Source organism: Bos taurus, chromosome 15 (assembly GCF_002263795.3).
Source record: "Bos taurus isolate L1 Dominette 01449 registration number 42190680 breed Hereford chromosome 15, ARS-UCD2.0, whole genome shotgun sequence".
In the NCBI taxonomy this organism is placed as follows: Eukaryota; Metazoa; Chordata; class Mammalia; order Artiodactyla; family Bovidae; genus Bos; species Bos taurus.
In genome coordinates this window covers 49,195,674-49,256,621 of record NC_037342.1, presented here as the reverse complement: position 1 = coordinate 49,256,621, position 60,948 = coordinate 49,195,674, and the positions used below count along the sequence as shown (strand labels likewise).

Genomic DNA, 60,948 nt, shown 5'->3' with positions numbered 1-60,948 from the left:
ACTCCATAGGCGGCAGCCCACCAGTCTCCTCTGTCCCTGGGATTCTCCATGTAAGAATACTGGAGTGGGTTGCCATTTCCTTCTCCAGTGCATGTATGCATGCTAAGTCGCTTCAGTCATGTCTGATTGTAAGTAACCCCATAGATAGCAGCCCACCAGGCTCCTCTGTCCACAGAATTCTGTGGGCAAGAATACTGGAGTAGGTTGCCACTTCCTTCTCTTCTGTCTTGCTTAATGTCTATTATATCATAATGCATACTTACTTGTTTACAAACATCCCACACAAGTGAGCTAATGGGGGCAGTAGCCCTGGAGGCCAGAGAAGGCGATGGCACCCCACTCCAGTGCTCTTGCCTGGAAAATCCCATGGGCGGAGGAGCCTGGTAGGCTGCAGTTCATGGGGGGTTTCTAAGAGTCGGACAAGACTGAGTGACTTCACTTTCACTTTTCACTTTCATGCATTGGAGAAGGAAATGGAAACCCACTCCATTGTTCTGGCCTGGAGAATCCCAGGGAAGGGGGAGCCTGGTGGGCTGCCATCTATGGGGTCACACAGAGTCGGACACGACTGAAGCGACTTAGTAGCAGCAGCAGCAGCCTTGGAGGCAACACTTCTGGAGCAGAATTTGGCATCATGTGTCCAAAGTCTTCAAAAACACAGATATTTGACCCAAAGTTCACTTCTTAGGAATTTAACTTAAATAGGAATCTATGTAAATATTCAACTATTACCACACTAATTTTAAGATATTTCTGTCATTCCCAAAATGAACCTCTTGTCCATTAGCAGTAACTTTCCATTCGCATCCTCAAGCCTAGGTAACCACTTATCTACTTTCTGACTCTATATATTACCCTTACTGGATATTTCATATAAATAAAAGCATATAATAGCTGGTCTTTGGTCTCTAGCTTCTTTTACCTAATGTAATGTATTTGAGGTTCATCTATGTTATAATATATGTTAATGTTTTGTGCTTTTTATATCAAAAAGAAGCATTTAATTTTGGGGGTAGACCATATCTTATTTATCCATTCAACAGTTGATGGACAATTGGGTTACTTCCCCATTGGGACTATTATGAATAATACTACTAGTAAAATAAATACACAAGTGCATGTGAACGTATCTTTTAATTTCTCTTGTTCACATACCTAGAGGTGGAATTGTGAACTGTGTGGTCACTCTGTTTACTATTTTAAAAAACTGTCAATGTATTTTTCCAAGTTGGCTTCACTCTTCTATATTCATAGCAGCAATGAGTATTTCAGTTTTTTTCATAGTTACCAATACTTTTCTGTCTTCATGATTATAGGCATTCTAATGGGTATGAAGTAGTATATCACTGTGATTTATATTTGTATTTTCCTAATGACCTATGACGGTGATGGACAATGAGGCCTGGCGTGCTGCGATTCATGGAGTCACAAAGAGTCGGACATAACTGAGCAACTGAACTGACTGACTGACTGAATGACCTATGATGTAAAGACTCTCCATTTTATCTTTTGTTACTTTGCATTCTTTGGGAAATTTTGATTAATGAATTTTAATGTCATTTATTTATAATGATTTTTAAAGATTTGAGTGAAATTTAACAACACTTTAGGAATTTTTAAAAATTCATTAAGTGTATAAATCATGCCATATTTTCTCTTAGCACAGCACAAGATATTCTCAGAAAGGATGGACATGGTTTAAACTTTCATGTCCAAAAGGGCATAAAAATTCATAGTCATGGTAGCAACTCTTCAACTCTCAGCAGGGAAATAGTATATGTATTGAATACTTACTGTATTCCTATATAGAGATGTAGGGGGAAAACTGCTTCAGGGATAGCTTCTTATGTCTTTGGAAATAGAAAGTAGAGAAATAAATATCAAATACTGATGTCAGTTCAGTTCAGTTCAGTTCAGTTGCTCAGTCGTGTCCGACTCTTTGTGACCCCATGAATCGCAGCACTCCAGGCCTCTCTGTCCATCACCAACTCCTGGAGTTCACTCAGACTCATGTCCATCGAGTCAGTGATGCCATCCAGCCATCTCATCCTCTGTCGTCCCCTTCTCCTCCTGCCCCCAATCCCTCCCAGCATCAGAGTCTTTTCCAATGAGTCAACTCTTCACAAGAGGTGGCCAAAGTACTGGAGTTTCAGCTTTAGCATCATTCCTTCCAAAGAAACCCCAGGGCTGATCTCCTTCAGAATGGGCTGGTTGGATCTCCTTGCAGTCCATGGGACTCTCAAGAGTCCTCTCCAACACCACAGTTCAAAAGCATCAATTCTTCGGCGATCAGCCTTCTTCACAGTCCAACTCTCACATCCATACATGACCACAGGAAAAACCATAGCCTTGACTAGACGGACCTTTGTTGGCAAAGTAACATCTCTGCTTTTGAATATGCTATCTAGGTTGGTCACAACTTTCCTTCCAAGGAGTAAGCGTCTTTTAATTTCATGGCTGCAATCACCATCTGCAGTGATTTTGGAGCCCAGAAAAATAAAGTCTGACACTGTTTCCACTGTTTCCCCATCTATTTCCCATGAAGTGATGGGACCAGATGCCATGATCTTCGTTTTATGAATGTTGAGTTTTAAGCCAACTTTTTCACTCTCCACTTTCACTTTCATCAAGAGGCTTTTGAGTTCCTCTTCACTTTCTGCCATAAGGGTAGTGTCATCTGCATATCTGAGGTTATTGATAGTTCTCCCGGCAATCTTGATTTCATCTTGTGCTTCTTCTAACCCAGCTTTTCTCATGATGTACTCTGCATATAAGTTAAATAAGCAGGATGACAATATACAGCCTTGACACACTCCTTTTCCTATTTGGAACCAGTCTGTTGTTCCATGTCCAGTTCGAACTGTTGCTTCCTGACCTGCATACAGATTTCTCAAGAGGCAGGTCAAGTGGTCTGGTATTCCCATCTCTTTCAGAATTTTCCACAGTTTATTGTGATCCACACAGTCAAAGGCTTTGGCATAGTCAGGGCAGCAGCCAAGAGTGCCAGGCTGCGAAGGCGGAGGAACGGCTGAGAAGAGCTACCCAAGTCCGAGGTCAGGGGCGGTGGCCGGGAGGAGCTACCCCACATCCAAGGAGCTGTGGCTGTGCGGGCAAAGGAGGGCCTAGAGGAGCTATCCCATATTGAAGGTCAGGAAGGGCAGTGGTGAGGAGATACCCCTCATCCAAGGTAAGGAGCAGCGGCTGCGCTTTTCTGGAGCAGCCGTGAAGAGATATCCCACGCCTAAGGTAAGAAAACCCAACTAAGAGGGTAGGTGTTGAAAGAGGGCATCAGAGGGCAGACACACTGAAACCATACTCACAGAAAACTAGTCAATCTAATCACACTAGGACCACAGCCTTGTCTAACTCAATGAAACTAAGCCATGCCCGTGGGGCAACCCAAGACCGGCGGGTCATGGTGGAGAGATCTGACAGAATGTGGTCCACTGGAGAAGGGAATGGCAAAGCACTTCAGTATTCTTGCCGCGAGAACCCCATGAACAGTATGAAAAGGCAAAATGATAGGATACTGAAAGAGGAACTCCCCAGGTCAGTAGGTGCCCAATATGCTACTGGAGATCAGTGGAGAAATAACTCCAGAAAGAATGAAGGGATGGAGCCAAAGCAAAAACAATACACAGCTGTGGATGTGATTGGTGATAGAAACAAGGTCCGATGCTGTAAAGAGCAATATTGCATAGGAACCTGGAATGTCAGGTCCATGAGTCAAGGCAAATTGGAAGTGGTCAGACAAGAGATGGCAAGAGTGAATGTCGACATTCTAGGAATCAGCGATCTAAAATGCACTGGAATGGGTGAATTTAACTCAGATGACCATTATATCTACTACTGTGGGCAGGAATCCATCAGAAGAAATGGAGTAGCCATCATGGTCAACAAAAGAGTCCGAAATGCAGTCCTTGGATGCAATCTCAAAAACGACAGAATGATCTCTGTTCGTTTCCAAGGCAAACCATTCAATACCACAGTAATCCAAGTCTATGCCCCAATCAGTAATGCTGAAGAAGCTGAAGTTGAACGGTTCTATGAAGACCTACAACACCTTTCAGAACTAACACCCAAAAAAGATGTCCTTTTCATTATAGGGGACTGGAATGCAAAAGTAGGAAGTCAAGAAATACCTGGAGTAACAGGCAAATTTGGCCTTGGAATGTGAAATGAAGCAGGGCAAATACTGATGAGTTACATATAAAAGTCAATTCTATAAAGGATATAAGTTGTAACGGTTTTAATTAGCCTTGAAGGTTAGTCAGGGAGGGTCTCTCAGATGTATGATGGAACAGACCACCATGTATCATTATGTCTGGGATATGAAAGGAAATTTTAAAGTTGGTGAAAGAAATAAAAGAAATGAGGGAAGTGAAGGAGAAAGGGAGGAAGAAAAGTAGTGTCTGTAGATGAAAATGCAGCCCAGCAGACACACTGACAGCAGACTTAGAGATTCTGAGTATAGAACCCAGATAAGAGTGCCTGCAATCCTCAAAATAATGGATCTGGATGAACTTGATATTCAGAATCATCTCAGAAACAAGCACATCTGAGTTGGTTTGTAGACAAGATCACATTGTACATTGTTCCAAGGGTCAAGTCTCAGATATTTGTGAGTTGTCTAGATATTTCAGAGAGGCTGAAATTAACCAACTGCCTAGCCAATTACTTTCTCATAATATATAAAATGCAACCTTCTTTTGCTCTCACTTACTGGCCTAGCTGACATTATATTATCTAGCTGCAAGGATTAACAAATCCATGGATTAAAAACATGGCTTGCCAGGATATTAAGGAAAATAAGAAAAAATAAAGTTATATTTTGTTAATAAATTACAGTGCATCTGCATACTTTGCTAAATGTTTCACATTTGTCATATTGTGAGTATATCCGCAAAGTGGGTATGGTTTATTATACCCCATTTACAGAAGATAAAATTAAGCCTCAGAGGACTATCCATTCTCAGACCTAGAGCTGTGATTAGAGTACTTGCCTCTTACATTCTTGGAGAAGGAAATGGCAACTCACTCCAGTATTCTCACCAGGAAAGTCCCATGGACAGAGGGGCCTGGTGGGCTACAGTCCACAGGGTCACAAAGAGTAGGACACAACTGAGCACATACACACACTCTTTCATTCCAAAACATAGTCTCTTCATAGAACACCATGAGGAAACAGGCTGAAACTAATAATGAAACTTCTATTAAAGGGCAATAAGTTGAGATCAGTTCCCAAACCAGATAGGTGCAATCTCTCCTTCTCCTACTTATCTATCTACAAAGGAAATTCCTTACACAATATTTTTTAAAGAAATGAAGACAAGATATTTTTCTCTAGATAAATGGATAAATTGTGGTGTACTGATACAATGGAATGTCATTCAGGAATAAAAATAAGTGAGTTAATCAAGCCATAAAAGATTTGGGAGAAACTTAAGTGTATATTGCTAAGTGGAAGAAGCCTATATGAAAAGCCCACAGTACAGTATGATTCCAATCAACTACAGAACATTGTGGGGGGAAAAAAGCTATAGAGAATGAAAAAGATCAGTGGTTGTCAGAGGGGTTAAAGGGAAGGAAGGATAAATAGATAGAACACAGGGGATCCGTAGGGCAGTGAAACTATTTTGTATGATGCTGTAATGGCAGATGCATGCCATTATACATTTGTTAAGACTCATTGAATATATAACACAAAGAATGAATCCTAATGTATAAACTATGGATTGTAGTTAATAAAGTATCTATATTGGCTCTTCAATTGTAACAAATGTATCACACTAATGTAAGAGGTTAAGATTAAGACAGAGCTGGGTGGATGGGGTATGGGGGACATACATAAACTCTTCAGATTCTCATATTTTCTGAAAATATAAAACTGCTCTATAAGATAATACATGGGAGTTTTTAAAAGCTTCATTTTAAAAGTGAGAGTTCTTCAAATATTCTATCATACTTTCACCTCAGTGAAATTTTAACACATGCCAATAAAGAACAAGTGGTAATGTACAGACATATATTTTGTCTTTGTTATGAAAGTAATGAAAGTGAAAGTCGCTCAGTCGTTATCCGACTCTTTGCAACCCCCCGGATTATATATAATCCATGAAATTTTCCAGGCCAGAATACTGGAGTGGGTAGCCATTCTCTTCTCCAGGGGTCTTCCCAATCCAGGGATCAAACCCAGGTCTCCCACATTGCAGGAGGATGCTTTACCAGCTGAGCCACCAGAGAAACCCTCGTGCCTAACTTTTTGCAACTCCATGGACAATACCATGGAATTCTCCAGGCCAGAATACTGGAGTGGGTAGCCAGTCCTTTCTCCAGGGGATCTTCCCAACCCAGGGATTGAATCCAGATCTCCTGCATTGAAGGGGGATTCTTTACCAGCTGAACCACCAGGGAAGCCCCAGGGAAGCTTAGGTTGCAGAGAAGTCAAGCAATAGGAAACCCTCTGTGTGTGTGTGTGTGTGTGTGTGTGTGTGTTTTATTTATTTTATTTTAAGCTTGCATACTAAGCTGGCAAAATGGCAGAGCTGTTGCTCAGAAGTGGCTCTGGGGTGAAAATTATTAAATGCAGTTTAAAACTGGAAAACCTAATTTCCCAAGTATGAAAGGAAAGCTTAGTCAGCTAATCCAAATACTGACTGTGGGTTTCAGTTATAAAAGGAGTCACTCAGCATGTAAAATACCCAAAAGACTTCTCAGCCCAGAGGTTATTCTCTGGTCTGTTTTCATGGATATCTATGCACAATACAGATAAACCTATAAATATATTTATTTTTCTGTATCCATATAAGCTAGACATTTCTTTTTGTCTATGACCTGGCAATATCACTGTGAATATACAAAGAGGAAATTTAAGACTGTCTTTTTTTATGTTCCAATCATTTAGAAAAACCATGCATCTAAAAGGTAAATTAGAACAGTTTTGTGGTTATAACTGTGAATTCTGTCATTAGGATCTCTGGATTTTAAAGCAGGCTTTACATACTCATTAGTGAGGTGATCTTGAGAAAATCCTCCAATGTCTGAGTTCTGTTCCATGTAAAACTGGGATACCAATAATAACTAGTTTATCAGGTATTTGTGACCATTAAATTAGATAATCCATGTAAAGTGGTTAGAACAGATTTTAGGGAACACTTAGCACATAATAAGGCTGGATACAAATTTGAAATTATTATTTTTACCAGTTCTGTTGTACTGTCCATTCGTATGCTGGTATCTGATATGTCTTCCATGTAAACACGCTGATATTTTCTGTGTGTGTTATACAGCAAAGCCAGGCACTACTAGGACATAGCCGCAAAAAAGAAGGAAAGCTTCAGTCTAGTGAAGTTAATAAAATTATGGATATACCTCCACAGTTTTAATGAAACAACCATTCAAAATAACCTTTCTTGGAGTTTTCATTAAAAGCTCCTTTACCTAATCTGTGTGTTTGCTTCTTGATGAGAAGTTTTGTTTTTTCTTCCTCACCTGAATTTCATGAAAGGAGGGAGAGAAAGAGAGAGAGAGGAGGGTAAATTTATGTTGATAATTTGGTAATGTGCCCTACATCCTTCATAAGGATTGGGGTAATGTGAAAAGGATTTCAGTTAACTCAAGAGAGGATTGTCAGGTATCTTGAAACACAGGGTAGTTTTCCATCTGCTAAATGGTGTGACAGCCTCACATGAGAGTGAAGCATGGGCAGATCCCAGATTTTTGTTGTTGTTCTTCTTCTTTTTAGATGAAATATTGTTTATTATCCATCACTTTAAACATGCTAAGAGTTGCAGTCAGGAAGTGTTGATTTATATATATGATGCTTTTACCAAATGTACCGCTTTGGGCTACAAACATGACCAACTGAATTTATGTTCTATGGGTCTGAACAATGGATAATTTCAAATGAGGGATTTTTGAAAATCTACCTTATAATTTTTGATATATTAAGAGCAAGAACTGCTACTACTAAAGAAAATTAGCTGAAACTATGTCTTAATCTTTTATTTGTGAATAAAAGATTGCAGTCACTCTACTCTTTGGAAATTTCTTTCAATAATGCTACTGCTGCTGCTAAGTCGCTTCAGTCGTGTCCGACTCTGTGCGACCCCATAGACGGCAGCCCACCAGGCTCGCCCGTCCCTGGGATTCTCCAGGCAAGAACACTGGAGTGGGTTGCCATTTCCTTCTCCAATGCAGGAAAGTGAAAAGTGAAAGTTAAGTCACTCAGTCGTGTCCGACTCTTAGTGATCCCATGAACTGCAGCCCATCAGGCTTCTCCATCCATGGGATTTTCCAGGCACGAGTACTGGAGTGGGTTGCCACTGCCTTCTAGGTACTGAATAACAGTGTGCTTTGACTTTTTTCAGTGATCTACTTGCTCTAGTAAGATCATTCAGTACTCTGAGTTTTGTTTGTGTTCTCTGACTCCATTTCTTGATCCTTGAGAGCTAGTGTTATGATGGTATAGATAACACTACAATTTTTGCACAGCAGTTTAAATGGCATGTTAATATGAACATTATCATCAAGAGTTCAGATGAATAAATCTCTTTTTTTTTTAATTGTGGGAAAACTTAAACCAAGGGAAATATCTCATACCCTCAGGATGGAAAACAAGAATTCAACCTTTCATGCTGCCTTCAATTCTTACTTTATCAGTCTACCATCCAACCCATCTCCTCCCATTAAATGTGTCCACTGAAGAATAGAATATTAATTCTCTCCAATCTTCTATTCAGTGTCACCAAGACAAAGGAGAGAGAAAAATTACCTTTTCAGTATTTAAGAATTTATTACCAAATTAGAGGGAAACACTATATACACAGAACTGTTAAGGTTCAAAAGACATGCATAAACTGTATAGTTATAACAACTGGCATTACAAAAATTCAACTCAACTCTTTTTTGATTCACAAATTTTTTTCACAGATAAAAAATGTTCCATAAAAAGGAACTGTTTTGCCCACGATCATCCCATTTTTTTTGGATTACTTTGCTTTCATCCATTATCATGCCAAAATTAATGGTTCAGATTTGACTAAGCTGAAGGAATAGACGCTCTTTTTTGCTGTTATTTACTCTGGCTCTTTTCCTTCTATTTTTCACATAAAAGACTTAGGCCACTTCTCTACAACAACATCAAACTATACATCCCCTCCCCTCACTGCCTTCTTGCTGACTGGCGTCCCAGGATTAGAAGACTTCCACATTTGGATTTCCATCCCTTTCAGCTTCATGTACCATTTGGCTGTGACAGGCAATGGCCTGGTTATGGTGATGGTGATCTGGGACAGAAGTCTCCATGAACCCATGTATCTCTTCTTGGCCATACTAGCTCTCAATCATGTTCTACTTTGTACCGTCACAGTGCCCACAACGCTTATCTTTTGGCAGGGCCCTTCTATATCAACATTCTCTGCCTGTCTCACACAGATGTTTTTCGTTCATGCTCTATTTCTCTTTGAATCTGCTGTCCTACTGGCCATGGCTTTTGACCACTATGTGGCTATCTGTGCACCACACCATTACACTACCCTACTTTACAGGCTCTCTCATGAGCAAAGTGGTCCTGGCTCTGGTGGCTTGAAGTGGTCTGGCTGTGGTCACCCCTGGGGTCCTGCTCATTCTCCGCCTGCACTTCTGCCAGAGCAACATCATTCACCACACTTATTGTGAGAACATGGGCATTGCCAAATTGGCTTGCAATAGCATTGTCCCTAATAGCATTTATGGGCTCACTGCTGCTCTCCTCACCACAGGACTATCCTTTGTCCTTATCTCCCTGTCCTACTGGTTAATCTTGAGAACAGTCTTCCGACTGCCTTCTAGGGAAGCCCGGACAAAGGCCTCTGGAACTTGTGGAGCCCATGCATGTGTCCTCCTGATATTCTACACTCTGGCCTTCTTTTCCTTCTTTACTCATCGCTTTGGACACCATGTACCCAAGCATGTCCTTATCCTCCTGGAAAATCTGTACTTACTGGTGCCGCCTACCATGAACCCCATTGTTTATGGGGTAAAGACAAAAGGTTGCGAGTGCTATGACTATGTGCCCAATCTAAATGATCCAAGCGTAATAAAACAACAAGGAACAGGGGAGTCCAGGATTGAGATAAAGGTTTAAATGTCAAGTCTAAATTAATTTGGACAGATTTATTCCTGCAACACCTACACAATGAATAAAGCTTTAAAAAATTGTATTTCTAAATGTTATCTTCCTGTTATTGGGTAAAAAGGAAGCTAACAAGGAACTGCTCAAGTACCACTGAGAATTATTTCAACATACAAGGCAAACCATTCAATATCACAGTAATCCAAGTCTATGAGCCAACCAGTAATGCTGAAGAAGCTGAAGTTGAACGGTTCTATGAAGACCTACAAGACCTTCTAGAACTAACACCCCAAAAAGATGTCCTTTTCATTATAGGGGACTGGAATGCAAAAGTAGAAAGTCAAGAAACACCTGGAGTAATAGGCAAACTTGGCCTTTGAATACGGAATGAAGCAGGGCAAAGACTAATAGAGTTTTGCCAAGAAAATGCACTGGTCATAGCAAACACCCTCTTCCAACAACACAAGAGAAGATTCTACATATGGACATCACCAGATGGTCAACACCGAAATCAGATTGATTATATTCTTTGCAGCCAAAGATGGAGAAGCTCTATACAGTCAACAAAAACAAGATCAGGAGCTGACTGTGGCTCAATCATGAACTCCTTATTCAGACTTACCAAATTCAGACTTAAATTGAAGAAAGTAGGGAAAAACACTAGACCATTCAGGTATGACCTAAATCAAATCCCTTATGATTATACAGTGGAAGTGAGAAATAGATTTAAGGGCCTAGATCTGATAGATAGTGTGCCTGATGAACTATGGAATGAGGTTCGTAACATTGTACAGGAGACAGGGATCAAGACTATTCCCATGGAAAAGAAATGCAAAAAAGCAAAATGGCTGTTTGGGGAGGCCTTACAAATAGCTGTGAAAAGAAGAGAAGCAAAAAACAAAGGAGAAAAGGAAAGATATAAGCATCTGAATGCAGAGTCCCAAAGAATAGCAAGAAAAGAAAGCCTTCCTCAGTGATCAATGCAAAGAAATAGAGGAAAACAACAGAATGGGAAAGACTAGAGATCTCTTCAAGAAAATTAGATACCAAGGGAACATTTCATGCAAAGATGGGCTCGATAAAGGACAGAAATGGTATGGACCTAACAGAAGCAGAAGATATTAAGAAGAGGTGGCAAGAATACACAGAAGAACTGTACAAAAAATATCTTCATGACCCAGATAATCATGATGGTGTGATTACTCACCTAGAGCTAGACATCCTGGAATGTGAAGTCAAGTTGGCCTTAGAAAGCATCACTACGAACAAAGCTACTGTAGGTGATGGAATTCCAGTTGAGGTGTTTCAAATCCTGAAAGATGATGCTTTGAAAGTGCTGCACTCAATATGCCAGCAAACTTGGAAAACTCAGCAGTGGCCATAGGACTGGAAAAGGTCAGTTTTCATTCCAATCCCAAAGAAAGGCAATACCAAAGAATGCTCAAACTACTGCACAATTGCACTCATCTCACATGCTAGTAAAGTAATGCTCAAAATTCTCCAAGCCAGGCTTCAACAATACGTGAACCGTGAATGTCCTGATGTTCAAGCTGGTCTTAGAAAAGGCAGAGGAACCAGAGATCAAATTGCCAACATCCGCTGGATCATGGAAAAAGCAAGAGAGTTCCAGAAAAACATCTATTTCTGCTTTATTGACTATGCCAAAACCTTTGACTGTGTGGATCACAAGAAATTGTGGAAAATTCTGAAAGAGATGGGAATACCAGACCACCTGCTCTGCCTCTTGAAAAATCTGCATGCAGGTCAGGAAGCAATCCAGCAATCCCACTGCTGGGCATACACATTGAGGAAACCAGAAGGGAAAGAGACACGTGTACCCCAATGTTCATCGCAGCACTGTTTATAATAGCCAGGACATGGAAGCAACCTAGATGCCCATCAGCAGATGAATGGATAAGAAAGCCGTGGTACATATATACAATGGAGTATTACTCAGCCATTAAAAAGAATACATTTGAATCAGTTCTAATGAGATGGATGAAACTGGAACCTATTATACAGAGTGAAGTAAGCCAGAAAGAAAAACACCAATACAGTATACTAGTGCATATATATGGAATTTAGAAAGATGGTAACAATAACCCTGTGTACGAGACAGCAAAAGAGACACTGATGTATAGATCAGTCTTATGGACTCTGTGGCAGAGGGAGAGGGTGGGAAGATTTGGGAGAATGGCATTGAAACATGTATAATATCATGTATGAAACAAGTCGCCAGTCCAGGTTCAATGCATGATACTGGATGCTTGGGGCTGGTGCACTGGGACGACCCAGAGGGAGGGTATGGGGAGGGAGGAGGGAGGAGGGTTCAGGATGGGGAACACAGGTATACCTGTGGTGGATTCATTTTGATATTTGGCAAAACTAATACAATATTGTAAAGTTTAAAAATAAAATAAAATTTAAAAAAAAAAAAATTTCAGCACCCAGTGCTTGACACATAGTCAACATTTAAAAGAAGCTGTCAAATGAATGAATGAGTGCATGATTTGGTAATAAAAAATGATTATTTGGAATCAAAAATAAATAAATAAAAAATGCAAAAAAAAAAAAGAACTGGACATGGAACAACAGACTGGTTCCAAATAGGAAAAGGAGTGTGTCAAGGCTGTATATTATCACCCTGCTTATTTAACTTATATACAGAGTACATCATGAGAAACGCTGGACTGGAAGAAACACAAGCTGGAATCAAGATTGCTGGGAGAAATATCAATAACCTCGGATATGCAGATGACACCACCCTTATGGCAGAAAGTGAAGAGGAACTTAAAAGCCTCTTGATGAAAGTGAAAGTGGAGAGTGAAAAAGTTGGCTTAAAGCTCAACATTCAGAAAACGAAGATCATGGCATCTGGTCCCATCACTTCATGGGAGATAGATGGGGAAACAGTGGAAACAGTGTCAGACTTTATTTTTGGGGGCTCCAAAATCACTACAGATGGTGACTGAAGCCATGAAATTAAATGACGCCTACTGCTTGGAAGGAAAGTTATGACCAACCTAGATAACATATTCAAAAGCAGAGACATTACTTTGCCAACAAAGGCCCCTCTAGTCAAGGCTATGGTTTTTCCTGTGGTCATGTATGGATGTGAGAGTTGGACTGGAAAGAAAGCTGAGCGCCAAAGAATTGATGCTTTTGAACTGTGGTGTTGGAGAAGACCCTTGAGAGTCCCTTGGACTGCAAGGAGATCCAACCAGTCCATTCTGAAGGAGATCAGCCCTGGGATTTCTTTGGAAGGAATGATGCTGAAGCTGAAACTCCAGTACTTTGGCCACCTCATGTGAAGAGTTGACTCATTGGAAAAGACTCTGATGCTGGGAGGGATTGGAGGCAGGAGGAGAAGGGGACAACAGAGGGTGAGATGGCTGGATGGCATCACTGACTTGATGGACGTGAGTCTGAGTGAACTCCGGGAGTTGGTGTTGGACAGGGAGGCCTGGTGTGCTGCGATTTATGGGGTCATGAAGAGTTGGACACAACTGAGGGACTGAACTGAACTGAACTGTACTAAGGTAATGTGCCACTGTATTTGCATATGGCATTTAAATATTCTTTTGGTAATAAACCATGTCTCTTCTACTTCAATTTGCTATATGCAGGACAATATATAAAATGTTTGTACTCAGAAACTAGTTCTGATTCCACTCTTACCATAACATCTGTAGGGCCCAAAATACATAGAAAGAAAGTGAAAGTGGCTCAGTTGTGTCCGACTCTTTGCGACCCCGTTGATTATACAGTCTATGGAATTCTCCAGGCCAGAATACTTGAATGGGTAGCCTTTCCCTTCTCCAGGGTATCTTCCCTACCTAGGGATTGAACCCAGGTCTCCCTCATTGCAGGCAGATTTTTTACTAGCTGAGCCACAAGGGAAGACCCCCAAATATACAAATAATTGATAAATATTTGTTGAATGGATAAATATCTCAATTAATTAAAAGTAAATTCTAGTGATTTTATGTAACAACCCCCGATATATCTTTATGTATTATGTATGACCTACAGTTAAAACATTCATTTCCTTTCCTCTCAAAAAACTTTCCTTTAGTGTCCACAAGTATGACTTTCTTATATCTTCAGGACCTTAGTGTCTTTGGTGACAAACAATAGAAATTACCTTTGGTTAGATAAAGGAGTCAAAAAGCAGGATATTTCATGGTAACATTCTGTGGGATATTATGACAGCCAAGGATAACTGAATTTCTATTTCTCAGGTAGGACTAAAGTCAGGCTGCTATTAGACCTCACCAGCAGGAATGGATAGCTTCTTAATTGAATTTGGGCTTCCCTGGTACCTTAGCTGGTAAATAATCTTCCTGCAATACATGAGAACCCGTTTGATTCCTGGGTTGGGAAGATTCCCTGAAGGAGGACATGGCAACCCATTCCAGTATACTTGCCTGGACAATCCCCATGGACAGAGGAGCAAAGAGGCCTACAGTCCATGGGGTCACAAGGAGTCGGACATGACTGAGCAACTATGCACACATACCTGGTCTTAGTTACAATGACTGTGGGACAAAACATATGATTTCTGTATATAGGATCAATTACTACACCTGGATCAAACTGTTGTATTTCTTATTCTGATTTAATGGGGAATAAATTGTGTCAGGGTAATTCTGAAAAAAAGGGAAGTATAAGTGGTCTGAATTCTGTTCACTGGATTCATTTGGCATGTTTATATTAGCACATGCAATCGTCCTAGTTTAGCTCTTCCTACACTAAACATTCTATTGTATTCCATAGTACTAGGACAAACTTTATCATCTATAAACTCTCATACCATAATTATTGCAATGTAATTCCTTATCTCCCCTAAGAAATATTCACCTCTTGATTTACAAAGGAGGTAAAATACTTCTCTGGCATCAAATAGTAAAGACGTGCATCATGAACATAATTGAAACATATACATGGTCAAGCGTTTGAAGTAATTTGGCTATCTTGAAAATATTCATATTGTTATAATTCTTTTTTAAATACACAAAGCTGTTTATAGAAGCTTTTTATAAATTATATATATAATCATATAATTATCCATATTGTACGTTTTAAAAGGAAATTATGTTTTAATAGTTATTCAATTGAAGGATTAAATGACTAAGTGTGCTAATGAAATATTTTGCAGCAATATTTTATGTAGAGGAAAATGCTAAACACTTAGATGGTGACCTCCTCTGCTCTGATTTTTTGCTTGCTTTGCCACAAAGTGTTTTCCGCAGCATGTTGTTGTTCAGTCACTCAGTCGTGTCTGACTCTTTGCAACTCCTTGTACTGCAGTATGCCAGGCTTCCCTGTCCTTCAGCACTTTCTGAGTTTGCTCGATCTCATGTCCATTGAGTCAGTGATGCCATCCAACCATCTCATCCTCTGTTGTTCCCTTCTCCTGCCTTCAATCTTTCCTAGCATCAGGGTCTTTTCCAAAGAGTCAGCTCTTTACATCAGGTGGCCTAAGTATCGGAGCTTCAGCTTCAGCATCAGTCCTTCCAATGAATATTCAGGGATGATTTGCTTTAGGATGGACTGGTTGGATCTCCTTGCAGTCCAAAGGACTCCCAAGAGTCTTCCCAACACCGCAGTTTGAAAGTATCAATTTTTTAGTACTCAGCCTTCTTTATGGCAAGAATACACAGAAGGACTATACAATAAAGATCTTAATGACCCAGATAACCATGATGTGATCACTCAGCATAAAGATGACCAATGCATAGCACAAAGGTTAATGTTTGATATAATGAAAATAATTGCATTGCATTTTTGCTTAATAATAAGGGATTGGAACACAAAGATGAATTATTATTTGGCCTTCTGGATATATACACATTCTTCAGGTAGGCAGAGAAGGCTTTTAGAAGGCAAATAAATAATCATGACTTCACCAAACAACATAAAAAGCAAAGCCATCACTTTGCTGATAAAGGTTCACGAGATGTGATGGTTGGATAGCATCACCCATTCAATGGACATGAACTTAGATCAATCCTGGAAGATGGTGAGGCACAGAGAGGCCTGGTGTGCTGCAGTTCATGGGGTCACAAAGAGTCAGGTAAGACTTAGTGACTGAACATTACTATATATTACAATATCAGTAAGAGTGTCTCTTAATTTATAAGTCCAAGTACAAATGAGATAGATGCTTAAATCATATTATAGTGAATTTGGGGAAGGACAAGAGGCCTTCCTCTTTCAATAACACTATCTACTTGCTGCGACTCTAGCTTTTGCTAAATTTTAAAAACAAGATAGTGCTTCTGTTCTCAGTTCATAATACAAACTTGATATCCATTCATTTGTATATTCAATCACTCACATCTTCAATGACTATATTTTATAGGGACAGTTATCTTAATTTTGATAATGTGTTTTTTTTAGTGTGTTTAGTAAAGTATACTTTATGAATATGTGTGTCGACTGCTCAGTCATTTCTGACTCTTTGCAACCCCATGGACTATAGCCTGCCAGCATCCTCTGTTCATTGTATTTTGCTGACAAGAATATTGGAGTGGGTTGCCATTCCCTTTTCTAGGGGATCTTCCCAACCCAGGGATCAAACCTGGATCTCCTGCATTGAAGGCAGATTCTTTACCATCTGAGCTACAAGGGAAGCCCCGTTTATGAATATAAAGTACCTCTAATAATATATCTTAAGAAATATATAGAAGATAACAATTTGTAAACTCAAAAGTTGGCCTGTATATTTACATACTCATTTGTATATTTTTGTATTTGCATGTAATGCAAAATCTAAGATTCAATGGTTTAAATATATTTGTTAGCTAAAAATATGATAAAACTTTTCATTTTTCGGAGCAGAAGCATTATGATAGATGTATTCAGCAAGCAGAAACTAAAAATATATTTTGAATTTGAAGGTTTTATAGAATGGCTATAGTTAATTGAAGTCGCTCAGTCGTGTCCGACTCTTTGCGACCCTTGTGGACTGTAGCCTATTGGGCTCCTCTGTCCATTAGATTCTCCAGGCAAGAATACTGGGGTGGGTTGCCATTTCCTTCTCCAGGGATCTTCCGGACCCAGGGATCGAACCCTGGTCTCCCGCATTGCAGGCAGATGCTTTAACCACTGAGCCACCAGGGAAGCCCAATATACTTATATGGTATACAGCAAATGATAATGTTCACATTGTCTTCCAATATTTATTTCTATTAATTTTATTTTATTCATTTACTGTAGGAAATATTATCTAAATTTGATGTTCATATATCTTGCTTTATTTTTACTTGATATCTGAAAGTGCTGAAGGAGAAGAGTATTTAGAAGTAGAGTCAAGAAATAGGGTAAAGGGATGGGAACAGATATAACTGAATTAAAACTAGGGAACAGAAATAAGTCATGGAAAGTCTTAGATGTCCTTCACAGGTTTGACATTTGAAATGGTAATTTCAAGTTAATAATACCTTTTTTGTCATGTGAAATGTGGGCTTATGACAGGTGAAATCTCTTTCTCCAAGATTTTTTTCTTTAATCCAATAAAACTAGTCATTCTTTATCCAATGATTGAATCATTTCTTTTCACTTATGCACTCAATAATTATTAAGTGCATAATTTAAATAAAGATAGTGTTGGTTCTCACAGGTAGCAAGCTGCATGAGACACAGTTCCTAGTGTAGATAGAATAAGTTTTGTGAAAACTTATTATGTATTATTAAGATCAATATACATAAAGTTATAAAGCATCCTTAAAGGCTTTTTTCTTCTTCATTTATTTGTCTTTGAACAAGTGTAGACATGTGAATTAAGAAATTTCAACTAGAATTGCAAGTTTCTTATACAACTCTATGCATGGCCATGCACTAGATCCTTTGAATAATATGAAAAGACAGTTTATATGCCAAAAGAATTGTAGAAAAAGTAAGATTTATATTTTATGATTCTTACTGTCACAAACATAAGTAGCTACACTTAAGTCAATTAGATTTTTTATGTTTGAATACTATATCCTAAATTATTGTTAGATACACTTAATCCAGTGGATTATAATTACTGGCTTCATAAAACATCTCAGGGATTTCAAAAACTACTGAGTTTCAGCTTTCTGTAAGAGTAAAATTATTTCAGAAAATTAAGTAAAAAATGATGGTTGCCCATTTCTATACCTCGAGAAATTCAATTTCCTTAGAAAATACAGAGCATGTGTATAAAATTTTAAAAGATGCTTCTGATGCACCATGAAGATAGATAAAATGCTGTGAGTTCTAATATAATTTATATCAAGATATGATCATTACTATCTTTAATAAAAGTAACTTCAGCAGACTTACACACTTATAACAAGAAAGGTAATGTAAGATTCCCAGACAAAGGCAGTATGTCAAGAAGCACAGAAATATGGGTTTATAATGATCAAGGAAAACTTTATGGACAGGAAACCATGAATCAGGGTTAGGATTAGAAATGAGAGACAATAGATTTAAATGGTATCTAACACATTATATTTCAACATATTCATGCCTAGAGGAGATTTAGGAAACACGTGTTAAGTCAGTCTGTATAATCCCAGTGGACACTAACTCTATAATTTAGGACATCTGCAGGATGTAGTGTCAATTTTGTCTGTGTCCTTTTCAGTAATATTTTATTGGCAATTCTGGTGCCAACATAGCATGTAGAAAAATCACTATATATTTACAAACTTAATATTTATGCCATCATTGTCTTGAGGACCAACCTACATCACAGAATAACTGACTTTTAGGGGAAAAGAAGGCAGAGAACTCCTTGGCGGATCTGCTTTGTCTTCACACTATAGATGACTGGGTTGAGCACAGGTGGAACTAGCAGGTAGATACGAGCCATGAAGATGTGGATGAGAGGGGATGAGTGTTTAGCAAAATGATGGGCAATAGACAGCCCAGTCATAGGCACATAAAGAATAAGTACAGCACAGATGTGGGATGCACATGTGTTGAGGGCCTTAAATCTCCCCTCCTGAGATGAAATTTTTAATACTGAGTGAAGGATGAAAACATAAGACACAAAAATACCCAGAGAGTCCATTCCCCACAGCAAAGTGATCAGAACTAACCCATAAATAACATTAAATATGGTGTCAGCAAAAGCAAGGCAGATCACGTCCTGGGGCAGACAGTAAGAATGAGAAAGGATGTGAGAATGGCAGTAGGGAAAGAAGGCCAGCCAGGTGAGAAGTGGAATCACAGGAAGGGCACTTCTAAGCAGGGCTGCAATTCCAATTTTAGTGATAAGTGTAGGAGTGAGAATGGTGGCATATCTTAGTGGGTGGCAGAGGGCCACATATCAGTCAAGGGCCATGGCCAAGAGCACAGATGATTCAGTGAAGGAGAAAGTGTGAATGAAAAACATTTGGACTACACAAGTGTTGAACTGGATCTCCCTGGATATGGACCACAGCATCCTGAAGAGTGATATCATTGTGGGCAAGGACATGTCCATGTTAGTGAGAGAATGCATGGCCAAGAAGTAGTACATGGGCTCATGGAGCCTGGAGTCTGTCTGGACAATATGTAGGATAGTGCAGTTACCCATGATTCCAACAAGGTAGAGGAGACAGAATGGGATGGAAATCCAGTGGTGAAATTCCTCATATCCAGGGATACCTGTGAGATAGAAGGTGGAGGCCAGGATATTGCTGGAGTTTGCAGTTGCCATAGGGCTTACTGTTAAACCACAATCTAGGTTCACAATCACACTCCAGAGGGGAAACAAATGAGAAGATCAGCACCTGTGTCACAAAAACAAAACAAAACTTCAGTCTGTCCTATAATCTCTCCTAGATTCACCCTCACAGTTTTACTTTGTTTTTCTTCATTTCATTGCTCAATGTCGTCAGTTAAGAAAAACATCCACTTTTATAACCATAACAACTTTCCCTTCTCCTCAGATGCAGAACTATTAACATGCTGTTTGAACATGCACAAACTCCTTCTAAAAACACTACCCCCCAGAGCAGCACACACAAAACCACTGTAGATTACATTATTAATTAATACTTTTCTTTAGAACAATCTTGACCAGAGTTACTGGCCTTATATTAGTCTGCTTTGAAAAAAAGAAAAAAGACTCCTGCAATGACTTATATGAATGTCTTTGTCTGAGCTTGATAGCTTTTTCAGCAATACTAGAATATCATGCAAGGCATCTCAACAGTATTCATGCAAGATTTGGTCAGGAAGTTTTTTATTCTTACTAAACTTATCTCCGACTATATAACTGATACCACAGTGATGGCATCCATATATGCATGCTAAGTTGTTTCAGGCATGTCCTACTTTTTATGACCCTATGGACTGGGACCTGCCAGTCTCATCTGTCCAGGTGATATTCCAGGCAAGAATACTTTAGTGGGTTGTCATATCCTCCTCCAGAAGATCTTCTTGACTTAGAGATTGAACCCACGACTCTTAGGTCTCCTAATTCGGCAGGAAGGTTCTGTAACACTAGTGCCACCTAGGTGATGGATAACAAGGGAATGGTAGCCACATAGAATCAACTCTGATATCAATATGTTCCTGGATTAGCATCTCCTTGAGACAAATATAGCTTAAGATGATTTAGTAGAATGTGTAGAATTTAAAATTTATAATTATATAATATATAATTTTTATATGTGATATTAAGCAAACTATAATTGATTTTGAATCTGATTTAAAAGATTCAGAACATTCTTCCTGTTATGTTTCAGAACTAATTAATCATTTAGAGACTGATTCATTCTACCAAAACTACAAAACAAAAGATATAGGGGTTTTTGAGAAAGTAGAAATGTATCCTTCAAAGCAAAAACAAGAAAGAAAACAACAACAACAAAAGTAAAATGCACAAAAACATCTACTGGCATCTGACCTCCACACTAAAGCTCTTCTGCTCAAATGAGAAAATATATCTTCCCCCTCTAGATTCCAGGATTTCTTCTGTGGTCAAGAAAGACATTATTAAGAAAGGTGAGCCATTTCTTAAACTCCACTTGCTCATCAACTGCCCAGCCTCCATGCTCACCAAAATATTGGTTTAGGAATTTAAACTCTATGGGACAAATTACCTTCCACTGTAAACTAATAAATCAGCATCTTCTGTCTTGGAAAGTCTTTGACATTCTGTGACATGAAATCCCCTAAGTCTCCTCTGCTGCTGCTGCTGCTGCTAAGTCGCTTCAGTAGTGTCCGGCTCTGTGCGACCCCATAGATGGCAGCCCACCAGGCTCCCCCGTCCTTGGGATTCTCCAGGCAAGAACACTGGAGTGGGTTGCCATTTCCTTCTCCAATGCATGAAAGTGAAAAGTGAAAGTCAAGTCACTCAGTCGCGTCTGACTCTTTGGGACCCCATGGACTGTCGCCCACCAGGCTCCTCCATCCATGGGATTTTCCAGGCAAGAGTACTGGAGTGGGGTCTCCTCTAGTTCCATGTAATATCGTTGATTACAGAAGATATTTCCCCCAATTTTTTAATAATTTTCTAAAAAATACAAGATCCATAATCAAGACATCAAATAAGTAAATTCCAGAAACAAATTCAGTCTTCCTGACTATTCATATTACACTTAGTTCTATTGACATACTATATGAACTGATACTTCTTATGGCCCTGCTATTTAACTTCTCAAATTCCTGTCTATCTCCTCACCTTTCTGTCCAAAATGTCACTGATTATTACTTTCAATGCTCAGAGTGCCCAATATTATTCTTTCTTTTTGATGATTCTTTTCTAATTTCTATTCTATAATCAAAATTTAAAAATCTGGTTCTTTTTATCTTACTGCTTAGTCAATTCAAACCATTTTTCCAATTTTATAAATGTTCTCTCCCATTGCCAATAAGAAGTAAACATGAAGTTTCATTGAAAACTGTAAGATACCTGAACTAAAGGTCATTTTTCATCATATCACTGACCTTCTTCTGAAGTTGAAAGGAGACTGATATCTAACATCTCTCTTATGTAGAATATATTTCTCTGGCTCTGCAATCACATTAACTTGTTATATTCTGGTTTCAAAACTTACTCACTTTGCTGCTACTGCTAAGTCGCTTCAGTTGTGTCCGACTCTGTGAGACCCCATAGACAGCAGCCCACCAGGCTCCCCCGTCCCTGGGATTCTCCAGGCAAGAACACTGGAGTAGGTTGCCATTTCCTTCTCCAATGCATGAAAGTGAAAAGTGAAAGTGAAGTCATTCAGTCGTGTCTAACTCCCAGCGACCCCATGTACTGCAGCCTACCAGGCTCCTCTGTCCGTGGGATTTTCCAGGCAAGAGTACTGGAGTGGGGTGCCATTGCCTTACTCACTTTAATTTAGACCAAATGACTTCTTTTCCTCTCTCTCTTCTGTAGAGGAGTTGTCTCCTCTATAAACTGAAGATAATTATAATTTGATGGAATGTGCTAAGGTGAAGGAGATAATGTGTGTAAACTTGTTGGCATAGAGCCTTTTCTATGATGATGATAGTAATGAAAACGAGAACAATGATGATGACAACAATAACAATAACACCAACGACTGTTTTGATGAGAGGAGGAAGACAAGGGGAGACTATGGCATACCCTCCTCTCTAGAGGAAACACCATGAATGGCTATGTTAAAAGTGACCTAGATGGCCTGAGAAGTAGAAAGTGAACTATATCAGTTTTATTTCCTTTTTATCAACTAAATATTTAGTATAGCCAGAGATATGAATTGCTCCTTAATATTTTTTCTACCCAGAAATTCCTCTGATCAATATGATGACACTACATATATACTTTCCATTTTATTCAGTGCCAATTTTGGGGGATAAAAACATCCAAAATAGAATGAGATATCTCACCAAGAGTTAAAATGAGATCTTTGGGACGTCAGTGAAATAGGAATCTGAACAATCACATTAGCATTCTGATGTTACTGCAACATATATATTTGTTATTCTCCATATTCACTAGTATCTAGTCCATCTATTTTTTTCACAGCCCCCATGTTGCAGCACCTGTTTGATTACACAATCCAATATCTACTCGTCCTGATGCTCTAGTTTCAAATTCTTTCACATTGCCTTTTGATATTTTCTACATCCCCAGAGTAGGAGGGTGGAGTCTGAATTAGTTAATAAATTCAACAATATGAATGTCTTAAGGTTTAGAACATAATTAATATCATGTTAAAAATCACTGATACATGGGACTAGAAGGGACCTGAAATCTTATCTGCTGTAATCCCACTCTTATTCTGGATTCCTCTTCTGTTATGTCTGATAATATTCCTTTATGCTGTGTAAACAGTCATGTGCACTGACAGACAGGGGACTACTTGCCATGAAAGTCTAGGGTATATTAGGCAAGTTCTCTCTGAAAAACCTATGTCTGGCTTGAATCCTCTGTCTATGGGTATGGACAATAAAGATTTGGAGAAAGTATGCACTCTAATCACCTGAGAACCTCTTCCTTCTCAATCCATTCCCCTGGTCCTTCTTCTCACACTTTGGGTGTCTGCCCTGATCTCTTCAATCTCTCAAGCCCCCTCTGTATTTCCCTATTACCTCCCAGTTTTACTTCTCCCAATCCTCACCTAATGATAGAATAGTTGCTCTTGTCATGAGTGACTGCTCTAATTCTCAAGGAAAGAAGGATGAGTTAATAAGTGTTCCTCCAGTCCTTAGAGATGTGAGTCCCCATGAGAAATGCAGGACCATGCCTGTAACCCTGTCTGCACCACTATTTTACTTTAGGGCCCTTCCCCACATTCTCTGTTTTCCATTTCCTATAATGCAGTTTGGGAATGCAAAGGCAAGAGGTTATAGAAAGTTCCAAATATTTATCACCTCAATGTCTGGAACAAATGTGGTAGTGTGACATGTAATGAAATACTATCTTGCATCCAGAATATGGCAAGGTAATAAAGATGCTGGGCTTCCCATGTAGCTCAGTGGTAAGGAATCTGCCTGCTAATGCAGGAGGCACAGGAAATGTAAGTTTGTTGCTGGGTCAGGGAGATCCCCTAGTTAGGAAATGGCAACCCACTTGTCATTCTTGCCTAGAAAATTCCATGGACAGAGGAAACTGGTGGGCTACAGCCTATTTAGTTACAAAGAATTGAGAGAATCAATTTCTAGGTAGGTTGATAAGAAGTCCAGGGTCCCTGAGGAGGAGAAAGGGGTCTGGGGCTTTCAAAGAGCAGACAGGGGTCTGGAGTTCTCAAGTAGGAAAAAAGGACAAACATTTTTTCATTGTTTAGTTTTAGTCAATAGAACAATGTAGCTTGCTTGAGGACATGTTTTTCCTTCTTAAGACCCTTCTGACTAAGCCTGTCATTTAAAAAATGTATATTGTGGGAGTGGGTCTGGTAAGATCTCTTTTTCTAATTCAGTTATGTTAAAGTGCAAATTGTGGAATTGGGTCTGGTAAGACCTTTACAACCTTGAGACATTCTTTTGATTTACTGTAATAATCAATTGAAAAGTATATAACTCCCTTGCTAAGACTATCAAGGGGGGCACTCTATGTCCCCTTTCTGATATCTATGTCAGAAGCTTTCTCTGTCCCCTTTTATAATTTAATAAAACTCTGCTACACAAAAGCTCTTGAATGATCAAACCTAGTCCCTGGTCCCGAAGCTAAATCTTCTTTGGAGATCAGGAACCCTTCACCATGAGCTATCAGAGTCAGATAAGCCTGAGTGACTGACAGGCATGCTTGCACTCAATAAAGAATGTTAGCTATGGAGTAGCCAATCAGAGGGACTTATTAAGGACTTAAACTGTTGAGGAACGTAGAGTCTACAACCTAAGGGCTGGGAATGACTCAAGTTCAGTTCTGTTACTGTGCTTACTCACTTGTGTCCAACTCTTTGTGACTGTAGCCCACCAGGCTCCTCTGCCACGGGGATTTTCCAGGCAAGAATACTGGACTGGGTTGCCATGCCCTCCTCCAGGGAATCTTCCCAACCGAGGGATCGAATCCAGGTATCCTGCATTGCAGGTGGATTCTTTACTGTCTGAGTCACGAGGGAAGCATGCCACATGGCTAGCCTATCCAACCCCCGCAAAGCAGGACACTTCATTGAACTATTCTGCAAATGTCATGACAGCCAAAGGTAATCTTAATGTCTACAACTTAGGTAGGAAAAGGAGCCAGGCTGCCATATGACCTCAACAGCAAGAAAGGATGAATTTTTTTAGATTTGGTGACCCTATCTGGTCTCAGCTACAATGATTGTTGGACAAGGAGTTTAACTGCTCTATATTGGGTCAGATTGCTAATTTGAATCAATGTATTTTATTCCTTCTTCTGATTTAATGGGGGTGAAATTATGTCAGGACAAATTCCAAAGAAAAGGAAATGTGTGGTAATGATCAGGATTATGTTCACTGGATTCATCTGGCACTTTTATGTAAGCACATGCATTTTCCTAACTCAACTTTTCTTATGCCATTCTTGCAAATTGCATTCTATGGTTCATGGGACAAGATTTATCATTTATAAACTTATTTGTCATAATTCTTATAATGTACTTTCTTATCTCCACTATAAAACATTTACCTCTTCTTCATTTATAAAAGAGCTAAAATATTTCTCTGGCATTAGACAGTAAAAAAGTACATGATGAATATAATAGAAACCTATATATGGTCAAGTTGTTGAATTAAATGAATTGGGTGTCTTAAAAATATCTGTACTATTATTCTCTTATAAATGCACATGGCTTTTTCTAGACTTTCTGGGTAATGAGGTGGTTATCCACACTGTACTTTTTTAAAAGATAATGCTTTTATGGTTTAAGTTATTCAAATGACTGAATGACTAAGTGTGCTAATGATGTATTTTGGAACAATGCATGTATAAAAGAAAACACTAAACACTTAAATGGTGAAGGGTGTTATTCTCTATTCTGATTTTGTGCTTTTTTAAATTTTTTTGTGTTTTGCCACAAAGGGCTTTCTGCAAATAAAGATGATCAATGCATAATCCAAAGAATAACATTTGACATCATTAAAATAATTGTATTGCATTTTTCCTAGTGATAGGAGACTGGAAAAAATGAATTATTATTTGGTCTTCTGGATATCTTACAGATTTTTCAGATAGGCAGACAATACTTTTAGAGGACAAGCAAATACTCATGGCTTAATGAAGCAAAACAATATGTGTAAGAGTGTCTCAGCTTATAAGTCTATATAAAATTGGGTTAGATGCTTATACCATATTATCATAATTCTAGGCAAGAGTAGGAGGGCTTTCACTTTAAGAGAGATAGCTACTTGCTGGAAGGCTGGACTGGACAAAATAATGCTTCCCTTTTCAGTTCATAATATAACTGTGGCATCTATTCATTCGTTCAGTCATTCCTTCATTTGTATAGTCAAAACTCATCTCTGATTCAACAATTCTACTCCTGGGCAAACACCTGGAGAAAACATGGTTAGAAAGCATACATGAACCCCAATGTTCAATGCAGCACTATTAACAATTGCCACAACATGAAAGCAATATAAATGTCCATAGGCAGATGAATGGATAAAGATGTTGTACATACATAAAATGGAATATTATTCAGCCATTAAAATAACAAAATAATGCCTTTTGCAGCAACTTAGATGGACCTGGAGATTATCATTCTAAATGAGGTAAATCAGACAAAGGCAAATATATGATATTGCTTACATGCAGAATAAAAAAAATACAAATGAACTTATTTACAAAACAGAAACAGACACACAGACTTAGAGAACAAACTCATTGCTACAAGTTGGGAGAGAGTGGGAGTTTGGGATTGATATGTACACATGGCTATTTTTTAAAATAGATAACACAGTATAACACAGGGACCTCTGGTCAATATTCAATAGAAATCTAATAGAAAAAGAATTTAAAAAAGAATAGATACATGTGTCTGTATAACTGAATTACTTTGCTGCAACATTATTAATCAAATATACTCCAATAAAAATACAAATTAAAAAAAGAAAATAATAAAATACTTAGGAATAAATTTACTTAAACAAAAGACATATATAGGAAAAACTATAAAACACTGATGAAAGAAATCAAAGATGACACAAATAGATGAAGAAATATACCATGTTTATGGATTGGAAGAATCAATATAGTGAAAATGAGTATACTACCCAAAGCAATCTATAGATTCAATGCAATCCCTATCAAGCTACTAAAGGTGTTTTTCACAGAACTAGAACAAATAATTTCACAATTTGTTTGGAAACATAAAATACCTCAAATAGCCAAAGCAATTTTGAGAAAGAAGAATGGAACTGGAGGAATCAACCTTCCTGACTTCAGACTATATACTAAAAAGCTACAGTCGTTAAGACAATATGGTACTGGCACAAAGAGACAAATATAGATCAGTGGAACAAAATAGAAAGACCAGAGATAAATCCACACAGCTATGGACAAAGAAGGCAAAAATATACAATAGAGAAACAATAATCTCTTTAACAAGTGGTGCTAGGAAAACTGGTCAACCACCTGTAAAAGAATCATACACAAAAATAAACTCAAAATGGATTAAAGATCTAAATGTAAGACCAGAAACTATAAAACTCCTAGAGGAAAACATAGGCAGAACACTCTCTAACATAAGTCACAGAAAGATCCTTTATGATCCACCTCCCAGAATATTGGAAATAAAAGCAAAAATAAACAAATGGGACCTAATTAAAATTAAAATCTTATGCATAACAAAGGGAAATATAAGCAAAGTGAAAAGGCAGCCTTCAGAATGGGAGAAAATAATAGCAAATTAAGCAACTGACAAAGAATTAATTTCCAAAACATATAAGCAACTCATGCAGCTCAAAACAAGAAAAATAAATGACTCAATCAAAAAATGGGCCAAAAATCTAAACAGACTTTTCTCCAAAGGAGACATACAGATGGCTAAGAAACACATGAAAAGATGTTCAACATCACTCATTATCAGAGAAATGCAAATCAAAATCACTATGAGGGACTGTCTCACCCTGGTCAGAATGACAGCCATCAGAATGTCTACAAGCAATAAATGCTGGAGAGGGTGTGGGGAAAAGGGAACCCACTTACACTGTTGGTGGAAATGCAAACTAATACAGCCAATTATGGAGAACAGTGTGGATATTCCTTAAAGAACTGGAAATAGAACTGCCGTATGACCCAGCAATCCTACTGCTGGGCATACACACCAAGGAAACCAGAACTGAAAGAGACACATGTACCCCAATGTTCAACACAGCACTGTTTACAATAGCTAAGACATGGAAGCAACCTAGATGTCTATCCACAGATGAATGGATAAGGAAGCTGTGGTACATATACACAATGGAATAGTACTCAGCTATAAAAATGAACAAATTTGAGTCAGTTCTAATGTGGACCCTATTATACAGAGTGTCGTGTCCGACTCTTTGTGACTCCATGGATTGTATAGTCCATGGAATTCTCCAGGCCAGAACACTGGAGTGGGTAACACTTTTCCCTTCTCCAGGGGGTCTCCCCAACCCAGGGATCGAACCCACGTCTCCCACATTGCAGGTGGATTCTTTACCAGCTGAACCATAAGGGAAGCCCATACAGAGTGAAGTAAGCCAGAAAGAGAAACACCAATACAGTATATTAACACATATATATGGAATTTAGAAAGACAGTAATGGAGACCCTATATGCAAGACAGCAAAAGAGACACAGATGTAAAGACAGGCTTTTGGACTGTGTGGGAGAAGGTAAGGGTGGGACGACATGAGAGAATAGCATTGAAACATTTACATCAACCATAAGTAAAATAGATGACCAGTGTAAGTTCAATGCATGAAGCAGGTCACTCAAAGCTGGTGCTCCTCTGTGACAACCCAAGGGATAGGGTGGGAGGGAGTGGGAGGGGGATTCAGGATGTGGGGACACATGTAAACCCATGGCTGATTCATGTCAATGTATGGCAAAAACCACAATATTATAAAGTAATTGTCCTCCAGTTAAAATAAATTAATTAATTTAAAAATAAAAAATAAAATAACACCTCTACACCAACTAAATTCTTCTAGGAAGAATTATCTTAATTTTGAGAATAGGTATTTCTAAATTTTTTTGTAAAATATATTTCGTGAAAATCATGTAACTAGTGATACACGGTAAGAGTTAGAATGTGCTCAGTCACTCATTCATACCTGACTCTTTGCGACCCCATGAACTGTAGCCCACCATGCTCTTCTGTCCATGGGATTTTCCAGGCAAGAATATCGGAGTGGGTTGCCATTTCCTTCTCCAAGAGTTAGTATAGAGGGTGATATTTTGTAAATTAAAAACTTAGATTATCTATGTAGATGTTCATTTAAAATAATTTTACTGGCATGCAAAATTTAAGATGCAATGGTTTGAATATATGTTAAGGAAAAGCTTTAAAATGTTTCATTTTTTGGAGTAGAAGCATTAGGAAAGATATGATCAGCATATCTTTTTTAAAAATGTAAAATTAAAAATAAATTAAAAATATTAAAATATTATAAATACATTTTGTATTTGAAGGTACCATATGAAGGATGAATATAAATATTTAAATGTTGCTTGTACATCTGAAATTAATGTTCACATTTCTCATTTTTTATTTTTCATATTAATTTTATTTTACTTATTTACTATAGGGAATATTATCTAAGTCTGATGTTCACATATCTTTATTTTTATTTGTTGATGTTTCAGACAAGGTGAATGTGCTAAAGGAGAGGGGTAATTAGAATTAAGAAATAGAATAAACAGGGATAGGAACAGACATAACTGAATTAAAACCAGGGAAAAGATATAAGCTAATGGAAATTCTAGGTGTATTCAATATGCCTGACATCTGAAATCATAATTAAAGTAAGATATGTTTTATTATAGGAAATATGGGTTCATGAGATGTCAAATTTTTCACTCCAAGTTTTTTTAAAAATCCAGTCCAAATGAGTCAGTCTTTAGTCAATGATTGATTCACTTCTATATAACTTATGCATTAAATAATTATTAAGTGACTCTTTTACACTAAACATAATGTTGATTTTCACAGGTAGCAAAGTCCTTGAGACACAGTTCCTACAGTAACAGAATACGATTTGTGAAAATATACTACCTATCATTAAGATCAATATAAAAACTGGGAGTTACAAAGCATTCTTAAAGTTTTATTTTCTGCTTCATTCCTTTCTTCTCTTTCAGTAAGTACAGACATTTGAACTAAGGCATTTCAAATAAACTTGCAAGTTTGTTAATACTACTCTGTGCACAGCTATGCATTCAATAATTTCAGAGAAATGTGAAGACAGTTTATACATTGAAAAGAGTTCTAGATAAAAATTGAGATCGGTATTACCTGTTTCCTACTACTATAAACTTATAAGTATCTACACCTCAGTGAGTTAGATTTTTTTATGTTTAAATACTATATCCTAAATTATTATTAGATACATCTAATCCAGTAGATTATATAATCACTGGCTTCACATGACATTACCTCAGGGACATAAAAAATCACTGAGTTTGGCTTTCTGAAAGAGTAAGAGTAATTCTAAAAATTAAATAAAACTATGAAAGTTGCCCCTTTCTATTCCTGATGAAAATAAACGTCCTCAGAAAGAACAGAACATGTGAGTAAAATTTTAAAAGATGATGCTGATGGACCATAAAAGTTCAAAAATTTCCTTTTTGAAACCTAATATGCTCTTACATCAAGGTAAGGTTTTTTTCCATTTTAAGAAAGTTAGCATAAGTAGATTTACAAGCACATTTACATAATGAGAAAGGTAATATAACATTCCCCGACAAATATACTGTATCAAGACGCAAAGACATATGGGTTTAGAATAAACAAGGAAAACTTCATGGGCAATCAGCAAATAATCAGGATAGGATTACAAATGAGAAACCACAGATGGAAGTGATTTCCAACACACTCTGCTCCAACACGTTCATACTTGGAATTTAGGAAGTTTGTGTTAAGTCAGTCTATTATAAATCCAGTAGACACCAACTCTCTCCTTTAGGATTTTTCACAATGTACTGTCAGAACTATTTCAGCTTTTTTTTTTTAAATTAATCTTTTATTGGTAACTGTGGTGCCAACATAGACAGCAGACAAATCACTATATATTTACAAACTTAATATTCATGTCATCACTGTGTTGAGGACAAACCTACATCAGAGAAGAACTGAGTTTTAGGGGGAAAAGCAGGTGGAGAATTCCTTGGCGGATCTGCTTTGTCCTCACACTATAGATAATTGGGTTGAGCACAGGTGGAACTAGCAGGTAGATATGAGCCATGAAGATGTGGATGAGAGGGGATGAGTGTTTGGCAAAACGATGGACAATAGAGAGCCCAATCATAGGCACATAAAGAATAAGTACAGCACAGATATGGGATGCACATGTGTTGAGGGCCTTAAATCTCCCCTCCTGAGATGAAATTTTTAATACTGAGTGAAGGATGAAAACATAAGACACAAAAATACCCAGAGAGTCCATTCCCCACAGTAAAGTGATCATAACCATTCCATATATAACGTTAAACTTGGTGTCAGCACAGGCAAGGCGGATTATATCCTGGTGCAGACAGTAAGAATGAGAAAGGATGTGAGAATGGCAGAAGGGAAAGAAGGCCAGCCGGGCCACATTTGGAATCACAGGAAGGGCACTTCTAAGCAGGGCTGCAATTCCAATTTTAGTGATAAGTGTAGGAGTGAGAATGGTGGCATATCTTAGTGGGTGGCAGATGGCCACATACCGGTCAAGGGCCATGGCCAAGAGCACAGATGATTCAGTGAAGGAGAAAGTGTGAATGAAAAACATTTGGACTACACAAGTGTTGAACTGGATCTCCCTGGATATGGACCACAGCACCCTGAAGAGCGATATCATTGTGGGCAAGGACATGCCCATGTCAGTGAGAGAAAGCATGGCCAAGAAGTAGTACATGGGCTCATGGAGCCTGGGGTCTGTCCGGACAATATGTAGGATAGTGCAGTTACCCATGATTCCAACAAGGTAGAGGAGACAGAATGGGATGGAAATCCAGTGGTGAAATTCCTCATATCCAGGGATACCTGTGAGATAGAAAGTGGAGGCCAGGATATTGCTGGAGTTTGCAGTTGCCATAGGGCTTACTGTTAAACCACAATCCAGATTCACAATCACACTCCAGAGGGGCAACAAATGAGAAGATCAGCACCTGTGTCACAAAAACAAAACAAAACTTCAGTCTGTCCTATAATCACTCCTAGATTTACCCTCACAATTTTGCTTTGTCATTCTTAATTTCTTTGCCGAGTGTTGTCCGTTAAGTAAAACATCCAGTTTTATAACCACAAGGATCTTCCCTTCTTCCTCTCAAATGCAAATGTATTATCATGTTCTATGAATATGGGTAGTCTCCTTCTAAAGACACTACCCAGAACAGTACACACAAAACCCATTCTAGACTACATCTTTAATTTCATACTTTTCTTCAGGAAGATCCTCAACCAGAGTCACTGGCCATACGTTAGAACTTTTTCTTTAAAAAAAAAATGACTTGGGCAGTGACTTACATGAAATGGATTTTCTGTCTTAGCTTGATAGATTTTTCAGTAATACTAGAACACCATGCAAAGCATATTACAGAATTCAGGTAAGTATTGATCAGCATGGTTTTTGCTCTTACTAACCTATCTCTGGCTATATAAGTGATGCCACAGGGTTAGTACCCAGTGAAAATCAACTCTAATATCAATTTAGTATCAGGCTAGTATCTGCAAGAGCTAAACATAAGTTAGGATAGACAGAAGAAGGCATGATTTTTAAAAAGTATAAATATATAATTTTTTATGTAATATAAGCAAAGAAGAATTGACTGACTCTGCATTTAAAGAGTCCAAACCTTCTTCCTACTATGTTTAGGAACTGATTTATTATTTAGAGAGAGGCTCTATCTGCAAAAAAAAAAAAAAAAAAAGGCAAAATAATAGGTATATAGGGATTGGGGAAAGATTGAGTAGAAACTCATGATTCATAGCAAAATCAAGAGAAAACAAAATAACAAAAAGAGTGAATGACAAAAAAAAAAAAAGCCTACTGTGCCTAATCTTGACACTAAATATTATATACTTGGATGAATGAGTTAATATATTTTCACCTATTAGATTCCAGTACTTCTTCTGTAGTCAATAACAATGCCTCTGAAGTAAGAAGATGAGCCATCACTTGCCCTTCTCTTGACAAGCATCCATGCTTACCAAAATTCTAATCCATGGGACAGATTGCCTCTAACTGTAAATTAATAAATTGTCATCATGCTATCTTGGAAAGTCTACTTTGGCTTTTGGGAGATCAAATCCTCTCAGTCTCCTCTTGCTGTTGTTATTTTAGTTGCTAAGTCAGGTCCGACTCTTTTGTGACCTCATGGACTGTAGCATACCAGGCTCTGTCCATGGGATTTTCCAGGCAAGAATACTGGAGTGGGTTGCTGTGTTCCACTTCAGGGGAATTTCCTGACCTAGGGATCGAACCCACGTCTCCTGCATTGGTAGGAGGATGCTTTAGCACTGAGTCACCTAGAAAGACTGCAGTCTCCTCCAGTTACATGTAAAGAAACACTGACTGCAAAAGATTATTGCCTTGGATGTTTAATAACTTTCTAGGAAATGAAAGATTCATAAGCAAGACACCAAATATGTATACTACAGAAACAATTTCAGGCTTTTTAACTCTTATTACAATTAAGTTCTACACACACACATAGCATGAACTGATACCTCTTACAGCCCTGCAGTTTAACTCCCCAAATTCCTATCTACTTCATCTTCCTGTCTACACCTGCACTAATTATTACCTTTAATGCCCAGATTTTCCAATATTATCCCTTCTTTTGTTGATTATTTTCCAATTTCTACACCATAATCCAAATTTAGAAATCTGGTTTTCATTTCATTGCTCACTCGATTCAGAAACTTTTAATGATTTCACAAGGTTTCTTTGAATCATCAAAAAGGAGTAAACATGAAGTTTCTTTGAAAACTGGGAAGATACCTGATCTAGAGTACATCTTTTGTCGTCTTACTGACTCTTCACTGAGATTTTAAGGAGACAGTTATTCAACATTTTCCTTATTTAGAATCTGTTTCTCTCCTTCTGCAGTCACTTTAACCTAAGCTGTATTCTGGTTTCAATGTTGTGCTCCGTTTAATTTTGACCAAATCACCTTTTCTTCTCTCTGTACCAAAACTGCCTCCTCTCTGAACTGAAGAAAGTAATAATTTGAAAGGATGTGCTAAGGTAAAAGATATATTGTGTGTAAAATACTTAGCAAAGAGCCTTCTGGATGATGATGATAATGACAACAATGATGATGACAACAGTAATACCAACAAGAATTGTTTAAAGCATAATGGGATTAGGAATATATGGGGAGACTATGAAGTATCCTCCTTTAGAGGAAACCATCATGAACAACCATCTCACAAGTTACTTAGGTGGCCTGAGAAGTAGAAAGTGAATTGTATCAGTTTCATTTCCTTTTCATCCAGTAAATTTCAGTATAGCCAGAGATATGAATTGCTTCTTAATCATTTTTTTTCTATCCAGAAACTCCTCTGATCATTATGACACCACATATTTACTTCTCATTTTATTCAGTGCCAGATTTGAAAAAAGCAACAACAAAAACTGAGTCCAGGATAGAATGAGAAGTCTCATCAAGAGTAAGCATGAGATCTTTGGAACTTTAGTGAATTAGGAATTGAGATATTAGCATTCTGAAATTACCACAACATAAATATCCATTATATTCCATATTCACTATAATCTGGTCTGTTATTTCACAAACCCCTTCAGGTAGCACCTGTTCATTTTGATAATCCAATTCCTATTGCTCCTGATCTTACAATTTTAAATGCATTCACATTGCCTTGTGCTTTCTTCCACATCTCCAGAGGAGGATGGATTTTGTGGAGTTAGTTTATAAACTCAGAAATCTGAAAGTCTTCATTTGAGTTTAGACCATAATTAATTTCATTAAAAATAACTGGTAATTAGGATTATAAGGAACCTCAAAGGTTATCTGGTGTAATCCCACTCATATTCTGGAATTCCTTTTTGTTATGTCTGATAATAGTCCTTCACCCTGTGTAAGCAATCATGTCCACCAACAGAAAGCAGACCACATGTCATGCATGCTAGGGTATATTAGGCAAGTCCTATCTGAAAACTCTGAGTCTGGCTTGAATGTTTTGCACAGGGTATGAATAATAAGGATATTTGGAGAAAGGATATCCTCTAATAAACTAAGAATCTTTTCCTTCTTGAACCATTCCCTTGGTGTTTCTTCTCACACTTTGGGTGTCTGCCCTTCTCTCTCTTGTCTCTCAAGCCCCACTTTGTGTTTTTCTATTACTTCCCACTCTTACTTACCAGTTCTTACCTACTTGGTAGAATAGTTCCTCTTTGCATGAGAGATTGTTTTAATTCTCAAAGCAAGATGCATGAGTTAATAAGTCTTCCTCTAATCCTTAGAGATATGAGTCTCCCTGAGAAATGCAAGACTGTGCCTGTAACCTTGTCACTGTCACTATCTTAGTTTATAGCCCTTCCCCCAATCCTCCCTTTACCATTCCAGATATTGCAGTTTGGAAATTCAAAGGCAAGAAGGCTACAGAGAGTCTCAAGTATTTATCACTTCAATGTCTAGAACAAAGCAGGTAGTACAACATGAGATGAAACACTAACTTGTATCCAGAATACGGTAGAGTAGTAAAAGGTTGTTAGCTATGGTGTAGCCAATGAGAACAACTTATTCAGGACATAGAGGTGGGAATGGCTCTAAGTTGGTACTGTTACCACATACTAGATAAAAATTAAATTTACTTATGTGATTTGCTTCCTTCAAAACTATTGTAATAAAGAGTATATGGGAAATCTCTGTAGCTTTCACTCAAATTTGCTGTAACCTTAAAATCACAATGAAAAAAGAAACCCATTTTAAAGATCATAAACAATAATGCTAAGTGTGATTCTCTGTGCCATAGCTTTTACTGATGAAAGGGATTGTATAAATTTGATTTGATTATGTATAGATGGTTTCATTCAATGAATGAAGGGCCATATGTCTGTCAACAATTTTGATTTCTAAGCGTCTACTGGTGATTAAGCTATGTAGCAGAGTTGGCATGTGGACTACTGAATGATAAGAAATCTCCTCTCAGGGTGAATAAAACTGTTTAAAAATATTGATTTCTAACTGTTTAGTACAGGAATTTCTTTTATAAATGTGTTTTATTGTTAATCTTTTTTGACTCTGGTTTTGAACCTTGTAATACCAATTTATTTATTTTTTATTTTATTTTATTTTTAAACTTTACAATATTGTATTAGTTTTGCCAAATATCGAAATGAATCCGCCACAGGTATACCTGTGTTCCCCATCCTGAACCCTCCTCCCTCCTCCCTCCCCATACCCTCCCTCTGGGTTGTCCCAGTGCACCAGCCCCAAGCATCCAGTATCGTGCATCGAACCTGGACTGGCGACTCGTTTCATACATGATATTATACATGTTTCAGTGCTATTCTCTCAAATCTCCCCACCCTTTCCCTCTCCCATAGAGTCCATAACACTGATCTATACATCAGTCTCTTTTGCTGTCTCGTACACAGGGTTATTGTTCCCATCTTTCTAAATTCAATATATATGCATTAGTATACTGTATTGGTGTTTTTCTTTCTGGCTTACTTCACTCTGTATAATAGGTTCCAGTTTCATCCATCTCATTAGAACTGATTCAAATGTATCCTTTTTAATGGCTGAGTAATACTCCATTGTGTATATGTACCACAGCTTTCTTATCCATTCATCTGCTGATGGGCATCTAGGTTGCTTCCATGTCCTGGCTATTATAAACAGTGCTGCGATGAACATTGGGGTACACGTGTCTCTTTCCCTTCTGGTTTCCTCAGTGTGTATGCCCAGCAGTGGGATTGTTGGATCATAAGGCAGATACTAATTTAAATCTTAACAAATCTATCATCTCACTCAAGTAAGATATTGGTGATTACACATGTCATAGCTTGCTAATCTTCCTGTACTCTTATATTTAAGATACTAATTGACAATTAGCTCTTTCAGGAGTTAAAAAATATAAGTAATTACTACAACAGAAGTAATAGTTCTCATAAATAATATTTACTCAGTTATTAAAATAAATTCACCATCCAATAGCAGTCCATGAAAATAAGAGGCTATTTCTATCCCACCACTAGAAAAATCTTCACACTTCCATCTTCCAATATCTTGTTGTGAAATTACCACAGAAATGATTTGAACTTACTTCCTTCACTGACATGGGATGCCTCAGAAATATCCTTACACTTAGCTTTTTGTAATATTAACTTAAATCATTGGAGAAGGAAATGGCAACCCACTACAGTATTATTGTCCAGAAAATCCCATGGACAGAGGAGCCTGGGTGGGCTAAAGTTCATGGAGTCGCAAATAGTCAGACACAACTGAACAACTGAGCACAATTTAAATCACTTTGACATCATCCAAATTGGATATGTTCAAAGATCTCAGATTTAGAGGATTGTTATTAGTCAGTGAAACCATACTCCTTTATATATGGTCTGTATATTTCTCATGTAAAAAACATAGGAACAAAAATTTTAAAAAAAGCAATTTTATCTCTCACTGCTAAATTTTTTGACAACCAAGATCATAAGCTCAATTTTGAATGACTCACTCTAATGGCAAGAAAATGATTTACAAATATTCACATTTACAGCTACAAGATAAAGCACTACAGAGACCACAAAGCCTGAACTATACGTGCGTAGTTGAGAGCAGATACAAATATGAAAGGCAGACTGCTTGCCAAAGGGCATCCTTAGGCTGTTTTCCAGATTTGCTCTGCTCTGTCTTGACCACAGTGAGCTGAATCAACAGGTCCCTTTGCTCTCTGACTTCTGGTTTGACTTGATCACTAACGGAAATGTAGGAAGCAAGATACAGTTGGAACGTTTACCCCTTTGACTCCCCAACAACCCTCACCGTGGCTTCCTCATGGTGGCTGCATCTTTCTACAGAAAGGGAAAGCTCATGCTGGGTGTCCTTCTCCACATGCTGTCCTTCCCATGTTCTGGTAAAAAGTTTTGTTCCCTTGCCACTTCAGGACTAACGTTGGCATCAAATTCCCTTCTGTAGTACTATCTATGTTAATGATATATTTATAAAATATATATAAAAATATTTCTCGGTTTTACCAAATATTGTCCACATATTTTCAACGACCCCTAATGCCTGTATCAAAGTCTTCATATTATCCAGTTTGAGAACAATTTTGTTTTTTCCTGACAGAACCTTAATTAAGACAAAGGAGAGGTATCTACCTCATATACATATGTATACCTCTGTTACTTTCTATCTCTGTCTTTGTGTTTATCACCATCACTATCACTATTGGCCGACTTAATACATGTTGAAGTTCTAATATGTGTAATTTTTTTCCCATTTTTTACAGGAAGCCTGATGTTCATTTTTTGGTAAATCAAATGAAAAAGTCTTTTTTCTCCTAGAATGGGGGATTCACCTCAGAAATGTCAGTTGCTCAAGTGTAAGAGAAAAAGCATCAGGTAAATCTTTGCATATTTAGTTTTTCAACACAGTTGACACAGTTCAGTGGATCCCTTTGCTATAAAATCTACATTCATATCTGATTTAATTTTAACATTATTTTCACAGATTTTTTTTTTTTCTGTTTTCAATTCACTTGGAACTGCAGAGTTTGTTCTCTATTTTTATTTTTATTCTATTCCCTGAGCTGGTTTACTTTCTAAACGAATTGTTAAACCTATGATTCCTAATAGTTTTAATTTTTTAATTATCTTATGTATTCTTTTCAGAGTATCTAGAAATAATCCTGAAAAAATGTGTTTATTATGTTTTTCAGCTTCCCTTTACTTAACCAAGGGATGTCTTTGAGGATGATTTAAAATAGTATTTGTACAAAACAAATGTATTCTCTTTGAGTCCTCTTTCTAACTACCTTACATCCATTTCTATTCTCCCACTAGAATATGTACTTTAATCTTGGGTGTTGAAAACTTGTTTCCTCTTGTATCCTAGGGAATTGTGTAAGACAGCAAGATCCTCAGACGATTACAGTTTATGGTGATGGGGGGAAGGGTTCTCTCTTGCTCTATTTTTGTTTAAAGTTCTGTACATGAGATATTACACCTAATAGGAGTGCACACTGATCAAGGGATTTTGATATTTTCACTACATTTCATGAATACAGATTCCCTCTATTGTGAAGTTTGGATTTCTCTTCTAGTTTTCTCCATTGAAGAACAACAACAAAAAAAAACTAACTTTATTCATCACCCAGATTTTTTTCTGACAATCATTTCAATAGAAGTAAAGGAAATAAAGAAATGCAATAGTTTCATTTATGCCATCTCTAAATTTAAACATCCACTTGCTTACAATTTGACTCAAAATATGGAGTGTGAAGTCTACTTTTACATAATAGAAAGAAAATGTAATGAATTATCAACATAAATTCTGCTGTGTATTACGTCTTTTACCATTGAGTTGTTCAGGGAATTTCTCTATTTTAGTTATTACATAGAAAATTGTACTTCCCTTCAAACTTGAATGGAAAATATCTCTGTAAAATATTTGAATGAAGTTATTCCCTCTTGCTACTTATCCTGAGAAAAGGGTTTTGAGATGATTTAAAGCTAGGAAATAATGATAGAAACTGAAATGTTTTTCTTGAAGGGACATGTGGAATTTGTGAACTATCATGGAATTATTATATACCAAATGTGTCCAAGAATTTCTAACAGGTTAATCTTTAGGATGAAGGTGATGGATGCAAAAGTTGAAATATCAAAGAATCTAAGTGTGAGCATGCCCTATCCTTTTGGATAATAATATCCCTAGGAAGCCTTGGCGAATCTGCTTTGTCTTGATGCTATAAATAATTGGGTTGAGAACTGGTGGAACTAGCAGGTAAATATCTGCCATGGTAATATGAATAATGGGAGAGAAATGTTTTGCAAAACGATGCACTAAGGACAACCCTATCATTGGCACATACAGAATGAGCACAGCACAAATATGGGAGATACATGTACTGAGGGCTTTGAGTTTCCCTCCCCGGGATGCAATGTGCAACACAGAGCGGAGGATGAAAGCATAAGATAAAAAGATTCCTAGAGAATCTATACCCCAATAAAATGCAACAACAAACAAGCCATACAAAACATTGAATGAGATGTCAGAACAGGCCAGTTGGATGACATCTTGATGTAAGCAGAAGGAGTGGGAGAGAACATGGGATTGACAGAAAGAAAATGTGGGGATACGAACAAGAACAACAGGGAGGACAGTGGAGCATCTGATTACGATGAAGACCCCTATGTAGACAATGCGTTGTGGGGTAAGTTTGCTGGAATACCTCAAAGGATCACAGATGGCAACATAGCGGTCAAAAGCCATGGCTAGGAGCACAGCTGATTCCATTAGAGAAAAAGTGTGAATAAAATACATCTGGGCTACACAAGTATTCATCTCAATCTCCCTAGCATCAAACCAGAAGGTTCTCAGTACTGTGGGCAGGGTGGAGATGCACATGCCCATGTCCGTGAGGGACAGCATGGCCAGGAAGTAGTACATGGGCTCATGGAGACTCTTGTCAGTGTGGATGATGTGAAGAACTGTACAGTTGCCCACTATTCCAATCAGATAGAACACACAAAAGGGGATGGAAATAAAGTGTTGAACATCCTCACAGCCAGGAATCCCAGAGAGGTAGAATGAAGGTGCCTGTCCAATACTGGAATTAGTGCCTGTCATTACATTGTTCCAAGAAGCCATTTTTCTACAATTAGAATATGAACTGAAGAAAAACATACAACATTGAGAAGATAGCAGGTCATGTTTTTACATTAGGTTTTTTTTCTTAATGCTTGCTTTGTAGGGGCATTATTCATACAGATTTGGAAATTACTTTGAAACATGTTAATATATTACTGTTTAATTCTTAAAATGATTTGTGGTTATTATACTGTTACCTGTCAATCTTTTAGGCTGCTGATTCTGGATTTTGAATGTTTCACAGAATGCCCTTTCCTCTCCTAAGTGTATAATATAGTCTCTTCCATTTTTCACTATTATTTTCATAGGTTAGTTTATTTTTATTCACTTTCAGTTGTATCATTTACCTTTATTTTTGATTGTGATGTAAAGTAAGAATATTTTCCCAGACCCTGACCTCTGTATGTTAAGCATTCATTTAGCATTCATTTCACTCTGACAATGACACTTGGTGGAGGCATTTTAGAATGAATGTCAGAAAAAGCTTAGGCAAAAAATGAATAAAGTTTGTTTTATCCAATGGAAAAAATCACACAAGACTAATCAAGTCATATAGGATATAAAATTGATATTTCAAAAAAAAAAAACAAAACCATTGCATATGCAGCAAGTATGGTTATCAATTAGAGAGGTACATAAATCAGCCCTCAAACTGATTTAAATGTGAACCAGAAGTCCCCAAGTATCTAAGGATAAATAAGTGCCTACCTAATTGACACAGTCTCAGGGATCTGGAGTTCAGTTTCTCTTTCATATTCTCCACCGAGGCTTATTTATGTGTACCTACCCTGCAATAAGGCAAGAGTTTTAAGTAAATTTTTATCATTTGTTCCATGGGTATAATTGATTTGTGAACTATGTCAGTTTTGTTAATCCTGGAGACTCCCTTCAATTGTCAGTGGAGTCCCAACTAGTTTGCTCCTGTTGCCATCTGTGAACACAGTCTTCAGACATCTCTGACAGCAAGGAAAACATCAGCCATCACAGCCTCATGATCCCTAAGATATTAGAATGAAGTTAACCCACCCTCAGGCTGTGATCCCATGGTCCACTGTAATGGCAATAATCTAGTGTCCTGCTTTTTTTTTTTTTTCCTGCCCCTTTGCTCATTTTCCCTCATGATTCAATCTTTCTTTCATAAGAGTAAGTTGGCTATTAATGGAGATCTCCTCATAGAAAAGGTAAAACAGATGTTATTATCCAATTCCTTAAAAGTATTCATTAGTCACAATCACATCTTAATAAATAAGAGTACTTTTAGACTCATAATTATTTATATATTTATTATCATATTTGAACCTTGGAATATGAGATCAACAGAGACTTGGTTATATATGAGTAACCTGAGGTTCAGAAATACCATTGATCAAACTAAAGACCAATTTTGTTTAGAATCCAAATCCCTGATTCTAAAACGTTACTAAAATATTTTAACTCTAAGTTCAGAAAGTAGCCCCAGTTCTGTCCTATAATGACCTTCCATAGCACACTAGGAAGTGTGTATTCTTGCCACCTTTTAAAAGGCCCTTCCTCCTTAGACTGCAGGATATTTTTACCAGGTTTCCCTGAGTAATCCTGGGAATTACTTATCTTTTTCTGCAATTGCTTCCAAGTTTTACTTGAAAATGTGCAGTCTTCTCACTTTCCTTTAGAGTTTTAACAAAACAGTGGCTTAGAAGAAAACTGAGAGAGAAAAGCCTTAAAACAAAGAACTTTTACTGGACAGAGAATGGCAAAACAGAAATCAGATTGATTACATTCTTTGCAGCCAAAGATGGAGAAGCTCTATAGTCAGCACAAGACTGGGAGCTGACTGTGGCTCAGATCATGAACTCCTTATTGCCAAATTCAGACTTAAATTGAAGAAAGTAGGGAAAACCACTAGATCATTCAGGTATGATCTAAATAAAATATCCTACAGTTATACAGTGGAAGTGAGAAAGAGATTCAAAGGATTAGATCTGAAGAACTATGATGGAGGTTCGTGACACTTGTACATGGAGGCAGTAATCAAGACCATCCCCAAGAAAAATAAATGCAAAAAGGCTAAATGGTTGTCTGAGGAGGCCTTACAATAGCTGAGAAAAGAAGATATGCTAAAGGCAAAGGAGAAAAGGAAAGACATAAGCATCTGAATGCAAAGTTCCAAAGAATAGCAAGGAGGGATAAAAAAAGCCTTCCTCAATGATCAGTGCAAAGAAATAGAGGAAAACAATAGAATGGGAAAGACTAGAGATCTCTTCAAGAAAATGAGAGATACCAAGAGAATATTTCACGCAAAGATGGACAAAATAAAGGACAGAAAGGGTATGGACCTAACAGAAGCAGAAGATATTAAGAAGAGGTGGCAAGAATACACAGAAGAACTATACAAAAAAGATCCTCATGACCCAGATAACCACAATGGTGTGATCACTCACCTAAAGCCAGACATCCTAGAATGTGAAGTCAGGTGGGCCTTAGGAAGCATCACTACAAACAAAGCTAGTGGAGGTGATGGAATTCCAGTTGAGCTATTTCAAGTCCTGAAAGATGATGCTTTGAAAGTGCCGCACTCAATATGCCAGCAAATTTGGAAAACTCAGCAGTGGCCACAGGACTGGAAAAGGTCAGTTTTCATTCCAATCCCAAAGAAAGTCAATGCCAAAGAATGCTCAAATTACCGCACAATTGCATTCATCTCACACGCTAGCAAAATAATGCTCAAAATTCTCCAAGCCAGGCTTCAACAGTATTTGAACCATGAACTTCCAGATGTTCAAGCTGGTTATAAAAGGCAGAGGAACCAGAGATCAAATTGCCAACATTCGTTGGATCATCAAGAAAGCAAGAAAGTTCCAGAAAAACATCTACTTCTGCTTTGTTGACTATGCCAAAGCCTTTGACTGTGTGTACCACAACAAACTGTGGAAAATTCTTAAAGAGATAGGAATACCAGACCACCTTACTTGCATCCTGAGAAATCTGTGTGTAGGTCAAGAAGCAACAGTTAGAACTGAACATGGAACAACAGACTCGTTCCAAATCGGGAAAGGAATATGTCAAGGCTGGATACTGTCACCCTTCTTATTTAACTTATATTAAGAGTACATCATGCGAAATGCCAGGCTGGGTGAAGCACAAGCTGGAATCAAGATTGCCAGGAGAAATATCAATAACCTCAGATAGGAAGATGACACCATCCCTATGGCATAAATTTAAGAACTAAAGAGCCTCTTGATGAAAGTGAAACAGAATACACAAAGCACCAGCCAACATAGACAGGTGCAGAGAAAAAAGGGGGAAATGCTCTCCCAAAAGTAGACTGTAGAGATCAAGATGGGAATAGAGAAAAAGGTTCAGCAGTTTGGAAACTGTTTTTTTGTTTGTTTTTTTTGCCTTTTTTTTTTTTTTTTTTCGTTTCATACATGACATTTCACATGTTTCAATGCCATTCTCCCAAATCTTCCCACCCTCTCCCTCTCCCACAGAGTCCATAAGCCTGTTCTACACATCAGTGTCTTTTTTACTGTCTCGTACACAGGGTTATCGTTACCATCTTTCTAAATTCCATATATATACGTTAGTATACTGTATTGGTGTTTTTCCTTCTGGCTTACTTCACTCTGTATAATAGGCTCCAGTTTCATCCACCTCATTAGAACTGATTCAAATGTATTCTTTTTAATGGCTGAGTAATACTCCATTGTGTATATGTACCACTGCTTTCTTATCCATTCATCTGCTGATGGACATCTAGGTTGCTTCCATGTCCTGGCTATTATAAACAGTGCTGCGATGAACATTGAGGTACACGTGTTTCTTTCCCTTCTGGTTTCCTCAGTGTGTATGCCCAGCAGTGGGATTGCTGGATCATAAGGCAGTTCTATTTCCATTTTTTTAAGAAATCTCCACACTGTTCTCCATAGTGGCTGTACTAGTTTGCATTCCTACCAACAGTGTAAGAGGGTTCCCTTTTCTCCACACCCTCTCCAGCATTTATTATTTGTAGACTTTTGGGTCGCAGCCATTCTGACTGGTGTGAAATGATATCTCATAGTGGTTTTGATTTGCATTTCTCTGATAATGAGTGATGTTGAGCATCTTTTCATGTGTTTGTTAGCCATCTGTATGTCTTCTTTGGAGAAATGTCTATTTAGATCTTTGGCCCATTTTTTGATTGGGTCATTTATTTTTCTGGAGTTGAGCTGTAGGAGTTGCTTGTATATTTTTGAGATTAGTTGTTTGTTGGTTGCTTCATTTGCTATTATTTTCTCCCATTCTGAAGGCTGTCTTTTCACCTTGCTAATAGTTTCCTTTGATGTGGAGAAGCTTTTAAGTTTAATTAGGTCCCATTTGTTTATTTTTGCTTTTATTTCCAATATTCTGGGAGGTGGGTCATAGAGGATCCTGCTGTGATGTATGTCAGAGAGTGTTTTGCCTATGTTCTCCTCTAGGAGTTTTATAGTTTCTGGTCTTACGTTGAGATCTTTAATCCATTTTGAGTTTATTTTTGTATATAGAAGGAGCATCTTTTCTGTCCACTACTGGCTTTAGAGAAGTCAGTCACCATGAGCACTGCAACTGCACCTTGAGCCTCAGATAAGATCACAGCTCTGGCCAACACCTGGATTGTAGCCTGGTGAGGCCCTGTGCAGAGGATCCAGCTAAGCTCTGCCCAGACTCCTAATTCCTGTAAACCGTGAGATAACAGATGTATATTGTTGTAAGCCATTGTTTGCTGTGATTCATTTTGCAGAGAGAGAAAATGAATGCAATTTCCAGTGTTCCCTTGATTTGGGAGCAAGAGAGACTCTCTCCATCTGCTTGGTCTCAAGAAACCTGCCCCCTCCCCCCGCCTTCCCTTGCCTCCCCCTGCCCGGGGTCGTCACTAGATCCTTGCTCTCTTGTATGATTAGAGACATGACTAAAAGTGAAGAATTTGAAAACTGAATCCTTTATTAAAGTCTATCCTGAAGCCCAGCTCAATTAATTATCCACCATATCATTTTTCCCCAAAATTATACTTTTTATTTTAACAGGCACTAAGTTGTAAACTTAAAATTCTAATAGTGAAATGTTAAGACAAAAGCCAGAGAGTAGGAGACTCTTAGGGATCATGAAATCCCCCTATTATTGATGCTTCTCAACCAGCCACCTTCTCCAGGATTTGGCTTATTCTCAAAGCTGGCAGAGTTAATTTTCTCAACATTTATCTGATTATGCCACTCCACTGTTTAAGAACCTCTTATCTCTTGTAAAAAAAAAAAAAAAAAGAAAAGAAAGAAAGTGAAAGAGAAGACTGAAAAGTTGGCTTAAAACTCAAAATTCAGAAAACTAAGATCATGGCATCCAGTCCCATCACTTCATGGCAAATAGATGGGGAAACAGTGGAAACAGTATCAGACTTTTTTTCTGGGGGCTCCAAAATCACTGTAGATGGTGACTGCAGCCATGAAATTAAAAGACACTTGCTCCTTGGAAGAAAAACTATGACCAACCTAGATTGCATACTTAAAAACAGAGGCATTAATTTGCCAACAAAAATGTCTGTCTAGTCAAAGCTATGGTTTTTCCAGTAGTCATGTATGGCTGTGAGAGTTGGACTATAAAGAATGCTGAGTGCCAAAGAATTGATGCTTTTGAACTGTGGTATTGGAGAAGACTCTTGAGAGTCCTTTGAACTGCAAGGAGGTTTAACCAGTCTATCCTAAAGCAAACAGTCATGAATATTCATTGGATGGACTGAAGCCAAAGTTGAAACCCCAATACTTTGGCCACCTGATGTAAAGAACAGACTCACTGGATCAGACGCTGTGCTGGGAAAGCCTGAAGGTGGCAGGAGAAGTTGACAGCAGAGGATGAGATGGTTGGATGGCATCTTCAACTCAATGGACATGAGTTTGAGCAAGCTCTGGGAGTTGTTATTGGACAGGGAAGCCTGGCGTGCTGCAGTCCATGGGGTCGCAAGAGTCAGACACGAATGAGTGACTGAAATGTACTGAACTGAACTGCAACAAGAATGCTACCTTATGAAGTTGTGGTCTACAAAATATACACTCTCATTACTCTAGCATCCTGCCCAAAATCCTCTCCAAATGCAACAGTTCTAGTCAAATTAATCAACAATCCCTAGTCACCAAATCCAAAAAATGTTCCTGTTCTCATTATAACTCTCAGCAGTATGCGAAACTGTTGACCATGTTCTCCTCTGAAAATATTTTAAATCTATATTATTTTTGAAAACATGCTTGCTTTATTTCCTCTTACCCTACAAAAAGTCCTGGGTGTTCTTTGGAAGGAATGATGGTAAAGCTGAAACTCCAGTACTTTGGCCACCTCATGTGAAGAGTTTACTCTTGGAAAAGACTCTGATGCTGGGAGGGATTGGGGGCAGGAGGAGAAGGGGACGACAGAGGATGAGATGGCTGAATGGGCATCACTGACTGGATGGATGTTAGTCTGAGTGAACTCTGGGAGTTGGTGATGGACAGGGAGGCCTGGTGTGTGGCGATTCATGGGGTCACTGAGTCGGACATGACTGAAACGACTGAACTGACCTGAACTGAACTGAACCCTACTAATTGATCTATTTTATTTCTTTAAAACTTCATTGGTTCCTACTCCAGTGCCAGATTTCTAAATACTAAAAGTACCCCAGGTGTTTCTTCTGTTTTTATTTCTAATATATAGCTACACTTTTTCCTAAAATATTTTATTCAGTAATTGCTTTTAAAAACTACCCACTGGTAACTTCACCACACATCTCTATCCTTAACTCTCTACTGATCTCCAGAGTGATATCAAATAGTCTATCAGATGTCTCTGTTTTATGTCTGAAAGACACAGGAAAGATCACATGGCTAAGAAGGAACTCTTGGCAATAGCCTTAATATTTCCATCGTAGTAAATGTAACTCATGCTACACAATTGATCAAATGTAAAAACTAGGCTTTGTCCTTGGTTATTAAAATTCATGTCCTCTCTCCTCTCATTTCAAGGTCCAGAGTACTTTAACCTATTCACTTCTGTTGCTTACCTTAGCATTCCTCTTCTATGGTCACTTAGCTAATCTCATTTCTTTCATTCTTATGTCATTCCCTCAAATCAATTTTCCTTAGAGCCATAATTCTTAAAGACACAGGCAAGTCAGTTCATTTCTGTATTTAAAATGTGTTAATTGCTGTGTACTTATCTCTGAAGAAAAGGGAATCTATTGTCATTATTTATAAGATCCTTCTTCCTTGTGTATAGAAAAAGGGAGGTGGATTATACATGTGATTTTGGCCAGGTTCTCCTTTCAGCTCATTATGTGCTCTCATGCTCAAATCCCCTAGATTGCCTCTTACACTGTTTACTAGTTATGACCTCATTTCCAATCTCATTTTCAAATTACATGCTTTCCTTCTTTCTTTTTGTATAAAATAACCCAAAGCCCTTTCTCAGAACTGTGTTCAAATGCGCTCTTCTGCTTATCTAAAATACCCAAACACATTTCATCTCACATTACTGCATCACGTTAAACAATTTTTTTCCTACAAAATTCATTACTTTTTCACCTCACTCAAATTCCCTGTCTCCAACTACCCATTACCAACCTCTTTCCCTGAGCCACAGTTATCCGCTTCTTTCCATCAGCAAAGTGATAGCTGTTTTGCCTTCCACCTTTGCCCTTCTGCCCCATAACAGACTTACTCCTGTCTGTTGGCCACTTCTGTTTATTCTTCATTTAAACAACTTTCACTGCTTTGGTTTTTTGCCCATATTTAAAGTGCTCAAGTTGAAGATAGTATTTTCTAAGGGGTATAGAACGTTTCCAGCTTATACATCTGTGATGAAAGAAGCTTTTCATTTTTCCTGGTTATATGGGGTCCCTGAAAGCCTGAGGGAATCAGAGCCACTAATGGTACATTAAAGAGTAAGGGCCTGTGAGCCTAAGGGATGGATGTTGTTCAGGATGAGACAGCGGGAATTTCCACAGGAACAGAGAAAGCCTAAGGGAGGCACAAATGGACAAATGCAAGGAAACTCTGACTCTACCTCTGATGGCTGCTGAATTTAGATACACAATGGCAGGTTGAAGGGTTCCAGCTAAAAACTCCTTAGTGGAATAAAATAACTAAGAATAGTAAGGCTACACAATAAAATAAAGGGACTACAGAACTAAAATAGATATTACAGCTGGGCAGCTTCTAACACTCGGCCTATTTGGGGTCTTCCCTAGATGGACGGGTGAATCACAAATAGATATGTTCTTAGAGGGACTAAAATAGGTATCAGTAACCTCAAAATCTGATTTTATTAAAGAGATATGAGATTATTAGTGCCAAAAACCATCTGCCAGAAGTGCATACAAATCCTGTAAACTTGTGTAATATTGCATGTCATTATCCTAAGCTTAAATTATTTCTAGTTTAATTTTACAGAAAATATTTGGCTGTAGCATAACCAAGCAGAAAAGGAAACACAGATGTGTAACATAAGACTAATATTAAAAAATAATAATACTAGAATAAACATAGAGGATTCAAAAATATAATTTTTAGATAGGCTTTAAAATAACTGTGAAAAAACATATTCAAGAAAATAGAAAGTAAGATTTAAATATTCAGGGGGAAACTGGAATATTGCTTAAATTTAAAATGAAAATTGTATAATTGAAGAAAGATAATTATAATTGAAGACAAAATGTTCTTTTTTATATGCATTAGGTATCATTACTTAACTCTTAACTTCTTAAACATTTTAGTGGTATAAATATATGTTTACTATTAATTTTCTGTCGAATGGATACTAAAATAAACATATATTTGAATCTTTTTGAAACAAAACAAATATACATAAATTAATTAGTTATAATTATATATATATATATATATAATTAGCTGTTGGAGAAGGCAATAGCAACCCACTCCAGTACTCTCGCCTGGAAAATCCCATTGACGGAGGAACCTGGTAGGCTGCAGTCCATGGGGTCACAGATTCAAACACGACTGAGCGTCTTCACTTACACTTTTCACTTTCATGCATTGGAGAAGGAAATGGCAACCCACTCCAGTGTTCTTGCCTGGAGAATCCCATGGATGGAGGAGCCTGGCGGGTTACAGTCCACGGGGTCGCTAAGAGTCGGACACGACTGAACAACTTCACTTTCATTTTTCACTCTCATGCATTGGAGAAGGAAATGGCAACCCACTCCAGTGTTCTTGCCTGGAGAATCCCAGGGACAGAGGGGGTTAGTGGGCTGCTGTCTATGGGGTCGCACAGAGTCGGACTGCTGCTAAGTCACTTCAGTCTTGTCCGACTCTGTGCGACCCCATAGACAGCAGCCCACCAGGTTCCCCCGTCCCTGGGTTCTCTATATACTATAATTATTAATCAATACATATATGGACTATAGTCCACCAGGCTCCTCTGTCCATGGGATTCGCCAGGCAAGAATACTGGAGGGGGTTGCCATGCCCTCCTCCAGGGCATTGTCCCGACTCAGGGATCGAATCCAGATCTCCTAAGTCTCCTACTTTGGCAGGCAAGTTCTTTACCACTAGCACCACCTGGGAAGCCCATAACTAGTTACAATTATACAATATATTGTATAATTACTTACATATATATATATAATATACATATTTATATAATATACAAGTAACATTATATATTACATATAATATACTGCTGAGTCACTTCAGTCATGTCCGACTCTGTGTGACCCCATAGACATCAGCCCACCAGGCTCTCCTGCCCCTGGGATTCTCCAGGAAAGAACACTGAAGTGGGTTGCCATTTCCTTCTCCAAAGCATGAAAATGAAAAAATAAAAGTGAAGTCGCTCAGTCCTGTCTGACTCTTAGTGACCCCATGGACTGCAGCCTACCAGACTCTTCCATCCATGGGATTTTCAGGGCAACAGTACTGGAGTGGAAAAAAAAAAAAAAAAGAGTACTGGACTGGGGTACCATTGCCTTCTCTGACATATAATATACTATATATACTATATATATTATACTATATATATACATCAATTATTAATACATAATCACTGCAGATGGTGACTGCAGCCATGAAATTAAAAGACGCTTACTCCTTGGAAGAAAAGTTATGACCAACCTAGATAGCATATTCAAAAGCAGAGACATTACTTTGCCAACAAAGGTCCGTCTAGTCAAGGCTATGGTTTTTCCTGTGGTCATGTATGGATGTGAGAGTTGGACTGTGAAGAAAGCTGAGCACCAAAGAATTGATGCTTTTGAACTGTGGTGTTGGAGAAGACTCTTGAGAGTCCCTTGGACTGCAAGGAGATCCAACCAGTCCATTCTGAAGGAGATCAGCCCTGGGATTTCTTTGGAAGGAATGATGCTAAAGCTGAAACTCCAGTACTTTGGCCATCTCATGCGAAGAGTTGACTCATTGGAAGAGACTCTGATGCTGGGAGGGATTGGGGGCAGGAGGAGAAGGGGACAACAGAGGATGAGATGGCTGGAAGGCATCACTGACTGGATGGACGTGAATCTGAGTGAACTCCGGGAGTTGGTGATGGACAGGGAGGCCTGGCGTGCTGCGATTCATGGGGTCGCAGAGTCGAACATGACTGAGCAGCTGAACTGAACTGAACTGATACATATATATTTGAAATCTATACTTGAGACAAAACATAAACACACTTTTAAAAAATAATAAAAGCAACCCCTTTAGCAGGGAGAATAGTGGCTTATAATAGTGGATAATAGAATATATCCACATCCAAGTCCTAGGAACTTAATATTACTTCACATGGTAAAGGGGTATTTAAGTTATTGATGTCTAATGATCACCTGATCTTAAAATATGGAGAATGTTCTAGCTTATCTAGGCAGGTCCCATGTAATCATAAGGGTCCTTAAAAGTGGAAGTGGGAAGCAGCAGAGAAATCAGTGTTTTAGTGATACATGGTGATAAAAACTTAATTATCCATTGTCAGCCTTGAAGATGCAAGGAGACTCTGAGCCAAGGATTAGGAGCATTCTCTAAAAGCTGGAAAGTCAATAAAATTGATTCTATCCTAAAACCTCTGGGAAAGAATGAAACCTTTAGTGCAGTGACACATGTGTTGAATTTCTAACATACAGAATTAAATAAAAAGTTTATGTTGTTTTAAGCCATTAAATCTGTGGTAACTTACTATGGCGGCCATAGGAAACTTAATTCTGATAGGATTCTAAAGAGTATTTGGGAAGAAAAAAGACAATTAGTAGAACTGATCTAGTCACTATTTATGAAACTGCACATAAAATTATACAATTTTACTTTCAAACACACACCCCTAAAAACTGGCAGGTAACAGATCATAAAATAATTATGATATTACTAATTAATAATCATCAGAAAATGGAAAAATTTGAATAGTTGGAGGAATGAACTAGAATAGCCAAAAACACATATATCAATAAATGTAGAAGAAGGTAAATAATAAATGAGAGGAGAAAATACTTTAAAAATGAATAATAATTACTAGAATTAAGGAAACACAAAAAATCCAAATTTATAGGACACATGGTATAGAAAAGAAAATAGATTTTTTAAAAAGTTCAATGTTAAAGAAATTAACTGCTATCAAACTCAAGATAAAAATTCTAAGCTTTCTATATTGCAAATTCATGTTGGAAAAGAACTTTTTATTTCCTTAAATATTATGTTCCCTTATTTGTTTATTATTGATTTTAACCACTACACCAAATATTCCTAAAATGAAGGACCTTGTCTGCTTTATTACATTCCTAGTCTCTAGACTATTACTATGTCTTAGTACATATAAAAGAGTTGATTTGATGACTAAAATAGTTATTTTTATGAATAAATTCAGGAATGTGAAAAATTTCCATATGTATGATAATGGAGCTAGAGATCATAGTTTCTTTGCACAGCAATGTTCAAAGCAGTAGATGCACATGGTTTTGTGATTTTTTTATTATTTCTATCATACTACATGAAGAATTAATCTTGATAATTTTTCTTAGTTAGTAAAACAATAAAATAATACATATATTCAGGAACTGGAGAATGGTTAAGTAAACTATGCAACAAAATTCAATGACATATTTTGTGACCATTATAATTACAATTATGAAAACTCTACATTTCTTTAAAGAAAGATCTCTCCTCCATTATATTTTCTCAGAAGAAATTAAGAATTACATGTATTCAGATAAGTCATAAATTATTACCTAAAGCCAATGTTGCCAAAAATTTGAAAGAATTTTGTGAAACAAGCATATCTTTAAGTATTTGTGACCAGTCAATATATCCCTAATGAAATTACTTATACAGTGAGAATAATCCACTGAAAAAATTATCTGTTTATTCCTATTTTCCTGTCTCTTGTGAAAGTGGTGTGAGAATAACCCGATCCCCTCCTCAAGAAGCTCAACTCTTGTATATCTTAGGCTCCACAGGGAATCCATGCACATGTGGGCCACTTTCTTGGCTCCTGGGAGCCTGTGATCCTAGAACTATTAATATAATTGAGGTTAGTTGAGAAGAAGTAGATTTGAATTATGACAGACCTGTTCTGATGATATAGGACAGATGGGGTGAAGGATAATACAACCACCTCAGCATGTTTTTTCATTACTAGAGTTGTAGAGCAAGAGGCCCTGGGTTTTTCATCAAGGCCAAAGGGATCAGAAAACAGAGTGATATTAAAATTCAATGACAGTCATATTAAAATTAATTTAAAATTAATGGTTTAGAGTAGTAGGTGGTGAGAAGATGATTGAGCGATGATTAGTATCTTCTATAAATGAACATCCTCATTGAATTGACAAGATGTTATAAAATATTTTCATTGCATCTCTCTCCTTATTTCTGTCAATTCATGGTTTGAATCAAAGCTGATATTCCTTCACCACTAGATCTTACTCCTCTAGGATTTTCCTTTTCTCCAAGAGTTTAGTCTTCCTATCTGATCATATCTCTAAGAAAGGCATGGCATTCAGTTGAGGTTCTCTAAGGATAAGTAATGCCACTGAAAAGAGGAGACATAACAGTAACTGCTCCTTGACCTGTTCAATCAAACTCCAGGGCGAAGTACCCACATCAGCATTTGGTATGTACAGCAAACTCAAGAATAAGCCATGTTATCAAATCTATTTATCTGGGAGATAAGACTGAAGAAATTTAGGCTGTGCTGCAGAGAGCGGTACCTGGGAGGACAGAAATTGTGTAAGTATTACTTTCTTCTCAGATTCTGCAACAGGGATGCTACTTGCACATGAAGTCTAAGTATATATTATTATTGCTGAAGTGGAAGCAGGAGCTTTGTGATCCACTGAAGAAAAGTCAGTTCCTACAGTGGCAATGTGACAAAGGAAAAAAAAAAAAAAAAATTCTAAGCAAGTATGTATGGGCCTGCTCTTACTTTTTTTTTTTTTTTTCCTTTTCTCACTTGTTTGCTATATCCCACTTTTTATATTTTTCTCTTTCTTCTCATCATTTATTTTCTCCTGTTTACTTGAAATTATTACTGGTGTTATTTTAAAATTCGTAATTCAAAGTTTTGTTATTTGATTTTATCACTTATATAACAAAAACAATGCAGTCCAGGAATTTATTACAAATTTTAGAATTGAAATTTATGCCATGCCGATGGCATGTTTTCATATTTTATAATTACATAAGGGGGTGTTGCTCTGAAATTGATTTACTCTTTAAATGAAGAGCTATTCTGAGAGGGAACTTAACTGCACAATAATGTATGTGTTTTGCCTACCCTTTACATGCTAATATCTACTTTCTAAACTTTTATTTGCTGAAGTAAAGCTATTATTCAAAGTAAATCTTAAACCATATGTATTAAGACAATTTACAGCTTCGTTAGCAAGTAATTTTAGATTTCCCTTATTGTCTTTTCTCTTATTCAATTTCAGATGAGAAAGCTCCTCAGTGGTTGCCAACTCCAAAACTGAGAGATATGTTTATTTCTGCCCCCATGCCATCTTCTAGATGTTAGGACTTCTAGTCCTTTTTAGCTCCCTGGCCTACATTTGAATTAGGCAAACAGCATAGTTATGAGAAGTTATACATCTATATATTTCCTAACAGAAGCGTACTTATCTGCTTAATTATCTCTCTAGTCATCTTGGAATATGAGTGATACAATATGCACTTATTATTTTGCAGGCTCTACTCCCTGTATTTTCAGCTGGTTTTCCTCGTTTTGACTTGTATCTCTCCATGGGCAAATGTGCTGCCACTGTTGCTCTTACATAGCTGGTGTCCTCAGAATTAACAGTGGTACTTGTCAGCACGACACAATTTAGCTATATATTGCTAAATTACAATACCTCCAGAACTCTGAAGTTTAAACTTATCAGATGGAAAGGATGGAGAAAAGAGGTGATGTTTGAAGGAGAAATGAGATATTGGTTGAAAGAGGATGATTATTACCTGGTTCAAAATAGTTACCTTCCATATGAGGAAGGTGGCTCTTAATTTTAACATAATCTGAGGAGACAAATGCAGAATGTGTCCTCATTTAGAACCTTCTGCTATCACTTTTATAGTTCTCATTCTGTGGAAAAAGAGTCTAGACTATGTGCAATTAAAATTATTCATCAAAGCATGCTAATTGTTGTGGTACAGTAGACAGTCAAGTGAAATTTAGGACAGAGTCTTGTGTTCTCTTCATTCTGCAATATCACTGCCATTTCAAAGGACAATTGACACTTGAATATGAGTTTAAACTGCACAAGTCCACTTGCACACTGATTCTTTTAAATAAATACATGTAATACTACTACATGATCCAGGGCTGGTTTCAGGTACAGACGTGGAACTGAGGATACAGATGACTGACTAAGGGATTTGAGCATCTGAGGATTTTAGTATCCATGGTGGGTCCTGTCACCAATCCTCCATGCATACCGAGGGAACACTGTATTTCACAAATGAAAATATTAGTCACTCAGTCGTGTCCAGCTCTTTGTGACCCCATGGACTAGAGCCCAGCAGGCTCCTCTGGCCATGGGGTTTCCCAGGCAAGAATACCGGAGTCGGTTGCCATTTCCTTTTGCAGGAGATCTCCCTGACCCAGGGATCAAACCCAGGTCTCCTGCATTGTAAGAGGATCTTTACCATCTAAGCCACCAAAGAAGCCCCATTTCACAAACAGTCTTGAACAAATTAATTTTCAAGAGGGCTAATACAGTTAAGGTTAGATTCATCTGATTGTGAATTTACTTACGTTACAATTTTTCTTTATCTTACCGGTCCAGAGTGCTTCAGAACCAAGACTAAACATCTTATCTGTGAATCCTGTGACTCACAGAAATAGAATAAATGTCTCTACCTTTTTGTTCATAAAATGGTTTGTTCATAAACCTTTTACTGTATTGATCACATGGGAAATTAATCATTGGTTTATATCAGTTTCTCCCCTATTAGAATGTTAATCTGAAATTAGGAATTAGGTCCTATTTATCATTTTATTTTTAGAGTATAAAACATTCTCAAGATTTATATTAATAAATGAAGTCATCAGTAAATAGATGGTCATATGAATATGAAAATATACACATATTCTGCAACTGAACACAACCCGTATTTTTCATCATGTCACTACCAAACAACACCAGTTTTCATCTCAGTACCTTTCTTCTCCTTGGCATTCCAGGGATGGAGGCCATTCATACTTGGATATCAATGCCCTTCTGCCTTGGAAATTTCTCCATTCTATTTATTATCAGAACAGACTCCAACCTGCATGAGCCCATGTACTTCTTCCTCTGTATGCTCTCTGTGGCCGACTTGATCCTTTCCACTACTGCTATGCCCAAAATCCTCAGCATTTTTTGGTTCCATGACAGGGAGATCTATTTTGAAGCCTGCCTTGTCCAAGTATTTCTCATTCACTCACTATGCAGCATGGCCTCAGGGTTTATCTTGGCCATGGCCTTTGACAGGTATGTGGCAATCTGCAATCCTCTGAGACATTCCATTATCCTGGCACACAGAGTCATCCAGAACTTGGGGCTGGTTACTATCTTCTGTGGAGTTGTGCTTTATACTCCTCAACCCTTCATGCTTTGGTGGCTTTCCTACTGCAGAGCTAATGTCATCCCTCACAACTACTGTGAATTTATGCCCCTGATCAAGCTGGCTTGTGCAGAGACCAGGATCTGCAGAACATACAGCCTAACTGCTGCCTTCTTCACTGGAGGTTTAGATCTCATATTAATCCTCTGTTCCTATGTTGTCATCCTTTTCACTGTCTTCCATCTTCCATCTGAGGCTGCTCAGCTCAAGACCATGGGCACTTGTGGATCCCATGTGTGTCTCATTTTGGTAGCCTATACTCCAGTATTTTTATCCTTCCTTACTCACAGGTTTGGGCACCACATGGCTCCTCATATTCACATCTTTGTGGCTAAAATCTTTGTCCTCATCCCACCCATGGTGAACCCAATGACCTATGGCATAAGAACCAAAAGGATCAGAGAATGTCCTCTCCAACTTTTCACTTCTCACAAACTCTAAAACAATCAGCTTTTATGGAACAAGTTTCTATGACTTATGGGAAAAAAAAAAGATATTAACCTTCTTTCTAGAAGCCTGAATCTCTACATATTCTATTTGTAATATAAAGTATTAATTAGCATTGATTTAATGTCATTCTCAGGAAACTTGCTTAGAAGATGACTGACTTAGGTGATTTATTCTTAATGTATTTGCTTGATAATTCAATTTCTCCACTTTTCCGTGATCTTTTTCATTGTGTTTGCTTCCACAATACTATTCTGTTGTTCCATATTATGAGCTTCAAGAGACACTGGTATGATTCATTATTTTGACTTTCACTAAGCTTAATTAATTGTCTATTTCTCCTAGACAATAAAACTGAAAATACTTTAAATCTAAAACCTCAGAAACTGGGATAGTTTTAGCTAAATATCTTTTGAGAAGACAGATGAAGAAACTATTCTCTCCAGATTACTTCCTGGAATTTTGTGTGGCATATTACTATTTCCTCAATCTACCTAGAATTCTTATAAGTTTTCTAAATAATATCTAGTCCAACAAAAACTTCTCCAGAAGACTTCATGAATCCAATACTGTCCTACCATTTTCCCTTTTGTTTCCTCAATTGGTTCAAACTGATTAAACTGATTCACTGAAAATATATATAGTTCTTTCTACCATTATTTTGTGATCTTGCATACTCTATTTACTCACAATATGTATTATAAAACAGAGACATTGTATTCTGGCATTTCTTTATAAGTCATTTTTCTAGTTACTCTTGACTGTGATATTGTTCATTCCTCTTTCTTTCCGAAGTTTAGTTGCAGACTAAACTTTTGTATGGAATATCATGCATTTATCATAGGTATATAACTCATTTGGGGCATACCAAATCATTACGGGTACCTAATACAGTATAATGCTTTTCTTTGAGATATACACTATTCCTGATAATGACCTAAGCAGTTTTGTCATGAGGCCATAGTAGCATATATTACCAAATTATTCAGTAACCTGAGTACCTCTCTGTTAGTAGTTCTTCAGAATCATGTTACTTATTCTCTTTAAATTTTGTTTTCTTCTTTCTGAGCTAGTGGGTTATCAGACATCAGGTCTACATGACCCCTTTCTGTTGACTGCCCTATGATTTCATATCTCTTCCCTCAGTAGTAAAGTGTTAACTCTGTGCTCATATTTCTGGTTGTATAAACTTATTTTATTGTCATCCATTTCATATTATCTTGGTTAGTACAAAAATTACCTGAATATTCTAAATTCTAAGAGAAGCAAAAAATGTATCATTTAAGACAACTGGCTCTCAAGTGATACTGCTCAGTTTTGAATCCAAAAACAACTACTTCCTAGCTACGTTGATTCTCATCAAGTTATATTATCTGGCTTTCTCAGTTCTGAATGGTAAAATGGAGATATCAATAGCAGTTACTTCAGAAAGTAATTCTAACATTTAAGAATATGCCTATAAGTTAAAGCCTGGACTTAAGAAACATTATCCAGCAAGAGTGCTTACTTTGGAATCCCAATGTTGTAAACTGGAAATAATTGGAACATTTGAGGTCTATTTTCATTAATTCTGATGATGTATGATAAAAACTTGCCAGCGAATAGAAAAGAGGGAGATTCAAGAAATAGGAAGAGTCCAGTTAGAAAAGCTGATGAGTTCTTAGAATCATTATCATAGTTATGTTTGTACTGAGTTCAGGCAAGTCTTCTTAAGAAGAAACTAATGCTTTGGCTCATGGATCAACCCTCAGAGGCAAAGCTTTTTATGTGTGAGAATTATAATTAATATTGAAAAAATATATTTGATTATTTCTAGAGGGATGCCAGCACACATCCTGGAGTACTGAGGAGCCCAGGCTACTAATCACACTGTGGTTCAGCCAGCTGCCTAATTAAAGAAGATTGAGTGAGTGAATGTACACTAAAAATCTACTACGGCCCAGATATGACCTCATGTGTTTAGGATGCAGAAACATACAAGACTGATATGAAACATACAGATTCCTTATATAACGTGTGTTTAGAGAGGAAGGGACATTTGGGAAGCTGTATGAACTATTTAATACACACAGTGAGCAAATACTTTTGTATTGTGAAAATCTGATATAAAAATATATGAGACATTCCAAGGGAACAGAAGTTAGGCTACTCTAGATGGAGTGATCACACTGTCTCTGAGAAGTAATCTGAAATATAATGAAAATATTTTCTGAAAATTTAGGGAAAGAAATTCATGCAAAGGGAAAGAGTAAGCAATATAAATAAACAATGGCACCCCACTCCAGAACTCTTGCCGGGAAAATCCCACGGATGGAGGAGCCTGGTGGGCTACAGTCCATGGGGTCGCTAAGAGTCGGACACGACTGAGCAACTTCACTTTTATTTTTCACTCTCATGCATTGGAGAAGGAAATGGCAACCCACTCCAGTGTTCTTGCCTGGAGAATCCCAGGGATGGGGGAGCCTGGTGGGCTGTTGTCTATGGGGTCACACAAAGTTGGACACGACTGAAGTGACTTAGCAGCAGCAGCAATCAACATGCTGGACAACTTGAAATTACACAACATATGTCAATTATAACTGAATAAATATAATCAAGAGCGAGAGGATAAGGCAATTTGTACATAGTTGTGATGCTGTGCTTTATAGTAAGAAACAAGCATTTATTTCTAGCCCCTGTTTCTGGCACAGAGCTTTTATTTATTTATTTATTTATTTTGGGGGTTGGCAAAAGAGTTTGTTCACTTTTATTTTTTTAATTAAATTTATTTAAATTAGAGGCTAATTACTTTACAAAATTGTATTGGTTTTGCCATACATCAACATGAATCTGCCACGGGTGTACACGTGTTCCAAATCTCTTAAAATTTCTTGAGAGGTGAGAGCAAGGAATGAGTCTTTTGTTACCTTAATGAGGTGACTTTTGGACCCAGCCTAAGGAGGGGGCTAGTTGCTAGTGAAGCCAACAATGTTATTAAAGAGATGTGACTTTCACTCCCTCTCCCTGCTACCTCCAGGGAGGGGAGACTGAAGTCTCATAAAGACATTTAAAAAAAAAAAAAAGGTTCAGAGAGCTTCTGGGTTGGTGAACATGCCTGCAAAGGATGTGGAAGATCCCTACCCTTTCTGGATACCTTGTCCTAGGACTCTCTTCTATCTGACTGTTCTTGAGCCATTCTTATTATCTTTTAATAATAAACTGGTAACAGAGTTAAGTAAAATAATTCTCTGAATTCTATGAGCTGCTCTAGAAAATTAATCCATCCCAAGGAGGGGGTCATTGGAACTGCCAATGTACAGCTGATCAGCCAGAAGCCCAGATTATACCTTGGTTTGCAGGGGGGCATGGTGGTAAGTCTTATAGGACTGAACCCGTGACTTGTGGGATTTGAAACTATCTCCAGGTAGATAGTGTCCAAATTTAGTTACTTTATAGGACACCCAGCTGGTGGTGTGTGGGGAAAACCTCTCTTCCCTCATCGTGGAATG

At 37.6% G+C, this 60,948-nt stretch overlaps 3 protein-coding genes and 2 pseudogenes across 3 annotated transcripts; 2 read left to right on the top strand and 3 right to left on the bottom strand.

Annotated features, from left to right (window-relative positions):
• Nucleotides 9,127–10,093, top strand: OR52Z18P (olfactory receptor family 52 subfamily Z member 18, pseudogene; annotated as a pseudogene).
• OR51L20P (olfactory receptor family 51 subfamily L member 20, pseudogene) lies at nucleotides 18,861–19,790 on the bottom strand (annotated as a pseudogene).
• OR51L4 (olfactory receptor family 51 subfamily L member 4) lies at nucleotides 31,259–32,218 on the bottom strand. Its single transcript, NM_001390387.1, has one exon. The coding sequence runs from the start codon at nucleotides 32,216–32,218 to the stop codon at nucleotides 31,259–31,261; it is 960 nt and encodes a 319-aa protein (NP_001377316.1).
• Nucleotides 32,219–39,986: 7,768 nt separating this feature from the next.
• Nucleotides 39,987–40,973, bottom strand: OR51L2 (olfactory receptor family 51 subfamily L member 2). The gene has a single exon (XM_002693335.4). It carries the CDS (start codon nucleotides 40,965–40,967, stop codon nucleotides 39,987–39,989), a length of 981 nt encoding a protein of 326 aa, XP_002693381.4. The 5' UTR covers nucleotides 40,968–40,973.
• A 15,557-nt stretch (nucleotides 40,974–56,530) lies between these two features.
• OR52S24B (olfactory receptor family 52 subfamily S member 24B) lies at nucleotides 56,531–57,454 on the top strand. Its single transcript, NM_001390772.1, has one exon. It carries the CDS (start codon nucleotides 56,531–56,533, stop codon nucleotides 57,452–57,454), a length of 924 nt encoding a protein of 307 aa, NP_001377701.1.
• The last annotated feature ends 3,494 nt before the right edge of the window (nucleotides 57,455–60,948 follow it).

Excerpts from the sequence above, each read along its gene's own strand:
- OR52S24B (NM_001390772.1), top strand. The coding sequence starts at position 56,531 with ATGTCACTACCAAACAACACCAGTTTTCATCTCAGTACCTTTCTTCTC.
- OR51L2 (XM_002693335.4), bottom strand. The coding sequence starts at position 40,967 with ATGGCTTCTTGGAACAATGTAATGACAGGCACTAATTCCAGTATTGGA.
- OR51L4 (NM_001390387.1), bottom strand. The coding sequence starts at position 32,218 with ATGGCAACTGCAAACTCCAGCAATATCCTGGCCTCCACTTTCTATCTC.